Below are 71,934 nucleotides of genomic sequence, written 5' to 3'. Positions count from 1 at the left end.
CTACGGACTCTAAAGTAAGGGTTTGTGATAATGATATTTTAGGTATGTGAGCATAGATTTTTACCCCTAGGTCACAGAATCATAGAATTGAAAGGGACACCCAAAGATAGTCCAGTCTTCTGCCAGCATAGAAATAGTCATAGCTAAAGCAGCCCTGGCAAGTGGATTGGGTCCAATGAGATGACCTCAAAAATCCTTGCCACTCTGAACTTCTGGAGGAGTGATGCTGTACAATGACTGCTCTTGGCAAGGGAAGGGGCTCTGGACCAATTCAGACATTAACTGGGTGATATGATAGCAGTCAATAAACCAGAGCTTAGCAAGGTTCCTTTTGGAACTGCAGCTGCCAGAACTCCCCAAGCTTGTTGTGCTGGCTAAGGAATTTTGTGAACTACATTACAAAAATGGAACTTTTCCAAGCTCTGCAACAAACTGTTGACCTAGAGTGTGGTTCCAGGCTGCAGCAGTACCATATGCAAGTGCCAGTCATGTGATGGTCACCCAAATTATAGCCTTACTGCTTCTATTGGAATCACATAGGGCTGTAAAGTAAACATGTGACCTGGACAATCACAATATGTGGCCTCTGTATATACTGAATGGGAGCAAGTAGAAGGGTTGTTCCTATCTTTTGCTTTGGCAGCTTATCACCGTCATGTTATAAGAACCCATCTGCCACCTGCTGCTTTCTTTTCTAGCAGTAGTCAAAGCAGCCTGAACCTTAAGCATACCTTAACCATTAATATACACCAGAGGCTTATAGGATGGGTGGCAATGCTTCCTCCCACCCTCCATTCCATGTATTTTTCTTTTTAGAAATTAAATATTCTCTTCTAGTCCCCTTGCAGGGTTACTATACACCATTACATGTCCATCCAAAACCAAAAATAACTTTATGCATTTTAAAAATTTATCTCTTTCTTCTGCCATGTGAAATGAAACAAAACACACATTTCTTCACTCTACCAAAGCTGAGCTGCAGCCAAAAAACACTTCCAAGAACCGGTAGTGAAAAGGGCAAGGGAGATGTCTAAACCACTCCCATGAAGTGCAGCATTACAGCTCTCTGGCAGAGGATTCCAGGTCCTCCCTGGACTACAAATCCCAGCATTCTAGACAGTGGAACCATGGAAATTAAAATAGGATCAAACTGCTATAACTGTGCGGCATGGATGGATATTTTGCTTTCTGAAGAAGCCATTGACCAAGCCTGTCAGTCTTACATTGCCAGCTCCTCTTGATTTTCTTCCTTCATTTCTTTATGAGTGGAGGGGCTTCTGCCCATGAATCCCCTTCTGTCCCTTTAAGGCAGAAAGTGTTGTATGCCTGTGAGATTTTGAAGGACTTGCCTGCCAAGAGAAGAGTGAATGCTAACTGCCAGGGCAGTGGTGTGGCTATCAGTAACTAGGCAGAAGAGCATTGGCTGGAAGTCACTTGAATGGTCAGCACCCCATTTATCCTGTTACAACATCCTTCACAGTTTTGTCTAACTAGACAATATCAGCAACTGAAGGTCTACATTTGTAACCAAGCTGCAAGTCAGGCCTTTGTAGATGTGTGGCAAGGTGATGGACAGGACACTAAACTCTCTGTCCCTCCTCAAAATGTGCTAGCAATTTAGAACTGTGATATCTTTATTACATGAGGTCCTTTCTTGTAGCATCTCTACTATTCAAATTTCACCACAAAGATTAGGACTAAGCTAGACCTACTTTTAAAAATTCTGTTCAATGTAATTAATGTACCCTTAAAGAAATGAAGCTAGCAGCCACAGAGACCACCAAGCAGCTGGAAGACAGCAAAGGCAGGCAACCTCCCTCTTGGCTGCTGTGCCTTCCCAAGGTTGCTGTTTACATTAGGAGGGAAACTTTCATTGGCACCAATGGAGATTCACTTCCCTTCCAATGCAAACAGTTGCATTCACACTATTAACATTATACCCTGTGTGGCCCCTAAATGGGCAAATAAATTCCTACCAGTTCTCTCTTGGTAGCCTTCTGGATCACCAAAGCCAGTCCAACTCTTTTTGTTACATCTCCTTGTAGTCCTGATTCAAGCTTTTGGGCTGCCCTCCTCTGAGCTGTTTTCCTCTTTTAGATTAATACTGGCCATTCTTAGCATGAAAGGATAACACTCACGTTGGTCTGCCTCTGGCTCCTTCCTCTTGTCCATGCCAGCCGTGGTCAGCTTCTTGGTGGAAGAGTCTCAGTCACTTCTGTTTCACTTCCCAGGGTCCCTTCAGCTCACTCCTCTGCTCCATGACATCCCAGCCTGATTTCTGGTGGCTCCGGGGCAGCACCTCTTTCTGCTAACAGTAGGACATTGAGTGTTGAACTTGGGTGCGTTCTGGCCAGTTGAAGGAGGTGACCTCCTTGTCTGTCTTCCTCTGTTGGATTCTTTGGGGTGGGGGTTTCCTTTTCAAGGAGGGCTTGATGTATAAGCAGCTCTGAAAGCAGATGAATGCTAGCACTGAGAGAAATGGAGGACCCCTAGGCTGCATTTGCACTGCAGAAATAATGGAGTTTGACATTGCTTTAACTACCATGGTTCAATGCTATGAAATTGTGGAATATTGGCCATTTTGTGAGATATTTAGCATTCTCTTTTAGGAAGCTCTGGTGCCACAACATATCACAAATCCAAGGATTCCATAGCATAGAGTCATGACATTTAAAGTGGTGTCAAATTGTATTATTTCTGCAGTGCAGATCCAGCCTTCTGGCAATATACAATACGTAGTTTCTCCTCTTCTCCACCCGCTTGCTGTGGATTGAGATTTAGACCATGTTCACATGAATTTTTTACTTCTGACAAATAGATTTAAAATCTTTTATGCTCTTTCATTCTTGTGGCCTTTCCTTTCAGTGAGGGGGAAGGTACAGATCCCTCTTTAAAGAGAATTAATAATTTGAATCCTGCACAGGACAGCAAGAATAGCTGCTAGGCACCTCTGGAGCACTGAGCTGCTAGATGTCAGTCTTCTTTAACCAAATGTATAATGTCCAAAGTCTTTCAGGTTTGCTGGGCATGTGGAAGTTATTCAAAACATCTGGAGGAACACTGGATTTATGAATTTTATTTTATCAGATAGCAAGATATCAGATTGGAGAGTATATATACTGTGATGGAGGAATGGGTAACCTCTGGGGGATGGAAGACCATTCTGGATCATGAGAATCCATGGTGACACAATCCTATCTTCAGAACCTGTTATTTACGTTGGGGCTTAGTCTCTGATATATATATATATAATTTTTTTCAACACTATAAACTCATTGAAAGCCCTGCTTTTATTTCAACATGTATTGAATAGACTTTTGTATTATTTTTACAAACTGTTATGGTGGGTGAAAACTAGGCCTCCTGGACACCTGAGAAAGGAGACTAGATCATCTGCCTTTGGAGATGTATTACTGCCTCTTATGATTTGCTAAAGCCATGTCTGTACTCCACATTTGCTTCACACAACTCAGATGGAAGGAATCATTTGTGAGGTGTTTATTGTCTGTATAGCCAAAAATTCTTGTAGAGTAAGAGAGCAAAATTGCAGGATCACTCCCACAATATAAACATTTGACCCAAATTGTTTGCATTGTTGGTGGGGCTAGGAGCAAACCACAGTTCAGAATTCTTGGATTGGATATACATTGCATGTTTGTCTAGCCTCCTTGGAAAAAAGTGGTACAGATACCACCTAAGCTTATGTCTGTCTATGTTTGTGTGTTTGGTGTGTTCCTTCCTATATAATTTTGTCTCTGCTGAAAACGCACAGGGTATTCTCCTGTCAGCCTTCACCATTTTTTTTTTTTTTTGCTTTATTGCAGAAGCCAACAGGAGTGCAGCATCCTCCAGAACTGTTTCCCAAGTAAGTTTTGACTCTTGTTTGCAATTAACTAAACTTTTATTTTCTCTACAAGAGACAGTTTTTTATATTTCTTAATCTGTCTCAGTTTGAGAGAGTCTCAATTAACCATTTGTCCTTTCACTTTTCAGATGCTTTTAAAATGTCCCAGTTTCTTTCTCTTTCTCCCACTTGCCCATTTCTCCTCATGTTCACTCAGTTCCTGTAAAGTGAGTTCAAAGCTGGGAAGAGAAGAAAAGGGGCAAAATCTTGCCCTTCCTAGTAGCTTGTGTGTTCATCCTCATAATCATTAATAACATCTGCTACATCTTGACCACACTCTGAAGTTGCTTGCTCATATGTGCCCCAGTTTTCATCTGTGAAGTGTTGAGAGAGCATGAAATGTTCTTGCTACAAATTATTCTGTATTAATTTGTATTGTCACACTTACTGTTTTGCCTTGTATTGTAAATTTCCTTCCTTCGTGCAACAAATTGATATGTTTTCCCCCCATGATCTCTAATTGATGCTGTTCTTTTTGTAGTAGCAGTGGTGAGAGATTGTATTGGAGTGATTGGGGTGATTCTATCTTGCCACATCCTGTCTTTGCTTTTTCTCTATGATTCTGTTATCCCATCATGATATTACTGCACCTTGAAAACATGAAACAACAACAACCTGCCACAACAAGGGGGAGCACCACTTTGACGTATCTTTTGGTCTAGATTTTAAGAGATTGGCAAAGAGGTTGGCATTGTGCTGCCATAGGACTGCATGTGCCCTCCCCCATCTGTTTTTGTGGCTCTCAGTCCTTTCATACCCTCTGGAGTGCCCTTGTTTTTAACCAAAATAGAATGGGGGGGGGGGGCAGTGAATTGCTCTGTTGCATTTCTTAGAACCTTACTGCATAACAAAAGAAAGCTGAGAAGCAGCAAGAGAGAAGCAGCTTCTTCCTTACCTCTCCAGATGCTGTTGTAGCACTTCAGTTCTCTTTCCAGGGAGAGATGGGTGCAAAAGCATGCCTTTTGCCATTTAGATTTTTTAGCATGACAAAATACATACTTTTATGACCATTTCCCTCAAGAAGAGAATGCAAGTGCTTCGACAGCATGCAGAGAGGCAAGGAGAAAGCTACTTCTTTTTCTCACTTCCTCTTGACTTTCTTTTATCATATGATAAGGCTTTTATGCTATAATGTAAACACTCAATGGTGTTTTCAGAGTATAACTTCTTCCTTTGTTTTCCCTCTGTCTAGAGGTACCAACCCTTTTGCCACTGTCAAGCTGCGCCCAACTGTGACCAACGACCGATCGGCACCCATCATCAAGTGAAAGCTGGCTATGGATTTGGGTGGTCGGTGGAGGACAAAGAAAGTTGTACAGGACAATTCTTGCTCTTGAGCATGGGTCAACATCATGGGAAATGGCTTCTCCTTAAGTGTCTAACCTGAATATAGGGCAGCCCTTGAACCTGCCATGTGGGACCTGTGGTGACTTGGGACTTGAGTTCTTTTTGGGCAGGGGCAGGAAAGCTATGAATCTTTAGGTGTTGATGAAATGCTATTCCCATCATCCCTCACCACTGGCTGCATTGTAAGGGGGTGATGAGAATGGGAGTCCAAAAGTATCTTTAGGACCTCTTAGCGTGATTGTGCATGTTTCCACATAATGTGCATTTGTCTGGCACGCGTTTTGCCTAGATTGTTGTTTTTTGGGGGGAATTGTTTATTGATAACATCACATTTTCTGAGTAATGAAAGAATAATAGTTTGCCTCTGGGAGATTGTAATATATTTCCTAGCCAAAATAGTATATTCATGCCCCTTGTGTACTCTGTGATCATAAGAATGTGACGAGTACCTCTGGGGTAACACCTAATTTCACAGCCACTCGACAAGCAGGGTGTGGTGGGGTCCTTGGCCATAACACTGAATTTTTATCCAAATACAGCAGATTCTGAATATGATATTATAAGTGGCACTATGAATGGGGAGCAGGTTAAAAAAAAACCCTTATGACATTTTCCTGTTCTCAACTGCCTCCTTCCAATATTATATTAGCCCTTCCTAGGGGGAAATGCATAATAAACTTTACATTTTTCTGACAGAGAAATTGCCTACAACCATACTGGGGAAAGATTTAAACTGGGAAAATAGTGGCAGGAAGATTAAGCTGGAGTCTAAGAACATGTGGCTCTCTAGATGATATTGGACTGCAGTTCCCATCAGGTCTAGCTGGCATAGCTAATAGTAAGTGATGATGGGACATGTAGTCCAACAACATCTGGGGCCTCACACATTCCCCAGTTACCTCTTTCTCCACTGGCCCTCCGCTAGTCATGGCTGGCAAGTCATGTACATGCTTGGAAGCAAAACAAAGCATGGGGAGAATGAATCACATTTGGCCTTCAGTGGAAAAGCTGCACCATTCCACACATCCCAGGCACATTCCATTAGTTCCTGCCCAGTTTTACAACATGTTACTGTTTAGGGGATTTTTTTTGGAGGGGGTTAGGATTAGTATGAGTTCCTGCCCAACCCATGAAAAGCCACATACCTGGATTTTTAAAGGAAAAAAAATAGGTTTAACATTAAAAATGTATCTGGAGGCTATGTTTAACTTGCAGATTTTTTAAAAAAGGTTTATGAAAAGTAGCAAGGCAATTCATTGTCTCCAGCATATTTATTATGTAAAAGGGATTCATTATTCATGTTGCTGAAATGTAACTTGTATATTGATCACAGGATAAAAATAATCAGTCGGAGTCTTGATAAAAGTGTATGCTGGAGAGAGGGATTGGTTGGCTTTCCAGATGCTGTTAGACTGCACCTCCCATTAGCCTACACTAACACAGCTAATGGTGTTGATGTTGGGAGTTAAAATCCACTATCATTTGGAGGACTATATGATTCTTCTTGCACTCTCAGTGTATGTTCAAGAAGGCCAAGTATGAATGCAAAGCATAGATGTTAAAAATCATAAATACCACATATAGGTATGGCTGGCAAAAAGCTAAGATTGTCAGGGTTTCCTATTGAGTTCACATTTGGTGGCAAATCTGGATTTGTTGCTGTGTAATATGTTAAAGGCTTATCAGAATGATTCTTCAAAAAAGTCCCTTTGAAATTAATTTACTGTTGATCTGGGGGCAGCACTAGAGGTACCAGGTTTTAGTACTGTGAAAGAGTAAGAGGTTATGCATTGAGGAGTCTTAAAGAGAGCAATACTTGCAAGGAGGGCAATTAAACCACACTTCAGGGAGTCCAAGCCAGTCCTGTCTATAGATTAAATTAGCCATTCAAAGTATTTTATTCTGAGAGAATGGAGTGGATAAGCAATCCATCCACTAAAGGTGGCTCTTCTTGACTGCAAGGTAGTCACCCTTTGCAAAATTGTCCCCACTCCCCACATTCCCCAAAAATTTAGGTAGCCAAATATCTGACCATTTTCTGTTTTGCCCATTGAGTTGCTTGTAGATGGCAGGTCCTGTTCTGTGCCCACCTTGAAAAGCAGAATTTGGAACAGTGCTACAATTGACAGGGAAATATGGCTGCATTGTCTAGTTTTCTTCTTCCCTCCCCATTTTGCTTCTGTAAATAGCAGTAACAAAACATTTTTTGTAAAATAAATAAATAAAGTAAAAAAAAATCACACCAGCTCCTGGTTGTATAGTTTCTATTTCAGGTGTGCCCTTTTGACAGGGCGAAGAACATAGGCATAGCCCATAGGAAGGAATGGGTAAGAAAAACATATATGACACAGGAAACTTTCTTTTTCTACCCTTGTTATTTCAGTTTGTGAGGTAGTATTTTCTCCAGGGAGAGCCAGTGTGGTGGTGTGCTTTTGGCATTGGTCTATGATTCTGAAGAACAGGGTTCAAATCTGCGCTCAGCCATGGAAACCATGAGCAAAGACACACATGCTCTGCCTCAGAGGAAGGCAAAGATTTGCCTAAGGGGTGACATAAGTCAAAAACAACTTGAAAGCACACGACAACAACATTTTCTCCAGGAAAATGCATTCAAGTTTGTAGAACTAGTAGGTCAGGGATGAAATGGGGGTGGGGCTCTGTCTTCTTCTTGTTGGGTGCCTTCAAATTGTTTTTGATTTACCAAGACTCTAGGCAAACCTAACATGAAGTTTTCTTGACAAGATTTGTTCAGAAGGGGTTCACTATTGCCTTTTTTTAAGGCTGAGAGAGTGTGATATGCCCAAGATCACCCACCAGATGTTGTTAACTGCATGTCCTAGAAGCCTGTCCTGGTGAGCAGGACAAATGCTGAGAGTTGCAGTCGGATAACATCTGGAGGACCACATGGTTCTAATCCCTGACGTATTTGTAATCCTAGGGAAAATTAAAAGTCTATTGCTACACAAAGGTTATTCTGATGAACCTTTGAAGCTGTCTGATGGATATATTCACACATCATGAAACTATGCATTTTATTTTGTCTTATCAGCCTCTTATCTCACAGATTTATAGAGCTCCTTTACAGATGAAATTAAGATTATTTGATTCAATAACAGATGTACAGTCGGCCCTTCTTATACACAGATTTTTTATACACGGATTCAAGCAGCCACGGTTTGAAAATGTTCAAAAAAAGTATAAATTTTAAATATCAAACCTTGATTTTCTATTTTTATAAGGGACACAATTTTGCTATGCCATTATATTTAATGGGACTTGAGCATCCACAGATTTTGTTATCCACGGGGGATCTTGGAACCAAACCCCAGAGTATAACAAAGGTCCGCTGTATACTTAACACAATATCATCCTTGAATTTAACAAGGGAAAAGAACTCTTGAAATGACTGTTACCTAAGTTATTGTGACACAGCACATGTTCACACTGATATTTTATTTAAGAACAGATACTGGGCTTGAGAGAGAATCAGATTCTCTGGAAGGACTGAGCTGATCCACTTGCCAAGTGGTTAATGAGAAGCAACAGCAGCTCTCAGGATGAAATTTAACCATTGTAAGAAATTGGATCACACAATTGGATCCTACTCTGACATTGGTCTATTAATTTTTGCATATCCTCTACAAAAGGTGTCCTGTGGCCTAAATACCCTCAAGGGACCAGATCCCATTTGGTCTTGGAGGTTAAGCAGGGTAAGGACAAATACCATATGATGTAGGCTAACTGGCACCCGCACCCCCAAGTTGCCTAAGAAAACACTATGAAATTTGCAGGGCTGACAGGTAATATGAAGGTACATTCACACATAGTTCTCACTATTTGTTGATTAGACCTCCTGCATATCATTGGATTTCCCATTTCTGTGTATGGTTGTGAAAGCTGGATAGTGAAGAACGCTGATAGGAAGAACATTTCAACTCATTTGAGATGTGGTGCTGGAGAAGAACTCTGAGAATACCGTGGACTGCTAAAAAGACCAATGGATGGTTCCTGAGTTCACTATTAAGCAGAAAAGAAATGTAAATACTATTGTTATTGGTAAAGCAGATCAGTCCCCGGAGGCAAAGATGACTGAGGGTGTTGTATTTTGGCCATATTATGAGAAGACAGGACTCACTAGAAAAGACAAAGAAGTATATCACTCATAGCTTTTTGGAGATTTTCTGGCTCAGTTCCGACGTGACTGCACTTCCAACAATGTGTATTCACGTCGTAACGTGAATGTGTTATCAGATGCCATTCCTTTCTACAGGAGCTTCTTGCGCGGTGCTTCCACAGTGATTCCAAAGTGACCCCTCATTTTTGGTAAAACCGGAAAAAAAGTGACTTCACAGAATTCGCTTCCAGGCTCACTTCAATCGCACTGCAAATTGGTCTGGTGTGGACAACCACTCCGATGCAACCCCCCTTGGCCCCCTGCATCCTACTCTGTCATCCCTCTCCTCCTCCTTCATGCCATCTCACCCCCTCTGCCACCCTGCTACCCATCCCATCATCCCCTGCCTTCTCCTGCATCCCGATCCTGGTCCCAGGGACCCCCAGTGAGTTATCCCATCATCCTCTGCCTTCTCCTGCATCACAATCCTGGCCCCAGCAACCCCCAGCAACCTATCCCATCCCCTGCTTCTTCACCCCATGAAGGATGACAGCTAAGGAGGGGGCAGGGAAGGGGGATAGCGTCTAGAGCCCCACTGAACATGTGCAAGGGTGCCGATTCGAATCGTTGACCCTCCGGTGTGATAAAACAATGTGCATTCACCCCGCTTTGCTTGAATCCGCATCACGTGACTTGCTTGGAATAGAACTGACTTCGCTTCCCCCTCAATTCGGAAGGGCAACAGAAAGGCAACCAGGTGTGGTAAAACATCACGTTTTAACCTTAATTCGCATTGCTAGACAGGAGTGACTCTGGATTGGGTGTAAAAAAACATCATGCTTTGCATTGCTAGAACAGGAGTGACTGCGGATCTGAGCTGCAAAACCCCCCCCATGTGTGATAAGGTCCAATAATGCTTGGTAAGGGAGAGGGCAATAGAAAAAGAGGAAGACACATTCCAGATGGACAGATTTAACTGGAGAAACCATGCCCATGAGTCTGCAGGAGCTGAGCAGAATGGTGGAGAGTGACTTGTTGGAGGTTTCTTATGCATAGGGGCACCATGGGTTGAGGTCAACCTGAAGGCAATTACAGTGGGCTCTTGGTAACCACTGGGGTTTCATTCCAGGACCTCCCTGCTCTGTGGATACCAAAATCTGTAGATGCTCAAGTCCCATTAAATACAGGGGAAATTAAAATGGTGTTCCATATATAAAATAGCAAAATCAAGGTTTACTTTATGGAATTTATATATTATTTTAATATTTTCAAGCTTTGGATGCTTGTATCCATGGAGGGAAGTTATGGATACAGAGGGCCCGAATATAACAACAACAATGCTCAGGAATGATCACCAGATGGCAGCAGAATACAGTATAGCAGTCTTTCCCCATTCTCTTGCGCTCTTGCAGATTCTGGGGATGTTATACTTAATGCTCTCTCAATTTATCAAGAAGACTTATCTGTCTCGTTGCATTCAACCAAGACTCAAATTCTGTTCCATCTTGGTGGAAAGCTGCAGAAAGTAGCAGTATGAATGAAGCAGCAATTTCTGATGGTTTACTGACCAGAGAAGAAGCGATGCAGGAATTGATTTCTCTTCACACCATCTCCCACAGCCCAGACTATACTTTCATGGCTGGCTCTAATATCAGACAGAATGACTGTCTGTAGCCTGAAGTAGCCATCTCAATATTGTGAGAAAACAGCAAATGCTGGCTTTGTTAATGATGACAATTGATTAAATTCATTTTTTAGTCACAACTAAAGCATACCGCCAACATTTCACAAATGAAAACCATGGCCTCATTCCCATTACAAAATTAATCGTTTCTGGAGTTGAACTGAAGATGTGATTTAGTGCTGAATAGATGTTCACATTATTTGAGCCTTTGATTTACTGACCCGTTTCAGTTTAATCCACTTCACGTTCACATTCATCAATGGATTCATGGAGTCACCTCATAGGGGTGACCATGCCACAGGAACCAATTCTGATCTGCAGCCCATTCACACTAGCGCTGAATTGATTTATTGCAATAGATGCAAGGAATTTAGAAGATCCAGAAGAAGTGCTTTAAATGGGTCTAGCCCAGGGGGGGGGGCTCAAAAACTGTGCCAGAGATTTGGTGCAAGTGCGAACAAGAGCCATTTAAACCACTTCAAAATGGTTTGCAAAGTGGTTTATTACGTAGTGGGAATGGCACCAAGGACACTCAACATCAACATCAGAGTGTGCTCAAGATGGCAAAAGCTATTATTGAGGAAGAATTCACAGTAGAGGCTTCAGCAGTTTGCTTTTACCACAGCCTTCTGGGAAGAGCAAGATACTGCCCCTTCCTGTCCTCTCCCTTCTGCCAAATTAATGGAGTGCAAACTAATTTTGTACTTTGAGCTCAGTTTGCAGCAACTGAAGTAAGTGGAAGATGAAGGGAGAAAGTGGGAGGAGAAGAGAGAGACTAAGATATTTTAAAAGCAGTTAACCAAGTGGGATGATAGAATATTAATTGGGAGTCCCTGAGATATCAGGACAGTTTGAGGGTATGGACTTAAGTAGATCAGCTGTATAAAAGGAACTTGAAAAGTCAGCACTTTGGAAAGTTCCATTGAGTCAAATGTTCTACTTTAGCTGGGACAGACAGCTGAATTCGGGCTTGTATTTTAAAGCAGAGCAAGGCAGTCTCTTTGAGAAGCATATATAGGAGGAGGATGACAGGAAAGAGCTATGAACCACAAGCCTTTCTCTGCATTCCTTAAGCCAGGCTGTTGCATTCAGATATGGAAGAGGACATGTTTCCATCACCAGTGTGTGTGTGTGTGCGCGCACGCGCGCACGCACACATGCGCACACACCTTTAAATCGTTTTTAATTTGTGGCAACCATATCACACAGTTTTCTTGGCAAGATTTGTTCAGAGAGGTGGTTATCTCTTTTTTTGGCCTTTGCCTCCCTCTGAGGCTGAGAGAATTTGACTTGCCCATCCATGGGCATCCATGACCGAGAGGGGATTCGAACCTTGGTCTCCAGAGTTGGAGTCCATCACTCAAAACACTGCATCACTCTGGCTCTATTCCTATCACAAATAATGAAGAAAAATTTATCTGCCAGTCTAGTCAATGATTCTGCATGAAGTAGGAGTGTTACCTTATTATTTGCCTTATGCAGCAAAATGTCTTCAGCCATTTGGTCTTCCATAACAAAAGGAGAGATGTTCTGTCTCAACTGTGTAAATTGACTAGACTGGGATACTGTACAATAGGGATGGAAGGAATATTTGTAATCATTCATCCTTAGTGTGAACAATGGGTTTTCCAACAATTGAGAAACCACTTCTGAAAGAATAGACCAGCAAAGATTCTGTGCATTTTTCCTCTGTTTTTTAAATATTATGATGTGTAATGGAGAAATTATTCTGTAAATAAATACACTTGAATTTTTCATGCAACTCCCCCTCCCCACATTCCTATGCAGAAAATTGGCTTTGCTATCCAGGAAACTGCACAAAAACTTGTTTTTTCCACCACAGAATAATACCTCTGCAAGACTTTGGGATATGTGAATATGGGAGAATATCATGGAGGAATATTCATCTTCTACTGCAATAGGAGAAAATTATTGTAATTATTCACGTTCACTTGAGGATACAAAATAGGCCAGGATTTACATGCACTTTGAGTCCTTTTGGGATGATTTTTGTCTCCACCATTTGCTGGTCTATAGCAATATATCTTGTGCTGATCCACCATGCTTTTTCAGAAGATCAGAAGGTTAACGCAACCAGGTTCAGTGGACAGCAAAGTTCCTTTACCTCTGAAATCAGTACAAATGAGAGAATTTTGGCAGGTTTGAACAAAAGTTGCATATTTTCCCCAACATAACATTTAAAGATGCAAATGGCATACCTGAAGGAGGACACAATTGGAAAGTTTCTTCGGTGTTCTCCTTTGGAATTGCTAATCTGAGACTTGGGATGGCCGGGCATGGTGTAAAGAAACATGCTATTTTCTTCATAGAGTTCCATTGCAAAATATTGAGAGGTGAATGTAAATATCCTGCAATTACAAGCAAAAGTTGACAATCCCAGGTGTTTTGAATCTTGGGTCCTCTGATGGGTACCTGCAGCACCTAGAGTCCCTGGCCTTGCTGCCTAGAATTGCTGGGAGCTGTAAGCCCAAAGACACTGATGTAAGCCCAAAGACACTGATGGGGGGAATTCAAATTTGGGAACCATGGGTGCAAAAAGTACATACTAGGTACGTATTAGGGTTAGGAAAGGGCATCCTTTCTGGATGCCCTAATCCTAGTACGTACCTAGTACATAAAAAATGGCGGCGCCCATTCTACATGGGCGCCGCCATTGGGATGTCACAACTGCGCCGCCTCCAAACAGAGCGGTGTGGAAGTGACGTCCTGGTGCCGAGCAAGGGCACCTGGGGCGCCCTTTCTGCGGTGCCGGAAGGAGCTCCAAAACGGAGCTCCTTCCACGTTTGTGTTGCTGGGCGCAGCCTTTACACGGCTGCACCAACAACACAAATGAGAAAGGGGCCGAGTGGCCCCTTTCTCTTCGTCCCTGCCACTGTTGGGTGTCCTTGGGACACCAAGCCCCAAGGACACCCCTTTCCAGGCTGCGGGAAGCAGCCTTTTGCTGCTTCCCCACGGCCTGGAAAGCGGTGGATCAGAGCCTCAGTGGCTGCCGCTGTGGCAGCTGAGGCCCCGATCTGGCAGGGAAAGGGGTGGGAACAGGCTGCCCAAAAGGGTGGTCTGTAAATCGCCATGGTTTGGAATACCAGGTGACAAAACCAACTTTAACCTAACAGAATCACCATGTTGGTATTCTTAAAAATGGTATAATCAAGAAAGGGTATAGCAAGGAATCTTGAGTTGGAGAAACCCTATGTGGAAACTACTGGAAATATAGGAAGGTATTAGTACTGTATCTAGGCAATGGTCGTCCACTAGAAGATCTTTGCTGTATAACTTCCTAGGAAGAAGGTGTAGAAATAATCACAGATGTTTTTGGGAATCATTTCACATATAGGTTTCTAGTTATCCACATATAAAGGGTGACATTTGCTGAACTTTGGGCATCACAGCAGTTCAGTTGCATCAGCATTACATGGGTTGTGCTTGCATATGACACCATCGTGAAGCTAGGCCAGGGGTAAAAATCATGTGCCCTCCAGATATTGCTGGATTGCAACTCCCAGCAACCCTAGCCATCATAGCCAATGGTGAGGAATGCTGAGAGATAAAGTCCAGCTGGGGGCTGGATTGCATAGTCCATGTGCGTCGTTTCAAGTCTATGGTTCTATGATTCTACTATAAATTGAGAAGGGATGCATGAGATGGGGAATATGGAATTCAGAAGGTAGAGTATTACCTGAGTTTTCTATCTAGAAATCAGGAATAATGATCTCCTCCCATGAACAAGATCAGGGTTAGATGTGATTGAGTCCACTTAAATTTCTAGAAAGCACTTTGCATACTGAAAATTTTATGTGCATACAAGATGTGTGCTGCCATTAAAGAAAGGTTGTATATAAATATAATAGATCAATAGGGTGGAACAGAGCTCCTTTGCAGTTCCATGCAGAACCCAGCAAAGGTCTGCATGCTGAACATAATTTATGGCTGACCTGTTAACATCTTTAACCATCATCAAATTAAGAGGTTAAAGGATGTCAAATCAATAGCATTTTCTCAGTCAAGCAAACACACATACAGGTGCATCTGTTTTAGTGCTCTCAGGCAGATAATTTATTGTGTTCATATAACTGAGATTGTCTTGTGCTACTTATTCCCAGGATGTATTCATACTTTTAATTACCATGGCTCCACCTTTTTGGTATCATGGAACTTAGTGGCTGTACATACTGTCCCAAAGGGGTAGTCTGCAGCCGCCCCATTACTGGCAGCAGCAACCAAATGCCCAAGTCCTGATTGGCCTCTAGAGAGCACAAAAAGGAGCCGGAAAAAACAGCTCCTTTTTGCACCCTCTAAAGGGCATCATTGCGTCGGGATCTCTGGCCAGCACAAAGTGCTGATCTTTATAGCCACTTGGTGAGATACTTTAAATTCTCTGCCTGAGACCACCAGCTCTGTAATTAAGAGAAGCCATGGAAAAGTGTTGTTGTTGTTTTGTGCCTTCAAGTCAACTCTTGACTTATGGCAACCCCATCACAGGATTTTCTTGGCAAGATTTATTCAGAAGTGGTTTGCCATTGCATTTCTGTTAGGCTGTGATAGTATGATTTGCCAAAGTCATTCAGTGGGAGTCCATGCCCAAGGAAGAGGGGAGTTCAAATCCAGAATCCTATTTAGTTCTAGAATTTTATTTTATTTATAGTCCGATATTTAGATCACTGAACTAAACTGACTCTCTGTACTAAAGAATTGTAAGTACCTTGCTAAATGACAACGGCCAGGATTCTGAAGGATAAAGCCATGTCAAAATGGTGTCAGACTGCTATAATTGTGCAGTGTGAATATACTCTAAGGCTGAGGTGAAGATTGTGTCGGCCTCTAGATATTGTTGGACTGCAGTTCTCAATGTTCTTTATCACTGGCTGTGCTGGCTAGGGATGCTGGGATTTGCATTCCAGCATTATTTGGAGGGCCACGTGATTCTCACACGAAGCACAAAGATATATTGTATATACCAGTCTCTCCATTGTCAGCAGTATCCTCCAGATATGTTCCCATCCAATACCTTCCTCTAAGCTGGCTGGGGATAGTGAAGGTTGTAGCCCAACATTTCTGGAGGGCATCAGATGTGTATCACATATCACAATGGAATACATTTCTCTTACCCGCTTGGATGTATTTCCTAGTCCTTGCTGGGAATCAACAGGCACAAAACTGAGTTTCCTTTATCTGGAATTCCGAAATATTCCAAAACCTAAACCTTTTTTCATGGGTGGCTGAGAGAGTGACACCTTTGCTTTCTGATGGTTCAGTGTGCCCAAACTTTGTTTCATGCACACACTTATTAAAAATATCATATAAAATGATCTGCAAGATCTGTGTGCATATGAAACATAAATGAATTTTGTAGTTAGACCTGGGTCTCATTTCCAAGATATCTCATTGTTTACCCATATGCCAGTGCAGGCATTACAAAATCTAAACCAAATCCTGAATCCAAAACATTTCTGGTCCTATACTAGCATACACTGCCCCTTCTCCTTTGCCAAACAGACTTGCTTGGTTCCCCATCCACCTGCACAGAGTTTGGTTTCTCCTTCACTGGCGCCAGGTGTAGTGCCTGTCAGTCACCTTTTAAATCTGGTTTAATGAAAAATATCCCCGGCCTCGGTGGTTGGAGTTGCTGCCATAGGGATGGGAGGGAGGGCTTGTTGTTCCTCTCTTGTAAATGCCTGCTTCTCAAGCCCTCATGTGGGCCTCCAGACAAATGCCCCTTTGTTTCTGGATCCCTCATGGCTAGGAAGCAAGGAGGAGGGGAGAAGGGAGAGACCTGCTGTGGCTCCTTTAGCCGATTAGCCTTATTAATAGAAATTAAACCCCGTCTGCAAGTTCTGAGAAACCTTCCATGCTTCCTTTCCTACCTGGGCTCTTGCTCCTTCCTCCCCCTCCTTGGAGAGGAATGTATAGATAAGGGAAGGGGGTGAGGGAGGGAAAGATGTTAAGAAGCTTAGAAGATTAAAAAGCAAGGCCTTTCACTTTTGGGACTTGTGAGGATAGGTATTAAAACCTACCAGGGTTCAGTGGTGCCACAAGTGCGGGATTTTTCTACAGCAGCCTGACCTCATCCTCAGAAAATATTATGCCAGTGGAATCTCTCCACCCTCCATTAGTTGTTGTATTTCCTTTAGCCTGGGGTAGGCACTGTGCAGCCCATTCACATTACACAGTTTTTGCTGTTGTTGTATGCCCTCAAGTTGAGTTCGATTCATGGTGATCCCATGAATGAGACACCTCCAAGCTCCTCCATCCTCAATCTGTTCAAGTCTTGAAGGTTCAGGGCCACAATCTCTTTGACTGAATCTATACATCTAATATGTGGTCTACCTCCCTTTCTATTGCCCTCCACCTTTCCTAGCATTATTGTACTTTTCTAGAGAATCATGCTTTCTCATTATGTGTCCAAAGTATGACAGCCTAAATTTTAGTCATCTTAGATTCCAGGGAGATTTCAGGCTTGATATCTCTAAGACCCATTTGATTGTCTTCTTGGCTACCCATGGTATCCTTTGCGTTCTTCTCCAGCATCAAATCTCAAATTAATTGACTTTCTATCAGCTTTCTTCACTGTTCAGCTCCCACATCCATACATGGTGATGGGAAATATGATGGCTCAGATGATCCTAACTTTGGTGTTCAGTTTTATATCTTGTCTAATTCTTTCATCTCTGCCCTTTCCAGTCCTAGTCTTCTGATTTTTTAACTGCAGTCTCCATTCTGATCAATGACTGAGCCAAGATATGGGAAACCCTTAACTATTTCAATTTCTTCATCATCTAGACTGAATTTCTGTAACTCCTCTGTAGTCATTATCTTCCCCCCCCTTAATGTTAAACAGTAAGCCTGCCATGTCACTTTCCTCTGACTTTTTTCAGTTACTGTTTCAAGACTGCTAGTAGTGTGGTGTCATCAGTATACTTTTACAGTAGATTGTTGATATTCTTTCCTCTGATCTCCTTTCCTCCATCCTCTGGGTCTAAACTGGCTTATCTATTAATGCTTCATTATTCAAAGCATTCTCCTAATTCAGTTTCTCTTTTGTCTCTCCTACTTGCCACCCTTTCATGCATTAAGAAATTATTTAGCAACAACTGAGTTTAAGGGGGGGGATATCAGGAGCCACTCATAGAGTTGCTTCTTATATAATACATCTGCATTTAACTGAACACCAGCACAGTGCATTGATATGCAGAGTGTAGTCATTGTTTTAAAGTGTCTGCAGATGGGGCTATTGCTTTGTTTAAAGGAAGGTTCCAGTTAAAAGGAGGGGAATCAGATTATCATTTTCAAATGGTTCAGAAATGTAACTTATTAAGTAATTATACAGACAAAAAGTCCTAAGTAGAAAATGACTTGACGAAACAAATGAGGCACATAAATAATTTAAAATAATTTACAAATGAACTCTGGGAAAATTACAAACTTTATTGAAGTCAGACACAAGTGGTATAAAGTAAAAGATGAATTTATTGGGAACTAATGTGAACAACAAATCTAAAGTCACCTAATTTTGTATATTCAAGGTTTCGCATATCTGTTTAATACAGTAAATATATGTTGTATGTATTTGTAAATTTTAAATTCTCTAATAACAATTAAATTAAAAAAAAAATGCAAAAGAAATAGTGGGCCACAAGTTACCCTTATGGCTATTCTGCCCCCAGCTGCTGCTGTTGTCCAGAGGTTAGTATTGAGACATGAAGTTTCACTGCTTCTTATGCAGAGTTCTGAGCATCTTGACCACACTAATTTTTCTTGCAATGGGACCTCAGCTTTCTGTGTCCTCACTCTCTTGCCCTATTGCTGCATCCCACCTGCACTACTATTGCACCTGAACCTATAAAGCTGCCCTGGGCAAGAACAATGCCCTTGTCCTCAAAACTTGTAGGGAAACCTCAAGAGCAAAGAGGAAGGGAGTTTAATGGCTCCAGCCTCAGACCTTCTCCAACCTACCCTTTGCTTTGGAGAAGCAGGATTACAGACCTGCAGGTTCTGTTCTTTCTCATTGGCCAGGAAAGCTTCTTAAAAATAGAGAAGTGGTTTCTTTCTGGGAGAGCAGCAACCTATGATTCTTTAGCGACTTTAAAACATAAGCAGCTGCTGACCCACATCCACACTGTAAAGAGCTTGGTACTTTGAGCTGCCTGTTTAGCTCTACTGTGGAGACTTTCTGGAAGCTACCCTAGAGATCACCACAGCAGCAGGCTTTGGGCAACTTTGTCAGTCTAAGGTTGAACAGAACCTTTTTTTGTGGGCCGAGGCAGAAAGATGGGAAGACTTCTTCCAGTGATTCTCTTTGGATGTCTGTCCTGGAGTGAGCTCTGAAAAGTTTTCATTTGCTGCTTCTTGAAACTAGCCCCCCCCCCCCCCGTCTCACTGGCACAAGAGGAGAAGCCCTACTTGGATACCCCAAAAGGAGAGGCACAACTCAGACACAGGTATGTAGCATGATAAAGAATATAATCTTGTTGAATGTTATTTGTTTGTAAGCAACAGAGGATATATAAATCATCTCAAAGTACAGAAAAGTTCTGTTTTGGGATTGCAACTCCCAGAATCCTCTAAGCAGTATGGCTGTGGCTATGGTTGGGCTGAGGGATACTGGGAGGTGCAATCCAAAAAAGAAAGAAAGCTTTCCCAAACACTGAGTCTGATGCAGGCAAAATATGGTTCTTCTAGTATTGGGAGATGCTTGTTGAGAACCAGCATGGTGTAGTGGTTTGAGCATTGAACTATGACCAGAGACTAGGGTTTGAATCCCTGCTTGGCCATGGAAACCCACTGGATATACACAGAACCTGGTATACCTAAGCCTATTGCAGTCAATGGGTTGACTCCTTCTTAATCTTACACTAGACTAGAACTTGGGCATGGCCCAGACACTTCTTCACACTCACCTTATCCCCAGACTTATAGTGAGAATTTTTGACAGATACAGATGTTTCTGAATCAATACTTTTAGAAGTGTTCCACAGCTGGCACGCATGTAATTTGCTACTTTAAAAAAATATATCATAGTTTGAAAATCACTTCCTCGATTCCATTTTAAAATACTGTGCTTAAACTTCTGAATGTTATCTCTCTGGTTACCTGGGTTTAACAAATTCTTCCCCTTTCTCTGATGTTTATCATGCCCTTTCTTCTTTCACTCTGCAGTCCAACCTCTGTTGCAAGCTTCTTGGAACAAAGTAGAGCTTTGGAAAGTTATCATTTGGATTATATCTCCCAAAACCCACAACCAGCATGTAACCATGCTGGCTGAAGGGTTCTGGGAACTGTAAAAGGGTAATTTTCCCAAGCTAGGCACCTATCAGGGACGTAGCCAAGGGATGGGATCTTGGGGTCCAGACCTCCCCTTCCATTAGAAAAATGAATGGTGTGTGCTGCTGCGCCGACGCACCTAAACCCCATTATAATGGTGGCACTTAGTCTGGACCTCCCTTCCTAAAATCCTGGCTACGTCCCTGCACCTATGGTTGTAGTTAGGGGTGAAACAGATGGCCCCTTTGTGGTGGTTTGGGGCCCAGCCACATGATGGGCAGCTTTGTGGCTCTCTGGTGGCGCAGCGTTTATACGCTGCACGCCAAAGGAGTGCTGCAAAGCTGTGGCAGCAGTGGAAAAGCCGGCTTTTTGCAGATTCATAAAGGGGCGGCTTTTTGACGCTTTTTTGGAGGGGGACTGGCAGAAAGCCAGATCAAGGCTGCGGTGTGTGGTAGCCACTGCCCTGATCTGAAGATCACAGGAGCAGTGTCAAGCTGCCCTTTCAGGGCCCTCTGTTTCAGTCCCAAGTTTCCATTATTAAATGCTATGTGCTTTCATCATTCTGTAGGAGGGATAAGAATGTGTGCTCCTCAATGCCCCTAAATTGCAATGCCCATCATTCTGCACTATTGTTTATGCTGGCATAGGACTGACAAAAATTGCAGACCTAAACCATGTGGAAAGCCACACATTTCCCATCCTTCGTAAATAGTAGATGTTTACAATGCTATAGCTTAGTGATAGAACACATGATTTCCTCAATACTATGAAGATAGTGAATGATGGGAAAGCCCTCTGAGTTCCTCCAGAGAAGGCAATACTGAGCCAGACAAACAAATTGTCTGTTATATGGCTTCTTTTTATTTATACGATTCTTCATTTATGCAAAATGGCAAGTACACCATTGAACTGCTTCAGATCAAGAGAAGAGGAAGTCCAACACGCATGAACCGGAAGAAGGCACCAAATGAAGGCATTTTCCCTTGCCATATTTTGAATTGGTGTTGGATATCTAGGTTCAAGCCAGCATGGTGTAGTAGTTTAGTTTGCAGTAGGACTCTGGGAGACCAGGTTTTAAATCTCCTTTAAACCAACCTACTGATTGACCTTGGGCAAGTTACACTCTACCCATCCCAATGGAAGGCAATGACAAACCCCCTCTGAAAAAAATATAGCTAAGAAAACCCCATGATTCACCTTAAAGTCATCATAAGGTCCACATTACTTGGAGACACACAGCAACAGCATGAAGTGGTAATCTGTAAATGGTCATCCTTATTCTAATAAATACATTAGAATGTTAATCTCTCAGTTGATCTTAATGTGTATGGAAAAACATCTTTTGTAGCAATTCCTGCATTATATAACATGTCCATATCTTTGTACATGAAAATTATGACTGTATTTTCAAAAACACATTAGAACTGAGTGTCAGTCATGCTGAGCCTAAGGACAAGACTACTTCCCTCACTGTGCCGCCACAACAGTTTAGAATGGCAGCACTGTTCTTAACAGTGCAGGGCTTCAAATTTAGACATATCTCAAGATATTCAAAGGATGGTTGTTTTATGAGTAGCCCAATGTGATTTGCCCTGTGTATACTCTTTATGAGATTTATGAAATCTCATAAATTTCTGCTTCAGGAACTCTTAAATTATTTACTGGACAAGTGGTTTTCACTTCAAGTATCGAGTGGCCTTCATGGAGTGAAATGCCTTTGGACTTTTCTGCTAATAAAATGATAATCTTTTGACTATCTTGAGACGTGTCACTTGTTTCTTATAGCAATAGGAATAGCAAGTACATTTCTATGCTGCTTATCAGTGTACTTAAACACTCCCTAAGCAGTTTACAATGTGTAAGCTAATTGCCCCCAACAAGTTGAGTACTCATTTTAGCAACCTCAGAAGGAGGCCAGGATGAATCAATCTTGGAGCCCCTGTCTGCTATTGAACTCACAACCTTGCAACTGTGAGTAAGTGGCTGCAGTACTGGCATTTAACCACTGCGCCATTAAGGTCTTCTGTGGAGTCCATTGCTGCTGCTTGTCTTTTCCCAAATTACTACAGCAAGAGAATGTATAGCATGTAAGAAGCTGCAGATTGGATAAATTAATGAAAGCTGGGGCTGTCAATGGTTACTAATCATGATGGCTATGCATTGCATGTAGTATCAGAGACAGAATGCATTTGTATATCAATTGCAGGGGAACTTGAGATAAAGTCTGCAGTTGCACCCAGGTCCTCCTGACAGGTTTTCCAGACAAGCCCAGTTTTCCACTGTGTCAACAGAACCAAGGCTAGATAGTACTTGGTTGGATCCTACTTGACTCATATTTTATGCTTACAGGAAGTGGTTCCCCAGTGAGTTTCCAAAATAAAATGGAATAAAATCCAAACAACTAAATACAAAATAACTTAATTGAAATGGTAACAATAAACATTTAACAGTTGCAGATTAAAATAGTCAACATTCTTGTGCAGAGGGGAGGATAGTCTGATGGTTGCAAAACAGCTAATGGAGTTTAAGTTCTGGAGATCTGCTAAGCATGATTTGAAAAACCATTTTATTTAGTCTTGAACTTCAACTCCTAGTACAACAAAGCAAATACGATATAATAGGCATCACTGAAACCTGGTGGGATGAGTCTCATGACTGGAATGTGGAAATAGAGGGGTATAACCTTTTCAAGAGAAACAGACCAAACAGGAAAGGAGGAGGAATAGCCCTATATGTCAGAGATATTTATACCAGTGAAGAGATCCAGGACATCAATCATGGAAGCCAGGTGGAGAGCATCTGGATAAAAATTAAAGGGCAGGGAAACAACAAGGATGTTATGGTGGGAGTCTACTACAGACCCCCAAGTCAGACTGAGGAATTGGATGATGCCTTTCTAGAACAGATGACCACACACTCAGAAAGGAGAGATGTAGTAGTGATGGGTGACTTCAACTACCCTGATATTTGTTGGAAGTCAAACTCAGCCAGATCCTCAAGGTCTAGTAAATTCCTCACTTGCCTTGGAGACAATTTCATGGTCCAAAAGGTGGAAGAGGCAACAAGGGGATCAGATATTTTAGATCTGATCCTAACCAACAAGGATGACTTGGTTAATGAAGTGCAAGTGGTGGGATCCTTAGGTGGAAGTGACCATGTTCTCCTGGAGTTTGTTATACAATGGAAAGGAGAAGCCAGGCATAGTCAGACACGCATTCTAGACTTCAGGAGAGCGGATTTCAGTAAACTTAGAGAAATACTGGGGGCGATCCCATGGTCAGGAATACTAAAAGAGAAGGGAGTTCAAGATGGATGGGAGTTTCTCAAAAGGGAGATACTATTAATTAAAACACAAATTAAAACAGTTCCAGTGAGAAAGAAAAATGGGAGGTGTCGCAAGAACCCAGGATGGATGACAAAGGAACTTTCAGCTCAGCTAAATTTTAAACGGAACATGTATAAGAAATGGAAAAAGGGGGAAATCACCAAAGAGGAATTCAAACAAATAGCTAGCAAGTGTAGAGATAAGGTCAGAAAAGCCAAAGCACAGAATGAACTCAGGCTTCCTAGAGAGGTTAAGAACAACAAAAAGGGCTTTTTTGGATATGTCTGCAGCAAAAGGAAGAAGAAGGAAACGATAGGGCCACTGCGTGGAGAAGATGGCAAAATGCTAACAGAAGAAAGAGAAAAGGCAGAATTACTCAACACTTTCTTTGCCTCAGTCTTCTCAGAAAAGGCAAAGGGTGCTCAACCTGAGGATAATGGAGCAGAGGACAGAATAGGGGAATTTCAGTACAGAATAAGTAAAGAGATAGTAGAGGAACACCTTGTTAATCTAAATGAATTTAAGTCTCCGGGACCAGATGAACTCCATCCAAAGGTATTAAAAGAACTGGCAAATGTAATATCGGAGCCATTGGCAATAATCTTTGAAAACTCCTGCAAAACAGGAGAGATCCCAGCAGACTGGCGGAGGGCAAACATTATCCCCATCTTCAAAAAGGGGAAAAAAGAGGATCCCAACAATTATCGTCCAGTTAGTCTGACATCAGTACTAGGAAAGATTCTGGAGCAGATCATTAAACAGAGAGTCTGTGAACATCTAGAAGGCAATGCCATAATCACAAAAAGTCAACATGGGTTTCAGAGAAACAAGTCATGCCAGACAAATCTAATCTCTTTCTTTGATAAAATTACCAGCTTGGTAGATGAAGGGAATGCTGTGGATATAGTATATCTTGATTTCAGTAAGGCCTTTGAGAAAGTTTCCCATGACATTTTTGCAAACAAGCTTGTAAAATGTGGGCTAGGCAAAGTAACTGTTACATGGATTTGTAATTGGTTGACTGGCTGAACCCAAAGGGTGCTCAACAATGGCACCTTTTCATCCTGGAGAGAAGTAACCAGTGGAGTCCCACAGGGCTCTGTCCTTGGCCCAGTACTGTTCAACATCTTTATCAATGACTTGGAGGAAAAAATTGGGGGAATACTTATCAAATTTGCAGATGACACCAAATTAGGAGGAATAGCTAATACTCCAGAGGACAGGATCAAAATTCAAAATGACCTGAATAGACTAGAAAGCTGGGCCAGAGCTAACAGAATGAACTTCAACAGGGAGAAATGTAAGGTACTGCACTTAGGGCGAAAAAATGAAATGCACAGATATAGGATGGGAGACACCTGGCTTAAGGAGACAACATATGAAAGGGATCTAGGAGTCCAAGTAGACCACAAGTTGAACATGAGTCAACAGTGCGATGTGGCAGCTAAAAAGTCCAATGCAATTTTAGGCTGCATCAATAGAAGTATCGTATCTAGATCCAGGGAAGTAATAGTGCCACTATATTCTGCTCTGGTCAGGCCCCACCTGGAATACTGTGTCCAGTTCTGGGCGCCACAATTCAAAAAGGACATTGAGAAACTGCGTGTCCAAAGGAGGGCGACTAAATGGTAAAAGGTCTGGAAACCTGCCCAATGAGGAACGACTCAGGGAGCTGGGGATGTTTAGCCTGGAGAAAGAAGGTTAAGAGGTGATATGAATGCCCTATTTAAATACTTGAAGGGGTCAATTGAGGAGGGAGCAAACTTGTTTTCTGCTGCTCCAGAACTAGGACCCGGAGCATGGATGTGGATGCACGCATGCAGGAAAAGAGATTCCACCTCAACATTAGGAAGAATTTCCTGACAGTAAGGGCTGTTCGACAGTGGAACACACTTCCTCGGAGTGTAGTGGAGTCTCCCTCCTTGGAGGTCTTCAAACAGAGGCTGGATGGCCATCTGTTGACGATGCTTTGATCTGGATTTCCTGCATGGCAGGGGGTTGGACTGGATGGCCCTTGCGGTCTCTTCCAACTCTATGATTCTATGATTCTATGCTTCTGGGATTAGACTTCCAACTACTCTGAGGACTCAACTTTGTGGCATGTTAACAGTTTTACCTGCATTGCAGCATAGTGGTGTAGTAGTTAAACAAGTGTGATGTACTGGTTAAAGGCTTGGCCTAAAGCTTGCTAAATTCAAGTATCCACTGAACTTGGTTCATTGGGTGATCTTGGTTTAGCTCAGTGGCTTCCAGACTTTGGTGCTCCAGGTGTTTTGGATTTCAGTTCCCAGAATCCCTGACCACTGGGCAAGGTCGCTGAAGCTTCTGGGAACTGCAGTCCAAAACATCTAGAGGACCAGAGTTTGGGAACCACTGAGTTAGCTTCTGTCAGGCTAGCATTACCTCACAGGGTTGCTGTGAGAGTAAAGGTAGTGTTGAGTAACGACAATATGAAGTGAGTGAAGAAATGTGTATAGCAATCTAATGGGAAGGTGTATAAGACTATTAGGCTGCAAATCAAAAATTTTCAGTCTCTTCCTCCATCCTAGCAATACTTTGCATAAGAGTGCTTGCCTTGCCAGGGCAGGGTGCAGTCTTAACAGAACTGATCCTACAATTCTTGGTGAAATCCAATGCCTGAGAAGCAGTTGACAATAAAGCCCTCTAGGGACACTTTCCCACTGTGAAAGCACTGTGTGGCGCGTTACAGATGCGCCTAAAGTACGTACCGTGTACGTACTAGGGTTGCTCGGGGGCATCTCTTCCAGACGCCCCCAACCCCAGTACGTACACGGTACGTACAAAATGGTGGTGCCCATTCTAGATGAGTGCCACCATTAGGACGTCATAAATGCTCTGCCTCCAAATGGGGCAGCACGGACGTGACATCCTCGCACCGCGCGAGGGTGCCTCAGGCGCCCTTTTTGCAGTGCAGCAAGGAGCTCCGAAACAGAGCTCCTTCTAGGATTTGCGTTGCTGGTACAGCCTTTAGATGGCTGCGCCAGTGACACAAGGCAGAAAGGGGCTGAATGGCCCCTTTCTCCTCCTCCCCACCGCCGTCGGGTGTCCTTGGGGCATGAAGCTCCAAGGACACCCCATCCAGGCCACGGAAAAGCGGCCTTTTGCCGCTTCCTTGCGGCCTTGGAAGTGGCGGATCGAGGCCTCAGAGGCTGCTGCTGTGGCAGCTGAGGCCCCGATCCGGCAGGGAAAGGGCCGGATACAGGCCACCCCAAACAGGCGGTCTGTAACGCGCCAGTGTTTCCAGTTTATAATTCCAAGGCAAGGTCCTATGGAATCCTGGAATTTGCAGTTGAAGGAGAGAAATTTAGAATTTCCACCCAGAGAGCTCTAGTGCCTCACCAAAATGCAAACCGCAGAATTGCATAGGATGTAGCCATGACAGTTAAAGAGGAATCACAGTGCTATAATTGTATAGTGTGCAAGGCCCCAGCCAGTTGAAAATCTTCATGACCATCTGAACCTCATAACCAGTTCAACTTCATAACTAGTTGGACCTATAACCTCTTCCCCTAGTCCTGAGGTAAAGATCATGGTTGTGCCTCCTTCCTGCTCTGCATACAGAAAGTGGCTGGACTGCTGGCTTAATCTTAATTCAATACAGCCATACCTCAATTAACAAAGCTTCTGACAAAGATGGTCTCTGAAGGTAAGGAGAGTTGGGGATCACCGCTTTTACTGCCCTTCCAACATCTACTGCCTTGCTCTCCATAACGGTAAGGGCTGGCCCTGCAGAGGTTTGAACTGTGCAGGCTCATAGATGAATATTCCAAAGTAGGTACAGGAGTGCAGCCCATGTCTGGCAATGCTATAATCACCTGCCCCTTGCTAAGGTGCTCAGTATCACAGAGGTCATGAGTGGCTCATGATGGAAAAGAGGAAAAGCAAACCCTGTGTTGACATTCCTGGAGGGCTTAAGGGCTTGAGACACCCACACTGCTCCCTCTCAATTCCGTTTGTTCCTCCATCTCAGCCATAGCACTAGCATGCAAGCAAGTAATCCGTCTGGTATGCACCTATACAAGAATCCCTTCCTCTCTAGTGTTTGAGGATCTTTCCTGTATGCATTTATCAGAAAAATTAGCTATTATTTCTGCAACCCAGTCTCATACATAGTGTTCAGTAAATATCCCCCCAAAATTGCCTTTACAAAAAGATGAAGCTCAAAGTCATACCCCCCCCCCTTCCAATACAAGGATCACATTATGAAAACTAGACCAGGAGCAGGAGGATTAAAAGCGAAGATCAGAGGTCAAATAGAGTTTGAGGATTCTGGGATCTATAGTCCAAACCCCACACAACTTTCCCAAGCCTTGATATGAAGTTTCAGAGAAACTCTAGCAGGCGTAGATGCTATGTAGCCTGACTACAAGTTCAAATATCATATTATCTCCATGCAGGAACCAGGCGTTGCTAGAAATATGTTAGGTGAAGTTCCTTGTGGCTTACTATTTCCTCTGAAACAATAAGACCCTATTCCTGCACTTGCTCTCTGATTAAATGATGCATATGTTTGCAAAAGCATTGTGATAAGACACTTGCACATATGTGGTAGTTTTGCAAACAATGCTGACTTGTGTCTGAAAGCTTGTAGGTGAAAGTTCTTGGAGGGAGAACTTTTTCAAGCTGTATGATAATCAGCTTATAGAATTTACTGGCCTGGAATATTACAAACAGCAGTTATCTTGGATGGTATTTGAGAAAAGAAATAAAGAATAGGTACACTGCTGATTATAAATGAAGTGAATGTGCAGAAAATGGCATAAAAGTCCAACTAGAGGGAGATATAAAGTTGTATACAAAGAGACAAAAACTCCTAATTTCACAATGTATAGTCACAAGGCCTATATTTTCAGTGACGAGTCAGGAAAGAGATTTCGCAGACATAGCAGACTGATCAAACTAAGTGTCCATCACAATATAGTGCCAGTATAATAAAGGAAATTTAATGCTAAAAGTTGTTATAAAAGGATCTAGAGTATCATACACTTTGTCAGAAAAAAAAGGGAGGAATAGGAAATGCATTAAAATTAAAATAAGACAAAAGGGTAGGACTGTGAATGGTTCCTTCCAGGTTCAGAGCCCAATTCATTAATTCAGACCTAAGCCTCTTTCAAATTGATCCTAGACCCAATAGTTTCCAGTTGAGACCTCACAACTTTGCAGCTCTAGTATGTCTATAGTTGCACTTCCAACTCCAAAAATTAGCTACCTTTAAATATCTGAAGGAATGTCAAATAGAAGATGGAGTGAGCTTGCTTATTGTGGCTCCAGTGACTAGAACACGAACCAAATGGATTCAGATGTCAAGAAGAGAGATTCCATTTAAACATTAGGAAGAACCTTCTAATGGTAACAATGGAATGGACTGCCTTGGAAGGTAGTTATCTCTTAATATTTGTAGGTCCTTAGACAGAAATTGGCTGGGCATCTTTCAGGAGTGCTTTGGCAAGATAGCCCTAGATAGCCCTTGTGGTCCTTTCGAAAGCTAAGATGTTATGATCAGTGCATCTCAAGAAGTAGACTGATATCCATGAAAGCACATGCAAAAATAAATCCCGTTATTTCAAAGGTGCTACATGATTCCTTCCTCCCTCGTCCCACCTTTTTCACATGATGATGTACCAGACTAACATGACTGTTGAATGCCCAGAACCTGGATCCAAATCAAGGTTTGGATATTCAGATTTCTGGTCCCCCTCCACTGAGTTGCATTGGGAGACTGAAAATGGTTCTCTGTATATATGCCCCATGAATAGTATATTTTTTTACATGACTACATAAAATTTGGAGAGGTGATAGATAATTAAGGAGGGGATTAATTTAGCCAAATTTTAGATAGGTAATATTAAGGATTTTTGTATTAGAGATCTATAAAATCTGTTATTTTCCCTCATTTTTTAAAAAAAAGTTGTTGACTTCTAAGTCTTAGAAATTCATGCTGCTTTTGACTTGGTAATATCTCCCTAGAGCAGCAGCCACCTAAATCTGTTACATAAAGCTATCCAGTGGCCCATCCACATTTGCTGTGGTTAGGGGGGTGAAGGACTCCTGTGAATGTGAAAAATCCACATATATATATATATATATATGTATGTATATAAACCACTATTATTTTTAGCAAAGAGAACACAACCAGGTGCAACTCTATGGTCAACATCTGCCAGAGGTTGATCATAGAATCATGCAGGAGGACCTACAAATGCCTAGAGAAGTGTTTTCTTTAGGAACATCTAGGTTTTCCAGCACAACTCTATGGTCAACCTCCAGCAGAATTGCACTGGAGATTAGAGATTCCTGGAGAGAACATATTAATCAAAACCGCAAATAATCAAATCTGCAAAAGTCAAAGCAAATGTAGAGGGTCAACTGTGCATAAGGCATATGATGATGATAATGAAATGATCATTTTCTTGAGAAAATGATACTTTAGCTAGCATTTTGAAGGAAGAGCAGCTAAGATCACTGTTTCCTCCTTCTACTCTACTACTTTGTGAAAAAGTAGAAACTAGGAAACAGTCCCCCTCAACCCCAGTAGCCCAGCTGATCAGTTATCAAAAGTGGGTAGGATCAGTTGACTTTGAGTTTCCCACAGGAAATATCTGCTGCAAAATGGCATCCTACCTTCCCTACTGCTTTTTGTTCATCTCTACCTAATGATGTTTGATTTGTGGAAATTCAAGACAAGGTCTTCTCTGTGGCAGCATCATTTTATTGAACTGCTTGCCAAAAGAAATTAGATCAGCTGAACCCTGATAGCTTTTCTGTTGGCAGTAAAATAATTATATTTTAGCTGACCTTCAGTGATTAAAACTGCATTTATGCTTTCTTCTAATTCTTTGCTTTTTTCCCTTTTTGCGCCTACACTTTTTAAAAAAAAACACAATTGTGTATAATGTTTTATCTCTTTTTAAATTCATGTAATTTAAACCCCTTTGTGGGCCTTCATTTAGGGCTGTAAAGCAGTCTAGAAATACTCTAGTAAATATATTTAATAGCAACTGTATTAATTTAAAATGCTTCATACTTATCCTTCATTGATAGGAGTTTGCACAAATGTTGCTTCACAGTTATTGACTAAAAGTCTCTATTTGTTAGGCAGCCAAAAGTGCATAATTAATCACAATAGCTTTCAAAGCTCAATATCCTTCATCAGGCCAGAGGTGTCACTAACAGGGTGTGGATGGTGGACCATACCAGGTGATAATCGAGGAGGTAGATATAGGATCCAGCCATAGGCAGGATGTAAGATACAACTTTATCACACACGGAAAACTGGGGGAAATCGGGGGGGTTAAATGGGCATTATCCCCCCCCCCCCGTGATATTTGCACAATCAAGGTAAAGATTTTCACACACAATTGCGATTAAAGATGTCTTATCTTGGAAATAACCAGGAAAGTCTTTCCCGTGATCATACAGTAAAGACGGGGACAGCGCAGGGATGGACCTCCCTTGTCTGATAATCCCCTATATCCTGGAATCTGTAGTTTGGAGGAACTAGGCACTGTGGTTGAGAATTCTCCATTCCTCTCCCTAAACAACAGATCCTAGGAGTGCAGTGGAATGATAGCACTATACAGTGGGCCCTTGGTATTCTATGGGGTTGGTTCCAAGACCCCTCGTCCCTGTGGATTCTTAAGTCCCATTATGTGGAGTGGCATAGTAAAATGGTGTCCCTTAAATAAAATGGCAAAATCAAAGCTTGCTTTTTGGAATTTATATATATATGTAAATATTTTCAAACAGTGGATAGTTAAATGCATGGATAAGGAATCCATAGATATGGTGGGCCCATTGTGTAGTGTGTAAGAGCCCATGGATATTTAAATAGGGAAGGGAAAGCACATAAAAAGAAAGAAAAAAAGCAATAAAGCTTGAAAAGAAAAGAAAAACTTTGTAGTATTTGTATCATTTACTTTGGCTACAAGCACCAGAAGATAATTTGTTTGAGCCATTATTTGTCTGATCTTCTGTTTCCGCAGCCCTGTGAGTATCTTGCCTCTCCTGCCCAGACCTGACCGCATTTGCTGGCTGGTTCCTCCCCTTGTTTAGACAATGGGGAGGGGTGACGCTGAGGATGGCCAGATGCCTGAAAGAGTGAAGCCTCCAGATGGTGGCTGGGGCTGGATTGTGCTGCTGGGTTGCTTCGTCATCACTGGCTTCTCCTATGCCTTTCCAAAGGCAGTGAGCATTTACTTCAAGGAGCTGATGCATGACTTCCATGTGGGTTACAGTGACACGGCTTGGATCTCATCGATCATGCTAGCTATGCTGTATGGAACAGGTGAGGAGGTCACAGTTCCATCCAAAGAAGCACTTCCTTGTCTAGGCTTACAAAAATCTAGCTAGGTATCTTTAACGCTGCACAGTTACAACCCTTTTATACCACTAACTGTCATGGCTGCATCCTATGGAATTCTTGAATTTATAGTTTTATCTTTCTTTCTTCAACATAATCTTTATTTATTTTCATTTCCTTGAATCAGTACATAAAGCTTACATATAAATTATTCTCTTATTTATTCTCTTTATGTCTTCATGTCTTCATATCTTCATTCATTTATAGTTTTATCAGGTGATTAGAATTCTCTGCCAGACAGCTCTAGTGCCTCAATAAATGGAGAATTCCATAAGGTGTAACCATAGCACTTAAAGTAGTATCAAAGTGTTAGAACTGTGTAGTATCAAAGGGACACTTCTTAGGTTTGTGTCACCTTTTCCCCATGCCTCTTTTTCCATTCTGAATTCCTTTATTTCACATGTAATTTTTGGGTAGTATTTGCTTAACCCTTGGCATTAAACAATCAATTAGAATGTTCTTTCTAAAGACTATATTCAAAGAAGCAGGATTTCAAACAAGGTATGTCAAAGGGAGGAAGAAGCATACCCCTTGTGGGAGGAACCATGGATCATTCTTCAAATCTTTGGACAATACTAGGTTGGATGGACCAGAGACTGGAAAAGTTACTTTTGGAACTAAATGGTGGCTTGGGGTTATGGAAGTTATAGTCCAAAAAACTAAAATTCCCAAGCTCCGATTGGACTAATTGTCTGATGATAAGGCCACTTTAATTTGTCTGAGCAACTTAAATCTAAGAAAGAAAGCCCTTATGGTTGATAGTTCACACACAGTATTACCTTTTCCTTCCATCCCTCACTTCTGCTAAAACTGAATATGCAAGAATGGATCAAAGCTTTCTGTGGTCAGCTTATCCAGGTTTACAAGGGCCAGGAGCAACAAGTAGTTGGTTGGGATGTTTATCTTTCAGACAATTCTTATGCCATTCTCTTATTCCCTTGCAAAATCCTGCCATTTCTGTACCAGTTTAATAGCTAGCCTCTCTTATTTGAGTTTTATTAATCATTCTAAAGGAGCTTCTTGCTCTTTTTTCAAAAATGTAAATCACCAAAGCTCTCGAGTTTAAAAGAGATTCGTTGTTTCAGATTAAATGAACCATTTAGAACCTGAAATACTACCTAGCATTCCCCAAAATGTCCAGTATCCCAGAATTTGTAACCTCCACATCTTCTATTATTTACATTTTTAGTTCAAACCCACATTTTAAAGTTTTCAGTGTTACATAAGATCTTATAAAAGCATGAATCCACACCCATCTTCTGTCTGACAAGCTGTTTCAGTAATGAAACACAGCCTATGAGCCTAATACAGCCTCACCTGCTTCCTTTTGCAGCCACCATTGCAAATCTCCTGCCAATGCCCAGACTCTGTGTTTTTGCTGAGAAACACAGAGAAGCTTGATGTGCAAGGGAAAAATGCAGATTGTTTCACTGCAGAATTGTGGCTCCCAGCAGGCATGAAGTTCTGTAGGTAAATAAGGCCCATTCCCACTGGCTTATAACGCGGATCAGAATGCGAATCATGGTTGCATTGTTCCTATTTGAGCACACATTTGATCCGCATTGCTCCAATATCGTTCCCATTGGAATTCGAATCTGACTCCCATGTGATTGAATTATCCTGAAAAAAACTGAATCAGTGGTTGATAAAGCGGTTTAATTTAACAGCACATTTTTAGCGAGTTTTCCTGTGCCTCCCGAGTCTGATTTGCGGCGTACAAATGGGAACGACAAGGGTGTCTGATTTGGGAACTTGGGGATGGGAGAAGCAGTGCTCAAGGGGCTGGCCTGGGGGTGTCACCCGCTTGTTCTCTTTGCTGCATTACCAGCATCATTTTCTCCCGTTCGCATAGCCTTTCCCCTGGTGGAGTGGGAAGCAGGGTAAGGCAATCGTGCTACATTGAGCTCCAAATGCAGTAAACACATTACACCCCCTGCAATCTCCCCCCTGTTCCACATTCATAGACCGAGGCTCCTTCTTCCTTTCCCGGAGGGGAAAAGCACCTAAGCAATTGATTGGCTGTGATGTCAAATGCTTAGGCGCTTGATTGACAGCTGCTTTTTAAAAAAAGAGGTCCCGGAAGGGCAATGGGAACGGGGAGTAAAACAACCTGCTTCAAATTACCACAGGAATAATACCAATGGGAACAAAAACGGGTAAAAAACCCGGGTTTCTTTGCACCCATTTTTAATGAGAACGATGGGTCAGATTCAAGTCAGAATACGAGTCAGAATCGCAGCGAAATAAGCCGCTTTTTTTGCCCAGTGGGAATGGGGCCTAAGATACATTCAGTTCTCATGCTCAAAATGAATGTGTTTCTATAATGGTGACAGAAGCAGTGGAAGAAGCTTTGCAATGGTGGGAGAATGTGCCATCTCAGTGGGTAGAGTGTGGAGAGCATTAGTCCTCCAATGCCCTCCATTGCACCAAGGAACCTGCCCATTGCTTTTCTATTGGCATAAGCAGTTTCCTCCTGTTGTATCACACATTCTCTGTCTAGACTTCTCCAAATAAAATCTACATGGGATGGATAACTTCTGCTATTCCTAGTACTTTCACCTAGACCAAGTTCCTTTGCTACAGTTTATCAAACGGGAGGAATTTCTCTTAAATCCGAATGAAAAGAAAGTGGGGCCAGAACGCATTCACTTAAAGTCGCTAGTTTCGTGCAATTATGTGAATACACATTGCATTCGAACTGGCTTCCCATTGCCCCAAAATAGCATGCCATTGCCTGAATTTGTGTGTGGCAGCCTATCATGCAATAACGTGAAACCACATGATTGCGTTTGGACTGACTTCCCTTTGCCCGAATTTGTGTGTTGTGGGTTATCACACAATAACGTTAAACCCCATGATTGCGTTCAGATTGCCATTGGATTATACTTCCAATTTCCCTTGTCTGATAAACTCCATGGTGTCAGGGAGGTACTTTGTTTCAGGTGTTTGTTCTTTTTATTTCATTCTAGCCTTTTGTCCCTTCCTGAGTTCTTGTATTCTCTGCAGGGCCTGTGTGCAGTATTATGGTGAACCAGTTCGGCTGTCGGCCTGTGATGCTTCTTGGAGGTCTCTTGGCTTCCTCTGGAATGATTTTAGCCTCCTTCACCACAAACATTATCGAACTGTACCTGACAGCTGGTATGCTGACAGGTGAGTGTTCTTGCAAAGTAGGAAAGAAAAGCTCCCTAAACCCCATCCAAAAAATAAGCATGCACATAAGCCACACTTACATGTGTCATTAACAGGATGCCATCCAAAGTAGATGGGATTTTCATACCAGATATACAAAAATGCCTTTTATCCTTTCTTGTGCTGATTGTGCACATGTGGATGGTATTGATGATGTAAAATGTATCTTTTAGATTTGCATTGCAGATTTTGTGGTTGAGTGAAATACATGCATGCTCCTACTAATTGTGGAGAGACAGAAGTTAACTGAAAAAGATATTTGAATAACAGACTGAAATAACAGCTGTTAAAAGGATAAATTCAATGGATAAGGTCTAGACCAGGGGTAGGCAACCTTTTTGAGCCAGGGGCCGGGTTGCTGTCCCTCAGACAACTGGGGGGCCGAAGGCAAAAAATAAATAATTAAATAATTTTTTAAAAATTTAAATAAATAAATAAACCGGGACAAATGTAGGACAACATTTTCAAATGGTGGACACTCTTTTTAAAAAAGTGGAGGACACACAAAAAAATTTGCTGATTTTTTTTAAAAAAAAAGTTAATATAAATGCATGTTTCTGAGGCGTCTATAGACAATTGCCCCCCTTGCCGCTGCGCGCAAGAGGCCAAAGGCCCCGGCGGCAATCAGCAGCAGGACTGGGCTGGGGCCGGTTCCAAGGCCTCGCCGGGCCGCATCCGGCCTGCGGGCCACAGGTTGCCTACCCCTGGTCTAGACTATGTATTTCTAGGATTCGAGGAAAGCTACCTGTATATCACTCTTGAGACATTTGTATCGCTTGATATCATTGGCTCAAAATTTAAACCTTAAGCCTTATTTAATCTCAAATAGATTAGATCCACTGAATCAATGGAATTTACAGAAATGTTACCTAATTGGGATTATAAACTTCCTGTTGACTGATAATGGGCTTCCTCTAGCTGAGATTAAAGCTGCTGCCACACTGCAGAATTTAATGGGGTTTGACAATGCTTTAACTATCATGGCTCCATTCTATGGAATTAAGGGATTTGGCATTTGTTGTGGTGCCAGAGCTCTGTGATAGAAAAGTCTAAATAACTCACAAAACTACAAATCCCAAAATCCCATAGCCATGACAATTAAAATGGTGTCAGATTGATTAATAGTGCAGTGTAGACGCAGTCTAAGAATTGGATTTAGGTTCTCATCCACTCACTTACCTTTTACTCACAATTCCTTTTGTGTTCTATAGGTTTAGGCATGGCTCTCAACTTTCAGCCTTCCCTGATCATGTTGGGGGCCTACTTTGATAAGCGGAGGCCTTTGGCTAATGGGCTTGCTGCAGCTGGGAGCCCAGTCTTCCTGTCAGCCCTCTCGCCACTGGGGCAGGTTTTGCTGGAGACATTTGGGTGGCGAGGTGGCTTTCTCATCATGGGAGGCCTTCTGCTTAACTGCTGCACATGTGGAGCAGTGATGAGACCCCTGGAGATGAGTATGAAGTCAAGAGAGAAAGTCCAGGACAAATATGAAGCCAAGGAGATGCTGCCAATGGGAGAAAAAGCAGATGAGGCTATAGACAACACCAAGAAGACCAAGAAAGCCAAGCAGAAGAAGAAGCCCAAGAAAGGGAAAAAGCTGTTAGATTTTTCAATCTTTAAAAACCGAGGGTTTGTCATCTATGCCATTGCCAAATTCATAATGGTTTTGGGTCTCTTTGTGCCCCCCATATTACTGGTCAACTACGCCAAAGACACTGGAGTGCCAGACAAAGAGGCTGCTTTTCTGTTGTCCATCATTGGTTTCATTGATATTTTTTCCCGTCCATCTTGCGGGATGTTTGCTGGACTGAAGTGGATACGACCTCATGTCACCTACCTGTTTAGCTTTGCCATGCTCTTCAATGGCCTCACCGATATCTTCAGTGCCAGGGCCAATGATTATACATCCCTTGTCATCTTCTGCGTCTTCTTTGGCATCTCCTATGGAATGGTGGGGGCACTGCAGTTTGAAGTGCTCATGGCTATCATTGGGTCACAGAAGTTCTCCAGTGCCATTGGGCTTGTCTTGCTAATTGAGGCCTTTGCTGTGCTTATTGGACCACCTTCTGCAGGTAAGCCTTGGATATTTGTAACTTGAAAACTTTGCTGCCTTTTGCAGAGCTTAACTTGAGAGGAAATTTATTGGGGCTTAGCTCAAGATCCAATTTTGTATACCATAGTTCAGCCTCAAAAACAAATAGTAATAGTAGTCATCATCATCATCAGAAGAGATGAACAGGAAGAAGAGAGTGCTCTGTATGCCCATCTAATACTAATGAGAAGTCACCAGGCTTCAGAAGAAAAGGCTTAACAAAATTACATGTATCTTACTGTTTCTCTTCTAAGGCATTGCATGGTTGCCCTTCCTGCAATTTTATTTTCACAATATTTCTCCAAGCCTGCATTTGCACTGCAGAAATAATCCAGTTTGACACCACTTTAACTGCAGTGGCTTAATGCTATGGAATTCTGGGAACCGTACTGGCACCAGAGCTCTCTGACAGAGGAGGCTAAATGCCTCACAAAACTATCGTTCCCAGAATTCCATAGTATTGAAACATGTCAGTTAAAGTGGTGTCAACCAGGATTATTTTGGTAGTGTCGATGCAACCTAAGGTAAATTAAGCTGGAAGAAAGTGATTGGCTCAAGTTCACCCATGGATTTCATGGCTGAACTGAGATTTGGACCCAAGTTTCCCTAATCCACCATTCATATTTATAGTAGCATACATATTGATGTCAGCTTGAAGTGCATATGGCTTCTAGATCTGGTTACAACAAAAATGTCATCAAGCCATATAATGTACAGCTTTTGAATATGTCTGTCCCATTACTGGTGAATTATGTTATCGTAAACCAGACTTCTGTTATTACAACTCAGTTTTTGGTCATTGTGGAGATCAGAAACATGAGTACACAAAAGGCTCCAAACCTTAAAAAGGAATTTGTTTACTGAACAACAGAATAATTTATTTCTGCTTCTTCTATGGGAAAAGCTTTGTCATAGTGGTCCCCACATACTAGAAACTTTCTACAAAAGCTCTGCCAGGTTAATTGGACACACACTCTCTGATTGGTACTTTATTGCTCATATCTCCATGTTTTGGGATTCTCTTCTTAGCTCTCAGTCTTCTTATCAGCCCTCCCTCTGTTGCCTTCCTCCCATTCCCAATAGTCCTTCCATTGCAAGTCCTTATGGCAGATGAGGACAACATATGGCTCCCCAGAGACTATTGGATTGCAGCTCCCATCATTTCTCACCATTGGCTATGGGATGATGGGGATTACAGTCCAACAACATCTGTGAACAAGCTGTTGCTCATCTACAGACTTGCACACAAAATCTGAAATAATGCAGCTAGAGAAAAGGAATTTTAGGGAGAGGCTTAGAACTGAGGGATTTAAATTGGGTGAATTCATAACCTAGTCTGTTTGAAAAAAAACAACAGCTGAGATCCTACATCACAGACATAACTGTGATGGCCCAACTCTCCAAACCTACCTGAACAGCTAGCAGCCTCACTGAGCAATGGAGGTCTCTTCCGCTGGTCATTGAGGAGGGTGGCATTTACTACAGCTTCCTCCCCACCGGCTATCTCTGGTGTGAAAATCAGAACCAGGACCCCATTTGTGATCCTAGTAATAGTGTCATGTTCATAAACATGAATACTGAACAGTTACAAATGCATAACTCTAGCTTACATGTTTGTAACTACTTAGTTGGGTGCCAGCAACCATGCTTATCCTGTTCCCTTCCTAGATGCTCCTTTTGACTCTGTAGTCTCCATTACTTCAGTATTTTGGCAGAAAAATGGATAGGAAGAACTTACTGAATGTGAATAGTAATCATGGTTAAATCATGGACCTGATTATACCTTTTTCTTTCTAAAACCTGAGAACTTTCATGCAATGAACGTTCCAGGTTCTTGGTAAGTAGTTTAATATGGCAACTGCAAGAAAAAAAATGGAAGGTTACTGTTACACCCTATGCTTCTCCTCTTTTTTTTTCTTTGTTTAAATCCCAGGGCGATTGGTGGATGCACTTAAGAGGTATGAGGTTATCTTCTACCTGGCTGGCTCAGAGGTTGTACTATCTGCTCTCTTCTTGGCTATTGCTTCCTACTGTTGCCTGAGCAGAGGGAAAAAGAAGAGCCCTCAACCAGAGGAGAATCCTCCTGGAGGTGGAGGTGGGAGTGAAACAGAGGAAGCAGAATCGGACATACAGGAAGGAGAGGATCAACCTGACGACCATCACCACCTATCTCACAGCATCAACAATGCCGGGAGTGATGCAGTGAATCACATTGCAGAAAACAGGAATACAGATGGAGCTGGGCAGCCAGAAAGGGAGGGTGAAGGTTTGGTACCAAGTGGCTGCAATGTTGTTCACACAGTGGAAAGAAACAGTTTTTAACTACATGGAGGTCATATTTGATCAACAAAGACAATACTACCAATGCATTGGACTTTGTCTGGCTTAAAGAAAAGTATATAAGGAGGGTAGACATGTTTGGATGGTGGGAAGAGAGAATGTCAGTGTCTTGTGAATAGTGATTTTTATGTAATACAATGGTCATATGAACAGAATTGTCGAAGGAAAACAAGCCATGTTGTTCCCTCTAATCACATATGGAATTCCATAACACTCTCCTACAGTGCTTGGGCTTGCCCTAACGAAACCCTAAAATTAGAGGTGCTTAGTGACCAGGCTCTTACTGTTGATTCTATCCATTACCATTTTTTAAAAAAAACTACCTCTGCAGAGCTCAGCAAAGGAGGCCACCATGTAATAATTATGATCCTTAAATATGATGTTGCTTCTTATGTCAAAGGTGTAGGACATACTATTAGAATAGAATAGTTTAATATGTCAAATACCAGAAGGAACACCATATAGGGCAAAAAGCAGCGTGATCTGCTTAGAAAGAGTGGTGGAAATAGTTTGTGGATAAAGAGATGTCTCCTAATGGGTTCATCTCTGTTAGTAAAGGATAAAACCTTACACTGTATCTCCTCTAGATGGATTTTTGGTTATTGTGATGTTGACCAGACCATGTAGTGAGGCAAGGTTTTAGTTTTGGGTTGTTCGGGTTTTATTTTTTATTTTTATTTTTTTAATGTCAAAAAGGGGGAGGTGAGACAGTATAATGAAGTCACTGTATTATAATTCTAGACATAGGATCATTGAGTCTGAAGGTACCCAAAGGATGATCTAGCCAAGCTTTCTGCTGGAATAGGAATACACAGTTAAAGCATCTCAGATAGATGTCCATCTAATACATGTTCAATGCAAAGTTTTAAAGTAAGTCATGCCTTCATTTCAATACACTGAAGTAGTATTGACAGGTTATAAATAAAAAGTACAATCTAGTTTGCTAAAAGAAAGTCAGAGTGGTATAGTACTTTGAGCATGGGACTATGACTCTGGAGACCAGAGTCCAAATCCTGGCTCAGTCATGGAAAACCCACTCAGAAGAACAAATCTTGCCAAGAAAACCCCATGACAGGTTCGCCTTAGAATTGCCATAAATCAGAAATGACTTAAAATAACAAAAACAAAGTGTGCTAAAAATACATCCTGGTTATTCCATTCCAGACAGGGTTTCTAGCCCTGTAAGGAGTAGGTAAAAGTTCCTCACTATGGCCAAAATAGGAGAAACAAACTGCTAGATGTGCTCTGTCAAAGCTCCTATACAGAAATATATCGTGTCCCTTTTGCAATACAGCCAAAATACCAAGATTATAAACAGCACAAAATATAGCAGTAAATTACAGAACACTACTAAATTTGATTTTCAACAAAACCATTAGCATGTAATCTCAAAACAGGGTGAATTAATGCAGTTTTCAAGCAATTAGCAAAAAGTTATGGATACTGCATATGGAAATGAATACTGCAACTAGACGAACACTCATAGGAATAAAAGAGCAGAGAAACACTTAAAGGTAGAAGAAGAATGGATATATAAATTACTGCCCCACTTTTCTCTGAAAAAAGAACTATAGGAAGTGCAGCAATTGTCAAGTTTCCTTTTCTGCTTTTAAATATTTTTCTGTGTTTGCATTTTTGAGAGACTCTGCTTGGCTGAAGCATTATTTCATTATGTTTTGATGCTTCATGCTTATACTCTTATGTAATAACACACATATTACTACTGAATTTCTTATTCTACAATTGCCCTGTATTTATAGCAATTGGTCTTGTGTTTGGTCAACTTTTGTCCTTGCTGGTATGTTATCCTTTTGTAATATAGTCAGCCTAGTTAGTTGCTGAGGATTGCTGCTTCCCACCCAAATTGGCTCATAGGAGGATGCTGTACTTATGTCCTGCTTTTAGGCTTCCCATAGGCAGCTGGTTGGCCACTATGTGAACAAGGACTGGAATCCTGTTGGTGACTTTCAGCATTGTAATGGTCTGTTACACTGATATAAGACAATTTTTGGAGTGTTGTACAGCTGTGGAGGGAAGAAAGTAGAAAAAGTTGTCTCCAATGCCAGAGGAAGTTTTGGAGCAAGCAGTGTACCCCTCTCTCCTGAAAGAAATTATTTTTACTGCCACTTTTAGGCCCCCCACCTCCATCATTGCAGTGCCCATTACCATTTTATCCCTACTGCTATGCCTCCTCCTACATGGTGTACTTAACACAAGCCAACAGGACCATAGCCAAATTGTGAACTCAGTGGATCTTGATCTAGTATGGCTCTTCTTATGGCATGGGCTAAAATTCAGCTGGTCACATACACTGGTGTAACCCTCTCTTATGCTAGCATATTTGCCCTTTTGCATGGCATGAACATATTGCAGGAGTTTAAACACCTTTGATCCTGCCACAAATGGATAAACCTGTTGTTCATGGCTTACACTGCCGGATAGCTCTAACATCTTGTAGAGCCACTGCATTTCCACAGAGGCAGAAATACATAGCGTTCATGAGCAATATGCTTCCTGAAGGATCAGATATTTGTACTGTTAAGAGAAACTTTTGTATACCAGGGTTTACCTAATTGTTTTGTAGACATGTTAGTCCAAGAGAAAATAAACGTATATCAAAGATTCAGCCACATTCATGCACTTCTTACATGAAAGTGAAGAACTTGGTTAGTCTTCTGCTGCCACTATTCTAACAATACAAATGTGACATAGCTGCTGCAGCTGTAATAAAATCCTAATCTTCTGGTTGTACTAATTTTAAATCCCAATGATAAATCCACTTGTCTTCCAGGAAATCTCAGTCTGATCAGTTACACAGAACAGGTTGTCCTGGGTTTGAAGGACTTATTGTACACCATGGAAGGAGACTTGGTGAGATTTCCACCTATGTTGCTGTTTCTGTTTGTAACATAGCTCTTGATACAAAGACACTATGTAAGATTATGCAGGTGCAAAAGCAGCAATATACCAAATTGCAAGTACTGTAGTGATAATCTAAAAACAAAAGCAGAACTATCTTATGCAATAGCTGGCATTTCACTGTTAAAAGGGAGGGATGACACCACCTGAGGGAAAGACTCATCAGTGAGTTTCCAAGATGTTCTCACCCCCATTTCAGATAACCCCATGACACTTACTGGGCTATTGGTGTTAATATGTGAAATAAGCAAATTTCTGCATGGCAGCATAAGCATTTCCTGTGTTGCTTCATAAGGCCTGAACTGCCATTGAACAGGTTTTCTATTAGTAGTGATCCTAGGTTATGTGGACACATATATCAATGGTGAAGTAATCTGTGTAATCTGTGAAAATATAATTGATCCATGTGGGGCAGTCTGGTCTTTTTCCATGTCCCATTTGTGGCATTTTTGCTTCACTCATGATATCCTAGAAACAGAAAAAGCTGATAATATAAATACAAATAGCTCATAATCAAATTTCAAAAACTTTGAAAAGCAAGACCTGAATAGCAGGTGTAACACAAACACACCAATGACAAAACAGTTGTGAAGCTGGCTACCTCCTAAACTGTTATCAACGTTAATTCAGATACATGATTCCTTAATAGACTGATTTTTTAAAAAATAATTTAGTGAGAATATTTGTCTGTCTTCAAGTACCCAATGATTAAATCAGTTATCTGGATTTCAAGCAAGTTTATTACTTTGTGGCGATTGCACCAGATAGAGGACCCCTTGCAATAGAGCAGGGAAATTTTGGCCTGCCAGATGTTGTTCAACTGCCCCCTCATCATTCTTCACAACTGTTGGTGCTGGCTAGGGCTGATGGAGACTGCAGTCCAGCATCTGAAGGGGCACACTCTTGCTTTACAAAGAGTTCCTTCAGTCTCCCAGGCCATGGGGAATAATCCACTCCCAGCAATGTAGCACAAGATATATCCCCCCTCTCTTTACATAAATGAAACAATGCACCAAAGAACAAACAGGAGGTAAGAGGCTGAAATAAAAGAGTGTACTTGAGCAACAAGAAAATTAGGCTAAAGTCCTCGTAGTTCTTTCTGGATGAAAATTACCTTCTAGGGCATGCCTAAATCACACCTAATCTGCTTTACTACCAGTTCTCCAGTAAACAACCCATGTCAAAGCCCTTCCTTCCGGCTGCTTCAAGAACTTGACCTAAAATGCCCCATACCCAACACCTTAAAGGAACTGTGTTACATCACAAAGGGATCAGACAATATGTTCTACAGACACCCACAGGAGATAGAATGTTACTCCACAATGTCTGGGCCATCAGAAAGTGATTATAAAGTCTCTCCCCAGGAAAGTGTTATGAAGTGGGAATAAGTCATAAGGCACAACAATATATGTTACTATTTTTGTGATAACTGAAATGTATCACATAATAGCTTAGATGAGTAAAGGTTTTGATTTCATTGCAATGTTTTTGAAAATCCATCCTTTATAAGGAATAGTGAGGAAGTTCACATATAATGAATTTCTCATTATCAGCATATGTGGTAGGTCATCCAATTCCAACTGTAGATATTACTGAGTGATCACAAATAGGAGTAGGGAACTTTAGGTAATCCAGCTGTTTCTACCACAGGTATCACAATCCCTTACCAGTAACCAAGCTGGATAGGTCTGATGAGAGTTGTAGGACAAAACATCTGGCAATGATAAAAAAAGGTTCTCCTGAAGCCACTATTTCCATCCAAGTAGGATTGTCCATACAGCAACTGCCCCTAGTCCTGTTCTGGCATTGTTATGTAGCACCATATGTGAGACACGCCGCTTCAAAAGCTCCACATCTTCTCTTCTCAGCTGACGACAGGTAGCCTACCTTATGGGTAGAGAACTGGTTCTCTACCCATCCTAATCAGACATTCAGATAGAAACCACAGAATCTTAAGACTTGGAATAGACCACAAGACCCTTGCAGATCAGCTCCCTGGATGAAGGTCCTGGTGTGTGAGGCTTGAGGAAACAGAATGAATTTCATTAGTCCACCAAGCTGCCCTCTAAGCAAGCTTCTCTGGAACACAGTTCCTCAGCCATCAATTTTTTCACCTTTGAAAAATTCAATGCATTTCATTAGACAATGGATTTAATTTCAAGGCAGATCATTGTTGAAGACAAAAGAAATATCTGAAACACTGAAAAGAATACAAAAAGGTTTCCCAACCTGCCTAAGGCAATGCAACTAGGATCTAATGAGTAATGACTCATAATTAGCACTTCCAAGATAAAATCCACATGTTCACTTTCTCCCAGTCTTTACTCCTTGAAGCCAAGGAAAGACTTCAGATTTACTATGCCTGCTATAACGCAGATGGGAGGTTGACGACAGAGCAAACTCTGTGTGCCTGTACATAGACATGCATATTTTGTAAAGCTTAGCACTAGACACACTGTACACAAAGATCACTTTCATATAGCTCAACAGCTGCATGAAGAAAGCAGCCTCAGAGAGACTATGCAAAACTCTGGATAGAAACAAGCAATGGGGGAACACTACAGTTACAGTCCTTCCTAACTGGAACCATTTCTGATGCCACACAGTTCTTTTTATAAGGCAGAAATGGGCAAAATGCAGCCCTTGGGATGGGTATAACACCTCCAATGAAGTTTTTGTGGCTCCCCAGCTTCTTCAGACGGCCCATTTTTCTGGCAAAAAGGGGAGGGTGTGAATGGTCTTTTTGGGAAGCTTTCAGAAGTGGCAATTAACCTTTTAGATAGTTCACAGCCTTTGCCCAGGCACTGTTTAACATTTTTTAAAACCCATCAGTTTTCAAGACCAGAAAAGATTATCAGCCACAATTAATTTATGTAACTGTTAAATGTATTCTGGTGCTGTAGTACAATTTTTATGTGGATATCTATTATCCAAAGGATGAACTGAAACTTTAAGCCAAGGAACAGCTCTGAAAGAGGACACCTTCATTTATCTGTACCATACTTTAGAATTTCCAAATTGTTATGATTGGTGCTACAATTGCAACACCTCTGTTGTGGAGGCTAATGCCTCCCTGCCATAGAGGGAACTTGATTTTCATGCCTTTCATGCGTCTTCCTGTGATATACCAACAGTTAAAACTCAGGAGCAAAAAGAAAAGGCAGGAATTTGCGTTTTTCTTTATTAGTTACATTGTCTGATGTTTAAATGCTGAAATGCATCTTGGACCATATGGCTTTTTTGAGGCCATTTACAGAGAAAGAGGCAACAGGGGGAAACAAAACAAGGGGAAGCATAACTGTGAAATTAATTCAGAGACAGCCATGTTAGTCTGGATCAGTATGCAAAGGGATCTTGCAGCATCTTTGAGACTGAGAGAAAGAAAGAAGTTGGTAGCATAAGGAGTTGATTGCATTGTCTTGCCATACTGGCACTAGTTTAAGAATGGCAGCATACTAATTTGTATCTTTCTTATCACACTTTTCCCCATGCTAGTGCTTTGGCAATCCATGATTGCATGATGTTTTCTGCACTGCCAAATGCCACCTTCTGGGAGGAAGGGGAGACAACCGATCACAACTGCCAATCACCTCCCAAAGCCAGTTGCTGTATGAATCTGCACAGAACCTTTTGGTGCTGTGAAGGGGGAGGGGGAAGAGGAGCAGAATCATACCCACTCACACCACATGCCTGCCTAAGAAGTACTGTAGCAGAAGAGATCTATTGCACAAAGGCAGTTATGGGATAGACATGAGATTGAGAGCCTATCGATGGGTTTTTCCCATCAAAGAAAAGGTGCATGATGGTAAGAAATGTAATGCAAGGCAGTAGCAGGAGGGATACAACACTGGGTGATAAGTTCTGGCTAAAAATGCTTTTATCCTGTTAAAATTCCACTTTTATAGCCTCGTGATAAAGTCTGAAGCTTTTTTAGATGTAAGTATACAAAATCTTACGCAACCAAATTCTTTCTTTCAGTTAGCCTTAAAAGTGCTACAAGATCCCTTTGCAGGTCAAATGAATGTTCTTACACAGCTTTGCTCCTTGCCTGTTGGCGCAGTCTGTATGGAATTGAGAAAAGCCAACTTCTCTTATTTCCAGAAGTTCACTCTTTGCTAATCAAGGACAAAAATTCCAGTTAAAAATCTCATAATGGTACAGAATTGGAAGAATTCCCTGATAATATAAGAGTACTCTTCCCCCTGCTTCATGTCCTTGGGGGGCAGGAGGCCATGTGTGAAGCTCATAATAGGCTCTCTGTCTTCAGAAGCAGTATTTCCCAAAATATAGAAGAAAATGTGTGATGTCATGAAAGTGCAGAGTACAAATTGAGAGCTGGAATGCCTAAACTGGCTATTTTACCTTTTACTTCAGTGTATGTATCAACTCCTTCTGTAATCTAACACCTTGTTAAATATTGGATAAGGCTTAAGTTTTTAGAAAAGATTGTGCAATGAGGCACCTATGTAGGAGAGCATACAAGCAGGCAATGTGATCCTTAAGGATCAAATTTGTTTAAGGCCAGCCATAACCCATTGCACATGAAGACTAGTGGGGCTTGGGAACATGAACCATGGTAATCGAACCCCAGTGTCAGGTTCAACTGCCTATCTATACTGACTTGATCATGCTAAGGACAATGATAAAGCCTAGACTGATTCTCCTGGATGTCCTTATTGTGCCCTTTAAATAATCAGTTGTACTGATTTTTATTTTTTTGCTTCATCCAATTTACATTTAATTGCCTTTCTTTTTGGTCTAACAAGGGTCAAGGTTAGTATAGGAAATCAACATATTCTCAAGCTAAACTCACCTGATAAAGACAGACAGTTAGATGGTAACAGTGGAGGACGAAAGTAAAACGAAAGTCTGCTATTCTCCCTCCTCCACAGTTTGACTTTTTGGACTTAATTAAGAAAGCCTGGGCTCATCCCACCAACTGTTCCTCATATTTTAGTGAGCAGATGTATGCAGATCTGTGTCCCACATACTCACACATGCTCCCTCTGCATTGGGAGCCACACTGGATGGGGGCTAAAAGGTATTCCAAGGAAATAATTTCCCTCCTACCACCTCCTGATGTGAACAATGAGACTATGACTATGACAAAAGGCCATTCAGAAAGTCAAAGGAGGAGGATTTTTTTTTTTTTTTTGGAGGAAGAACTGTACACAAGTACCTTGGGTACAAGTTACCCCCCTGGTTCCCACATCCAAAACAGTCTTGATTTCCTGAGGCTGGCCTTATACAGACAGAAAAGTCACTTTGGATGTTGCCTAGAGAAATAGAATTTATCCATCTTTTGCAGTTATTTTCTACTTCTTCAAGTCCATGAGCTCAGGCATCATCAATGAGTTTCTCACCATTCTCTTCCTCCTTCTTGTTGCATTCCACACCCTCATGTCCACCTCCACCACCACTTTCTTCATCCTCCTCATCCTCAGCCCCATCTGTGAAAACATCTTTCTGGCCATAATTCAGGGTGGTGCGTGCCAGATCCACTTCAATGGGGAAGACATCTGCATCCCTCAACACAGCATAGCAGTCATCATAGTACTTTGAAAGGGTGGAAACAAAGCGTTGGAGCTGAAACACAATGTCTTGCACTATGAAGGAAGAAAGGAAATGTAAGAGTCATGAATATGAAGACAGAATACAGCACATAGAGCCTGTACAGACTGGGAGGAAAGGGACAGACAAAGGCCACCCCTTTCTCCCCTGGATCATGGCTGCGCCAACCAAATGGCACGGCAATGATGCACCTAGAAAAAGTTGTTATTATTAGTTTCTCAGCTGTTTTTCTCTTACAGGTCTAGAGGCATCTCTAAGGCTGTTCAAGGATAGGCGACTCTTTGTATGCTTTTGTAAAATAAACCAACCAAGTCTTTGGACAGAGAGAAAGAAAGCAACTACACTTACCATGTTTCTGATCTAGCAGCTCCATCTTTTCTAGTACATCCTTCCTCATCTTGGCAAAGCGTGTACGTGCCTCCTGGCGGCAACGCAAGATTAAGCGGTATTCATAATTCCCAGTGCCGACCCGATAAAGAGGTTCGCCAAGTGCCTGCCCAAAATACCACATTACTGTAGCAACCAACCAATTGTGTACTGGTTTCAGACAGGGCAAAATGCATCTCTGATGTGCCCTACCAAACTCCAGCTGCTCACATGATCATGCTGCAACACTGGTTGGCTGGTAGCCCATCATGAAGACTCTGAACCAGCTTTTGTTGAGGAATGAGTAGAAATATACAACCGTCAGGGCAGAGCAGTTAAAGTTTCTATCAAGGGAGATGCATCACAAGGCCAAATCATATGGTAAACAGGATCATGAAACAAAGGGATTATTACTACAAATCAAGACGGATGTTTTACTGAAGAGAAATATGCTTATTCCATAGTTTCATAATAGTGCATGTAAACAGTTACTGACAGGGATTTCCACTCCCATGTGTGTACAGCACTCCCATTAAACATGTGTGCTTGAATGCCATGTGTGATTTTGCTCATTTCCCTCTGCTTGGGGGGAAAAAAAAGAATGTAAGCAATGCTAGCTATAGAACTGGGGCTCAAATTCTCATCTCAGAAAGTGTCATCTTTCCCCAGACACAAGTCTAGCACTTCAGATGCTCCCTGCCCCTCTCTTTCTAGCCACCTCCATATGGTTTGGCTTTTTGTTCAGCTCTGAGATAGGCCCATGTGCTTGAGTTTAGGGCCGCTATCAGAAGCAATGGACAACCAAAACAAAGTATCTCTGTATTTAAATCATTGTTATCTATTCAGAATCTAAATCAGGTGGAGAACAAGTGGTTCTTCTCTTATGGTTATAAATCTTTCATTCTGGCCTAAATGGTAGTGATCAAACGTTCGAGAAAATGTCTCTTCAATTGTATTAAATGAACTCTGAATTACGGTCAGTGGGATTCTATACTGAGTTAGGGTATGGAAATTAGAACTGCCTTTTCAACATTCTTCAAGAAGAGGACTAAGTGTATATCCTCTTCAGGATGGCAAGGCACGTAAGGCAAAACTGTTGGTTGAAGGTGATCAAAAATCAAAGTTTTGAAAATTGCTTTTGTGGGGGTATATTTTCCTGGCTGGGGGTTCTGGTAGCTATAGTCCAAAGAAGAAATTCCAAGCTCTGCTCAAATATTGCCAACCTCATTTCATAGGGAGAACTGTAGACACATATCAGTCACTTTATTTGTACCATGCCATTTCATGTAATGTTGTTAGATGCTCCCAGGGCTCTCTTGAAATTATGCTTGGCAATGTTAAACAATTGAAACAAACATAAAATAAAAATTTCTTCCCAGTTTCTCTAAGATGCCTTTAACTGTTAGAGCAACTGGAGTCAGAAAAGGAATGTTATCTTCCATAAGTCTGCAACATTCTACAGAATAACGGCAAACACTTTGGCAAGCAGGGGCACTATATATCCACCCCTACATTTAAACGTGTGGAAGCAGTCAACCACTGGAATGCCTATAAGCAAACACCAGACTACAATGGAAGCAGACAGTATGCTAGAGGATCAGTACTTACAATGCAGCTGTATTCCTCATCATCCATCTCCTTCACCTTGAGACAGTAAGACTGAAATGGAATAAGAAATATACAATGTTAACATCTTCCACAGGGAGAGTTGTGTTAGTCTATTGCAATGAAAACAAGAGTCCTGTGGCACTTTAAGGGTTATGGCATAAGAGGTCTTCCCCAATCTGGTACTCTCAGACATGTTGGATTAGAATTGCAATCATCCACTGCCAGTATGCTTGGCCAGGTCAGTTGAGGATGATTCATGTTGGAGTCCAGCACATCTGGTGGGTTCCTGGTTGGGGAAGTTTTATTTTGTGGACTAGCATGCATATCATACATATGAGAGATTATCTTGAATTAAAATTTACAGGCATAGGGGCCACCTGAACTCTGCCATGGAAAGCGTTACTGAGAATTCCCTGCATGGTTTTCAACAGGGCAACTATGGTACATTTTCTACCTGATTCTCAGGCTCCATCAATTTCTTTTAACTTTTTTGAAGTCCTGCTGGATCTGATGCCTTAACTATATTCTTGCCTCACTGGAAAGGTAATTGCAGAAGGGAAGAGGGGTTTTTTTTAAGGAAAAAAATGTAGCAAAGAAACAAATAAAAGGAGAAAGACTGTTTAGACATTAAGAATAGTAAATGAAGGGAGAGAGTCTGAAGCGTTCTGTCACTGGCAAGGCAATATTGGAAAAGGTGAGAAAAAAAGAAAGGGAGACAACCAATTCAACAGAAGGAAAAGGACTCATGTTTCCAGCCTCTGGAACTGGTGTGAGAGGATATAACTCAAGTGACTGTGGACTGCTCTTCTGCACCATCCAGAGAATGAACACTCAAGCCTCAACCAATTGCTAGTCTCAACTAAAGCAGACCCACCAAATCAATAGAACTTACACGTGCATTAATTTATCAAGCTCTCATTGATCTAATGGGTCTACTTTAGTTGAAACTAGTTATCAAATTCAGATTCTTTTTTCAATGTTTTTCTGCCTGAACACTTTTAAAAGCTGGAGGTGAACTAACCAATGAAACTGTTGTTATTTGCTGTTAAGTTGGCCTTGGTTTATAGTGGCCCTATAAATCAGATTGCATTAAGAGCTCCGGTCATTAACAGCCCTGCTCAGAACTTGCCAAGTCGTGGTCATGGCTTTCCTGAATAAATCAATGCATCTGTAATCCAATTTTCCTCTTTTCCTATTGTTTCCTACCAAGCATTTTCATCTTTGGCACTCTGGTGACTCAGTGATTAAATGCCAGTCCTGCAACCACAACCTTGTAAGTCCGAACCTGGAGGGCTCCAAGGTCGACTCAGCCTTCCATCCTTTCCTAGATCAGTAAAATGAGTACCCAGCTGGTTGGAGCAATTGGCTTACAGATTGTAAACCACTTAGGGAGTGCTAGTTCACTGATAAGCGGTATAGAAATGTACTTGCTACTGCTGTTGCTATTTCCTAGTGAGCTGGTTTTTCCCCTTTGTTCACTTTCTTGCAGAGCAACTGTCTGTAGCCACAATCAAGATTTCAGACTACAGGAATTACAAGTTTAAGCATTCTTACCACAGGTATGACACTCTTTCAGTGTTCAGTACATTAGCAACAAATATATTTGATCTACTTAAATTCTTAGGGTCCCATGATTTTCTAAAGAAATAATATTATCTTGGTTAAAAAAAAGCATCTCACCAAATACTCAAACTTCACATCCAAGTATTTCTTGATAGTTAGCCTTGTATCTGGAATGGCTTTGTTCAAGTAAGTGTTCAAGTCAGTCAACATCTGTAAGACATTAATATTGAAAAACAAAGATGAAGCAAAACTGGGCAGAGCAAGTTCTGCATGTAACCAAGCAAATAATCTCAAGGAATTTACTAGAACATGACCTGAGAACAACAACATTTGTATCTTTTCCCACTGCAACACTGTAAGACTAGGACAGATTCTGACCATGGCCAAATTTCATGTGTAGAGGCAGCAAACATAAAGGGAAAGAGAGTTGGGACAGCATGGGGAGGGAGAATGAGCACTATATAATCTTCCAGTGCAGCAAGTTTTGCCACTTTTGGCTCTGGTTCTACTGACCATTAGCTGAGGCCCCTCCACCCAACTAGGTTCATGGGTTAATTGCTCTACTTGTGGGAGGGGAGTTCACCATTCTTGCTTTAGGGCACTGACAATGTTAATCTGGTACTTGGTAAATGCCTTCAACTTCATCCAGAAGGGAAAGTTTTGAGAATTTCCAGTCCTTTTTCTTTTGATTTTACCTTTATGTTTCCAGATTTGCATCCAAACTCTTATTTGAAATATACTGGGTTCACTTCATTCCTCCCCACTGTGTTCTTACTTTTCCCACACCCAGTGACCATGTATCACATCTATAAGCTTATTGCATGGCACTTGGAAGAACAGGAACGGAACGGAACGGAACGGAAGAACGAGGGGGAAACGTGTGTTACTGCACGGAAGAATGCAGTCGATGTCGCCAGGAGTCCCCAAACTGTTCCCCAGCCGTTCCACGTTCAAAACCATCCTTCAAAATCAGTTGCCATGGAACAGTTGGGGAACGGCTTGGGGACTCCTGGCAGCATTAGTGGTGTTTTCCCGTGCTCTAACACACATTCCCCCCATTCCATTCCCGTTCCTCCAAGTGCCATGCGATAAACCTACTAGACACATGCACCATTTCAGAAATTGATTTTCATCATAGCAACGTTTAGCCAACGTAACACATTAAAAATTAGAACCACTTTGTCTTGGTAATTCTATGTCTTTCTCTTTCTTCATCGGTGTTGAACCTGTGTCCTGGAAACTGTATTTACTGGCAGCAGTCATCTTAGCTAGTGGTGGTATAATATAAACAGACAGGCAAGTAGATACATATTTCATTATGGAAAATACTGGCTTAGTTTAAAATGACTCTGGGAAAAAAATGAAAAGTTATTGATAATGCTGGGAATTCCCAGGAAATTCTTTGGAATGAAGAAACTGTCATGTGGATTTCCAAAATAAAACCAATTTCAGTGACTTTTTTCTTGTCTGGAGGGGGTCTTAGACACTGGGATATACAATACTTGATTCTAGCTTACCATGTTAAATATCTACATCATCATAGTCAAATAATAAAACACTTTTCACGCTCTTAACCAACTCTCATCAGCAGTTTCCTTAAGACTTTGCTGTTGTTGTAGGGCACCTCCTGATGGGAATAAGGTCTCTAGCAATCCAGGTTTTGTTCCTGTACAAACCAATTTATTTTGAAAATCCCTATGATTTTGCCTCATTCTGAAGTTCTTTCCTATGGGGTCCCAGCATTATCAAAAACGTTTCATTCCTATTCTTAAGGCTGGTTTAAATTTATCCAATACTTTCATTAATACAAACCAAAAGAAAATGTATCTGTATTTGTGTGTGTGTTCCTACTGTCTTGGAAGCAGTAAAGATGTCTGCTGCCAAGTAAACATAGCTATTGTTTTCAGGACACAGATTCAACAAAGATAAAGTAATATAAAGAGACAGGACTAAAATGAAATGATCCTAATGCTTAACTAATAAAACAATGTAGTACTTTGATTATATCATCTGAATAATAATAAAAATGCTCAGTGGAAATTGTTGAAAGTCACTTACTGAAATGTTGTAGGTGACTGGATGTGAAACATGACCAATGTAGAGGGAAAGGAGGGGAAGGAAAAAACTCACAATATTTCAAAAAAGAGATTTGATGCAAACCCATCAATATGCAGATACAAAAAGACCTGGAAATTCACGTTTCTTTCTGAGACTTTTTTTACCCATATGTAGGCACCCGTAGAATAATTTTAAATTAATTTGAATGCAATGAAGGAAAGTCAGATTCTTTCTTCTCATTTCTCCATGCCACCCTAATAACCCCTTTCACCTGCAACATGTTTCTTTACCGGTTTGATGGTTTTGAGAAGCCGGATCCCAAACTTCTCAATACTGCGATGAGCATCTGCAAATTTTACAAATGCCTCACTAGCAGCTGGCTGAGGCTCTCGAACACCAATGACTGAGAAAACATCACCAAATGCTAGGGAAAAAACAGCAAAAGCATACTGTTGGGAACTGTGGCCAATATCACAGATTCATTTTTAAGGCACATTAATGACAACTCAGAAATCTTTCCCCATTTCAGTTAATTATCATTATAGAATACAAATGCTTTTATCTCTTTAAATTTTACCACACCAGTGTAAGCAAATGCTGACTTTTCTCTCTCACTATCCTGGATAATGGCTCATATTGTTATAAGACTACCATGCAGCCTTGAAGAACATTTTAGCATTTTCAAGACATATGCCAATAAGAGATTTCCTGCCAACAATAGTATAGCTTATGAAATAATCTTAAACTAAGCAGTCTTCTGGTCCGTTTACCTCTATGAGTCTGGGACAGTTCAAAGAAAGCTCTGAGGAGACTCTTTGTGTGTTCTGTCATACCTAGACAGAAGTGGAGGAAAAGAACAATAGTGATTCAGTAAGAACACAGGCACCAGATCCCATGGGAGATCATCAATGAATAGGTGCTGTAGGCTATATTTCAGAGGAAGGAACTGGCAAAACTACCTCTGAATATTTCTTGTCCAAGAAAACTCAATGAAATTCATAGATTAACTGCAGGTTACTGTTGATATGAAGGCACACACATGCACACACACTGACAAGTATGCCAATGGACCTTGTAGCACCTTTGAGACGAACGTGCATCTGAGGAAGTAGGCTCATGTATATGAAAGTCCTTGCTACCAACTTCTTTCTTTCAGCTAATCTCAAAGGTGTTACAAGATCCCTTTGTGTACTGATTTTCCACACTAACACAGCTATACTTTTGAATTCTACACACATACAAGGATACACTATTTTGATGTTTCTGTAGCTTCTACACTCTCTGCTTGAGCACCAAACCAGCCATGTGGGAGAAGAAAACAAAGTCAAAATGTGGCTAGGAACATTGTTCTAGTGATGTCATATATTTTATTATGCACAACTGGAGCTCAGGTCAGTTCTCATTACTGAAACTGGTTGTTTGAAAAAGCAGTATATCAAGAGCACACACTTGCAGGTAAATACTTTTCTATTTAAACAGACATTTAGGGATTGAATAGCTGGAGACAAGGGGACTTAATGGATGAATGTTGCATCTTTATCTTTATTGTTATGTTTTAGAAATAATTTTATATGATTCTAAATTGTTGTATGCCTTCCTCTCCCTACAGCTGAGCTGACCCATGCTGGCCATATCTGAAAAGTGACCTAATGACACACTTAATAACTCTTCCTAGCATTAGTCACCTGGGGAGCCGGGGGGGGGGGCAGTGAGATCGCTGGGTTCCCTGGTGGCGCAGTGGTTAAATGCCTGTACTGCAGCCATTCACTCGAAACCACAAGGTTGCGAGTTCAAGACCAGCAAAAGGGCCCAAGCTCGACTCAGGCTTGCATCCTTCCGAGGTCGCTAAAATGAGTACCCAGACTGTTGGGGGCAAATTAGCTTACTTGCTAATTAGCTTACTTGCTGTTCACCGCTATGATCTTTGGAATAGCGGTATATAAATAAAACAAATTATTATTATTATTATTCACAGTTCAGGAGCACCCCCAGATTAGCATTAAACAGATGAACAGGACAGAGTGGGAAGAACAAAGGGATCTCAAAATGCCAGGATGAGAGACTAACATCATCCTATTTCATGAGCTGAGATTGGAAGGACATACTGGTGGCTATGGACAAATGTAATGCTAGCATGCATCCTCTGCTGCATGCAGCCTTTGGGGCCAAAATGTTTTGCACATCTCTGCATTACAGAGAGAAAGCTGGGACTGAAAAACCTGGTATGTATACCCACTATTGCTTTTCCAAACATAGCAAGGAATTATGGGACTTGCATAACTGTGTATCTGGAAGGAATCAAGTTGGGCAAGCTATGTAATGGTGGGTTCCTGAAAATCAAATGAGTCCTGAAAAGCAAGATCCCTTCTCAACGTTGCAGACAGAGAATAACTGATTTACCTTTGTACAGTTCAGCAGTTCTTTCCAATTCTTCCAGTCTCTTCACTAGACCATCTGCAGAGATGATAAAATTAGAAGGACCAATTAATATTGAATTATTAATTCAGTATTAGCCTTGTTAGGCTTTCCATTGTCAAAGTTCTTGCAAATCCTAGACATGCACATTACATCTCATACATCGTGACATGCCTTAAAGGTAAAGAATTCCTCATGATTTGGCAATAAGGGCAATTCATATTCAGATGAAAGCTGGTACACAAGGACCATCAGTCATAGATTAAGAACATGTGTTATCTCTAAGTCAGAGAATTAAAAAAGGAGCATCTGCCCCATAGAACTTTTGTGAAGCCCTTCACAGAAGTTTGAAAGATTAATCCAAGGTAACCCCCAGATCACTGTTTGTGAGAAATAGAAAGCAGAAACTAATAAGGTGCAGCAGGCCAAAGAGTTCTCAGAGCAGATAGTACCAGACCAGACTTACAACCAGTGGCATTCCTAGGGGGTGCAGGAGGTGAAGTCCGCAAAGGGTGACACCTCAGAACAATCCTGTCAGGCCTTCCCAGCTTGCTGGAGTGTTGGAGGCCTCCTCACAACGAGCCCTTCTGCTGAATTGCTGTGATGATGGAGGATTTCTCAAGAGGAGAGAGCCAAGTTCCTTTCTGCTGGCTTTGCCGTGGCAGCAGAGGCCTCTTCATGAGGAAACCTCCACCATTATGGAATGGTGAGTGCCAAGTGTGCCCTTTTGTCCGCTGCCATTCCCCTGGCAGTTCTTACACACCAAGGCCCCATTCCCACTGGGTGATAAAGCAATGAATCTTGCTGTGGGTCTGGCTCAGATCGAGTTCCTGAGTTGTATTCGAATCACTTCCATCGTTCCCATTACAAAAGGGAGCAAATGGACTCAGTTTTTCTCGACCCATGTTCTTGTTCCCATTGATATTTCTCCTTTGTATTTTGTTCCCCGTTCCCATTGCCTGTCTGGAACCGTTTTTTTTCTTTTTTAAGCTGCCAATCAAGTGCTTAGGCGATTAGACGTCACAGTGATGTCAGTTGCTTCAATGCATTTTGACGCAGGTTATTTTTGTTGCCTGCTCCCACTGGCGTCTTTCAAACCTGTTTTTCTGAGTGTTTTTTTTAGCAGTCAATGGATCACTGAAGGGCCTGAGCGCTTGTGTGGCTAGGCGTCATTGTGATTGGAAGAGGGGAAGAAGAAGAGGAGGAGAAGAAGAAGGGGCTGGCTTGGTGGCTAGAGAATTGGAGGAGACAGACAGGCCATGCAAACCCACTGGGAGACCTTGAGCAAGACACACACTCTCAGCCTCACAGGGGAAGGTAAAGGCAACCTCCCCCTGAAGAAACTTGCCAGGGAAACTCTGCAGGGTTGCCATAAGTCAGAAAGGAGTTGAAGGCACACCACCACCACCACCACCACCACCACCACAACAACAACAGAAGAGGAAGAGGAGGAAGGGGGAGGAGAAAGGAGGAGAATAGGAGAAAGAAGATAACAAAGAAGTGGAGGAAGAGGGGAGGAAGAAGAAGAGCAGGAGGAAGAAGAAGAGGAGGAAAGGAAGAATATCAGGAGCAGGAGGAAGAGAAATAAGAAGGGCCCAGCTGGCGAGCAACAAACCCCAACTCCCAGGCCTCAGGGCAGGGGAGCATGCGTGCACCAGAGACAGAGAGGCTGCATCCACACTCTTGGCACCTCATTCACTCTTTTTCTAGCTCTAGGCTATTGAATTCTGGGAGTTGGAATATGTTGTCAGGTCCAGAGTGGAAGAGGGAGGAGAAGAAGAGGAGAAGAGGGGAGGAAAAAGAGGAGGAGGAGGAAGTGGGGAGGAAGAAGAGGAGGAGGGAGAATAAGAGGGGATCCAATTCAGATCCAAAGGTCTTCCTGTGTGTGTGTGTGCCCAGTCCCACAACAAACTCCAGCTCCCAGGAGGGGCAGGCAAGGGAGCATGCAGACGAGCACGCACCAGAGAGAGAGAGAGAGAGACTGAGGCTGCATCTACACTGGAGAAATCACCCGGTTTGGCACTGCTTTTAAGTATCCTGGCTCAAGGCTATGGCATTCTGGGAGCTGGAGTTTGTTGTCGGCCCAACTCCCAGAATTCCATAGCCTAGAGCCAGGAAAGAGTGAAAGTGGTGCCAAACCGGGTGATTTCTCCAGTGTAGATACAGCCTAAGTCTCTCTGTCTCCCTCTCTTTGGGCCCCCCTTGCCCCATCCTAGCTACGGGCCTGCTACACATGTGATTGTTTCCCACACCACCAAGGAAAGGCTATGCGAATGGAGAAATGGCACCGGAAATGCCACGAAAGAGAACAAAGCAGGTGACACCCCCAGACCAGCCCCTTTAACATTGGTCCTCCCATCCAAAATTACCCAAATCGGACACCCGACGTTTCCATTAATTTACCCCAGATCAGACACGGTCCCTGGCAAAAGAACCACTGGAAAAGTGGTGTCAGGATAACCTGGGTTATCCACCGCTGATTCAGGTTTTCGCTAGAGAAATCAATCAAAGTAGGATCGAATGCGAATTCAAATGGGAACGATTTTCCTTAAACTAGGATTGAACACGAGTTCAAATGGGAACGATGTTCCTATAATCCAATTCTTGATTCGCTTTATAGCCCAGTGGGACTGGGGCCCAGGTGACATCAGGGGTGGGGATGCACAGTATACAACTAACAAATAACTTAGCTTTGTTACTTTTTGGGTATGAGAATATAACAGCACTTTTTAAAATGAAAGAAGCAGAGATGAACTTACTTTATTGGCGTAATTAACAAAACTTTCAAGGCAATTCTAAATGTTACTTCAAAAGTTAAATTTAAAATATTTTATAGGCATTTTGACAAGGGCTGTGAGATAGGAGTCCTGAAGTCTGAGCCAGAAGCAATTTCAGTTAGAACAGAAATTGGAGTAAGTAGAAATGTACTGAGTACAACTCTAGCTTCAATTTTTTAAAACCCTATAATATTAAATGCCTAATATGTTGTGTACTTACTTTCATAAGAATTTAAGAAAGATTTTTATTCATAAATGTTAATCAAATAAATATATTTTATGTTCGTCAATCTAAGTAGGCTGATGTGGGGGTGGTGAAATGCTTTGTACTACCATTTTCTACAGTAAAATTGGTATTATTATTATTATTATTATTATTATGTATGGTATTTATACCCCGCCCTTCAGCCCTAAAGGCTCTCAGAGTGGCTTACAATTATTATTTCTAATTACATGGTTCCCTGCCCTCAGGCTTACAATCTAAAAAGACACAACACAAAAGGAGAAGGGAATGGTGGTGGGGAAGGCGATCAGGTCCAGCAGTTCTTCTCTCACTCTGAGGCCTGGACCAAGGCAGATGGACTGGAGGGAGGGCTCTGCTTCTTAGTTCAGGCCAGGCCTGATGGAGCTGGCAGGTCTCCCTCTCCCTCTGATGATGTAGATGGCAAAGGGAGGGTTACTAATTAATGTACATTTGCCATTTTTGAAGGAGTTAAGGCTGAAGTTGGAGTCAAGACAGTAGAAAAATATAGGAGTCGGAGTTGAAAGTTTGGTGTATTGAATCCACAGCCTTGATTTTGACAAGAATGTTTCAAAGCTCTACATCACTTTCTTAGTAATCCTGACAGTTTATTTTAAAATAATAAAAGTATCAAAAAAGTAAAAAAAAAAGCAATGCAATTGGCTTCTTTTCAACATTGTGATGACAAAGGATATCCCTCAAAATAGTAACAACTTTTTAAAAAGTAAGATTCTAGGCTCTGGTCCCAAACTGAAATAAATAAAGTATAAACCATTCTTCAAGAAACGAGAGTCAGATTCGCAGCATATTTAGTAACATTATATGACACTTTGTTTCATAGTATTTTGATGTTTATGTAACATTTAGGAAATTGGGTAATCCTTAACACTGAGTAAGAACAGAGTTATCCTTAACAAGTGGCATGGTAATTATCTGCATTTTGCAGAAGAGGGGCTAAGGATGAGAAACAGCAGCCTGTCTGTGGATCATCTAGACAAAGCAAGATCTTACCAGGGAACCTCCTGTTCCCTCACGTATTCTGCTTACCATTACAGAGGATGGCTCGGCTTAGCCCAAGAGCGTCTGCAGTCCCTGAGCTCATATTCTCCACCAGACGGTGCTTCACTTTCTTTAGCACTGTATTCCAGAAAACAGATACAGAAACCATGAACAGGATCATATCTCTGTGCAGAAAGTACGATATAGTGGGCCCTTGGTATCCGCTGGGGTTTGGTTCCAAGACCCTCCGTGGATATCAAAATCCGTGGGTGCTCAAGTCCCATTAAATACAATGGCACAGTAAGATGGTGTCCCTCATATAAAATGGCAAAATCAAGTTTTTATGTAATTTATATAATTTAAATGTATTTTCAAACCATGGATGCTTGAATTAGTGGATAAAGAATCTGTGGATCTGGAGGGCTGACTGTACTTACACTTTATCTGGCTGAAGCTTACTACGGTTAATTAAAGAAAATGCCTCAAGAGAGCCAGTGCTGCTTGAATTACATCAGTGTTATGAGGGATAGTGGAGTATAAATACAGTAAATAAATAATAAATAAATAAAATAAATAATAATGACATACCAATATCCAAGGTCTTTCCTTGCTTTGGGTCAGCCTGAAGTTTGTTGTAATGAATCGTCACTTCTCCCTAGAACAAAAACCAGAGCTGTTGTTCTGCATGTGCAAGGAAGGGATCACTACCCGCACTGAATATTAAAAATGGATTCATATTCCTATAACTTCACCTGCTACTCACCTTCACCACCTGTATCATTTTAGCCACTTCTACTTTGGTTTTTCCTTTAACTGATTTTCCATTTACACCTGTGATTTCATCACCAGCTGCCAAAGTTCCATCTACAGCTGCAGGAGTGTTATCAAATACCTAAGGTGAAAAGTGAAGGCATGAAAATGTCAAAGAAAGGAGTGAGGAATCAGAACAGCAACATGCTCTTGTTTGTTTTCATGTCACTTTACACACATTATTGAAAAGAAAACGTAGAAGTGCCATGGGTACCACATTCATCAATACTTAGTTTGTTCTTGTACACCTCTGCAAAGATATTATGCCACCCTCAGCCTTTTTAAAATTATAGTAATACTATTCTCCCAGGAAAAATCTCTTTTGCACTGTACTTCTCTGAGATTAAAAATTCCTATTGGAGATCAAGAATAAATGTGTTGTATCCATATCTAGGTGAATGCAATTGGCCTGATAGAAGCAGACCTCCCTGTCCCCTTCTTGCCAAGCTATCTTGTTGAAAACGCTATAGACCATGATGAAAGGGTTGAAATTTGGAGAAATTGAGGATTCCAAAAAATCAGGGAAAAGGAAATTCTTCTAACAAATCTCTTCAGTGCCTGGATCTAATTCAGTGTTTTTAGAACCCCATCTTTTTAAGTGTCTGCCAGACCATTGAAATTAGACAGCCACATTTCAAATTTTAAATTGTTGTTTTCCACATTCCATATCACACTATTTGGATAAGTTAATTTTAGGTACTGAAAAAGTCCAGCTGTTACATGTGCAGACATTTGTAGTCCAACCACTTGTTGTTGAAGAAAGTTAAATGCAATCACAACTATTTTTGTACCCTGAGATTTCCCCCTAGTTCAGCATCCATGACAGGAGTGATTGTAGATTTCACGATTACTCACAGCTTAATATTACCCATTGCTACCAGTTTTGGGAAAAAGATAAATTGACTAGATCACCTGTGGACACATGCTTTTAACTCATATGACTTGCTATTCAAGTTGCCCTGTGACAGAGGCTAATCCACGGAGGATGAGAATAACTGATGCAGAGTTCCTGTGAACAAAACTCCACTTAATGGTCATTCCCACTGAAGGATCAGTGAGGAAGATTCACATATTCCTCTTTTCCCCTACAGCACTCTGCAAAGCTACTGGGGGACAGAGTCAGGGAATCACAGGAAGAGTGTGGACATGGCACATGATGGAGGGGACAGATTGCAGGAGGACTGTTAAAATCATCTACCTGCATCTTCCTCCAGCAGGAATCTCTGCTGGATCCTAGTCTCTTCCAACAATGGAACACTCTGAATCTAATTTATAATTTATGTGCCCACATTTCTGCATATAAGTCTGCGGTGCTACTGAGAAAGTTCTAATGAAATTGCACTGTGCTGAAACATAAAGTCCTCTCTTACCAAGGATAAAACACTCATTGCTATGAACACTGACCTGAACAATATAGAGACAGGGGCAATACTGAGCTCCTCCTCCAATGCTGATCCCAATTAGATTTTGAGAGTCCTTCTTCAAGGTCACTGTCCCAGGAACAGTAGGGATTCCCCTAGAACAAAGCAGAGGCTTACAAACATACATAAAAACTTCCACCACCAGTTTCCATCATAAAGATGGAGACGTTAAAAATTAATGTTGCCTAAGACAATCTCAAGAGTTACCCAGGAAATAAAGTGCAACAGAGTGAGCTGCAGCTCTTTTTTTACATTTGCTTAAAGTTTATGTTTATTTCATTTAAAAAGAGTAGCATGCACAAAAACATAAGAACAATCAAACTACTACACCAAAGTACCGTAACTGATAGAAATTAAGATAACAAGAAAAATGACACTTATATTTTAGAAATAAAAGCAGTACAGCAATGAAAACAACTACATCCCAACGTATTTGCATAATCTGGAGGAGCCTTCTGTCATGTAGAACAGTTCCAGTGTTGCTTTGCAGTCTAGTGACCAGGGCCAGGACCTTTCTCCCAAATCTGTAGTTCCCAGATGAAGGTCTCCCTATCAAGGCACAGCAGCTTCCACTTTCATCTTTAGGAGTGGGCATATTTGTGGTTCCCCCCCCCCTCATTTTAATAAAACTAAAACCTGCGTACTTCAAAATGCCATTAGGACACAGATAGTAACATTTTATATCCTTTGTGACAGACTATACATTTTGTGTTTTAAGAGCTAAAATAAAAGTTTGTGTTTCATGAGGAAGTTAGTATTACTTATATTTGCTCCCTGAAAACAGCATCTTTCTTCAGTAGTACAGAACAACCCTAAAGTTATGGTAATATAAGTGGTTTCTTTGGATGAGCAGCCACTCACCCACAACTCGGTTGGATTTTTTAGATGTTGGCAGAGAGAGGGGAATGTTAATTCCCCCCATTGACTCCACTGACAATAAGGGGAGTGATCCTGTGGATCAGTGGTGGCCCCAGAATACCCCATTCTGTCTACTTCTCAATACCAGCAGAATATCACTCACTGGTCAACACTGCCAACAGAGTTTTAAAACAACAACACAAAATTCATAGTGATAGAAAGCACAGGGAATAAAAGTAAAGCATTTACAGCTTGTCTTCTTCAATGTCATAGTCCAAGTCTGCAAACATTTTTCCAAATTACTGGAGGCTTCTTCCTGAAGATTTTGATTGCCCCAAGGTATCTGGAAAAGAGAAAAATCCCATAACCACAATTAATAAGGGAGCCTCAGAAATACCAATCTTCTCTTTTCTTATGTTCTAGTTTTTCTATAGGAAGCTGTTTCAGCTCATCTCCATTTGCTGCTCAAAATGAAAGATGATGAGAAAGATCTCAAAAAGAACAATTATTTTTGTTGTTCAACTATCAGACTATTGAATAAAATATTAAGCATCTGTCAAAGCAATATCAGATGTGATTTGCTATCTTTGAATCGAACAGCAGTTCTGAAGTACATAAAGCTCATCATAGGTTTCGTATTATACAAGTACATAAACAGCACGTCTCAGTCGAGCGCATGCAAACAATATCTGAACCAACTTTATTATTATTATTAATATGATTTATTTATATAGCGCTGTAGATTAGCACAGCGCTGTACATACAAACAATAAAATAAACTTTGACAGACTGATATTCCCACATTCTGCACTGTATAACAGGACAGAACAATTTATTTATTTATTTGAAGTATTTATACCCCTCTCTTCAGCCCCAAAGGCTCTCAGAGGGGCTTACAAATGGTTAATTACAGTTCCCTGCCCTCAAGCTTACAATCTAAAAAGACATGTATCTCAGTGATACAATGGGTCCTTGGTATCCTCTACGGTTTGGCTCCACAACGGTTTGTGGATACCAAAATCCGTGGATGTTCAAGTCCCATTAAATACAACAGCATAGTAAATTGCTGTCCTTTATATCAAATGGCAAAATCAAACGTTGCTTTTTGGAATTTATATATTTTTGGAATAGTTTCAAGCTGTGGATACTTGAATCTGGGGATAAAGAATCTTTGAATATGGAGGGATGACTTATTTAACAGTAGAAACCAGCCTGGTAAGAATAAGCAAAAAGAGTGGGCTAGGCTACCTTGAAGTTTTCTGCCCAAAGGTCTATAGTCGTGTACCAGCTCACACAGCTGAGGCATGGGCATATCAGCATACTTTTTGGGACAGTTTGTTGTTCTGTGCCTTCAAGCTATTTCGGATATGGCAATGCTAAGGCAAAGGTATGATGGGCTTTTCTGAGGATGAGAGCATGTGACTCGCCAAAGTTCACCCAGTGGGTTTCCAAGGCCAAACAGGGAATCAAACACTTATCCCAGAGTTGTAGTCCAACGCTCAAACCATTACATTACATTGACTCTCTACATGTACCTAATTCACACACAGGAGGCTGCCTTCACAGTGATGTTTATCATTATATTTACTGTACTGTATATAGGCCCATTCTACATGGGCCTTTGCCACGCCCCCGGTACGTCCTAGGGGTTGGCCGAGGACGCAGCGTCTAATCAGGCCTCAGCCCTAAGACGTACTGGGTACGTCAAAATGACGGTGCTCTATACACATGGATGCCGCCATTTTGACGGCACGGATGCTTAGCGTCAGCACGTCGCGTCACAGTAATGACGCCGCAAGTGCGCCATTGGCGCCTTGCGTTGTCATAACTACACCACAAAAAGAACCCGCTTTTTGCAGATTCTTTTTGCTGCGCCAGGGAATCACACGGTTTGTCCGCTACGGTTCCCTGGCGCAACAAACATGGGTGCCGGCAGAGCGCCCTTTTTGGGCGCTCTGTAAAGCGCCATACTCAACTATAAGTCGACCTCATGTATAAGTTGAGGGCAGGTTTTAGGGCCAAAATTATGAATTTTGCCATGACCCATGAATAAATCAAGGGTAAAACTTGGAGGCTCCTTCAGTGTGTGTATGTGTGTGTATGGCAAGGGAGATATTCTAATTGAGGCCTTTTGCTTCATCATTTCAGCTTTTGTTTTGTCTTTCACTCCCTAGACATTGAGTGGGAGAGGGACTTTGTTTGTTTGTTAAAACACAGTCAATCACCCAGGACTCTTTCTGCTTGGCGCAAGAGACAAATAAACTGCTCTGCTGACTGCATGGGGAAATCTGAAAGAGCTGCTATCACATACCATATTGACCCGTAAATAAGGTGACCTGGGATTTTTGGGTCAATTTTTGGGCATAAATTTCTTGACTTATACTGTAGCCAAGTGCTTATGCATGTGAAAAATAAGAACCCTAGAATGCAACCTTGGTTTGCACATTACTTTATTCCAATACCCTCCTCCATGTTAACCAAATTACTTTTTTATGTAACATATGAGAGTCTCAGTGGAATCAGAGACTGGCCTGCCTCTGACTGGAGGCAACTCTGTGTCTTAAGCAGAATGATTTCTCAGCCCTTCCATCTGAAATCCTTCAGCTGAAGATGCTATTAACTATATGAACCACGCTTTGTGTCTCGATGTGTAAATTGGGAAGGCATTATCATTTACCTCCACACAAACAGGTTATGCCTACTGTATGCTCTCAAATATGAATGTAATGAAAGGGTCTTCTGCATAGGTTCAAGGGGGCTTCTAGGCAAAACTTCTATTGTTCAACTACCATACTTCATTTACAGAATTTTATAGAGGGCACAGGGATCAATGTGCTTGTATCCCTCCCATGTTTTGCCACCATTTCTTCCATCTTTTTTCTTACCTGGGGGAATAAAAGAGTTAAGGGAGAGAAGGCAGAATAAGCATACAGTGTCTTTTGATTGATAATGCTATCAGCCCTCTATATGAAAGCAATACCAATCCCCCCCCCCCCCCCCCCAGCTATTTGTATTAGAGAAAAAGCTCTTTCACAGCTTGGAGCATCCCATCTGTAACAGAAGAATCACACTCTCAAAAGCATGTGCTATAGAGGGGATTAGATTAGTGCTATTGAAAATGGTCTATGGATCAGTTGCAACCTGTAAGACATTAGTTGTTAGTGTATGATAGGTTTCCAGAAAACTCTGCAAACATGATATCGATATTGTACAAATATGATATCAGTCCTTGTCACAATAGGGAAAAAATGTTTGCCTATCATATCAGATAGTTTGAGAAGAAGTGACAGGTGACAAAATTTATATAAATATACAAATTAAAAGACAGCAGGATTTGAACACTAGAAAAGCACAGGATCCCCAATTTGTCTTCTTTGATATCCAGACATTTGTTGTGTGCCTTCAAGTCATTTCCAATTTGAGGTAACCCTATCTTTTCATGGCAAGATTTGTTCAGCGAGGGTTTGCTTCCCCAGAGGCTGAGCACACATTAACACCTTTAATACCATAACCCTCCAATAACTAATAATAATAATCGATTGACTGTGTAGATCCATATGAATCAATTACTCACCAAATTTACATAAGAATATAAGAATATAACCTCCTTGCAGTTATTTTGATAGTAGATAATCAATTATTTCTGTTAAAGCCATATATTTACTGTATTCCTAAATCCTTCCAGAAACACGTCTCAAAGTTTTATCCTTAACATTTGTATGTACTCATGTATTTATATGATACGCTTGAATATAATGTTTATATGATATGCTGGAATATAAATGTTTCTAACTGGATGTAAGGTAATTTTTGTAACCATTTTATTATTTTACGCTAGCTGTATGCCGTAATAAATGCATTCATTCATTCAATAATAATAATATTAATAATAAAATTTATTTATATCCCATTTCTCCAAAAGATCAAAGCGGCTAACACTAAAAACTCCCATAAAATGCAATAATCACTTGCTAGCATTGTATCTCCAACCCTCCCATCCACAATAAAATACAATTAAATTACTGAACAATTATTAAAGCAATTATTAAAAAGACAATAAAGACAAGAGTACAAGGCAGGCAGTTAGGGCAGTTGTTGAATGATTAAAATAAATAAATACATAAATAAAATTAAATGCATTGAACCCCCTCAGGCAAACAAAATCAACCCCCCCCCATCACACATTACACTTTATATTCGCTCGATCTTTTTGTATACTTGTTATTGTTGCTATAGACACTGCTAGTGTTTTAATAGATTAATTTTAATTTAATATATTTAATCTTGTTTGAGTGGGGGAGTTGGGGATGTGATTTATACATTACCACGTATTGTACAGTATATTGAATTGGTTTTACTGTAAGCCACTTTTGATTGCTGTTAACAGAAAAGCAGGATAGAAATAAATTATCATTATTATCATTATCATTATTATTATTATTTATTATACAAGGTTGCTTAAATACAAGATTAAACATAGTTGATGAAATACAAGTACTATAAATATATAGTACTGTACAGGTGAAATACAACAAAAAGCGTGTGGAGATCTAAGTAGCATTACAGTACATGGAATGGTTAGACCATGGCTCTGGAGAGCTGGGTTCAAATCCTGGCTCAGCCATATGGAAACCCATTGGGTGGCCTTGGGCAAGTCACACTCTCTCAGCCTCCTCTGAAGGGACCTGCCACGAAGACCCCATGATAGGGTCTCCATAAGTCAGGAATGAAGCCAGCAACAACAAGGGAACACTCCTCCTCTTCAGGATCCCCCTCAAAGCCTCCCAGCTGGGCTCCCTCTATCCCTTGCCAGTAACAAAAAGGGGGGCTCTGGACACCTTTTGCCCTCACCGGAAATGTCCACCTGGAGCTCCTCATCCGCCTCCACCTGCCTTCTTCTCTTTTCCTGCCTCTACCTGTCAAAGCCCTTCGCCCCGCCCCCGGCTGCTTACGTCACTGCCCACTCTGGTTACGTCACCTTAGCTAGGCGGCGGTTGTGGGGGGGGACGAACTTTCGCCGCAAATCCTCTCTCGCGATATTTAGTGCTTGGATGGGAGGAGGGAGGGAGAGGTACCGTTGGTTGCCGTGGTAACGGGAATAGAACGCGTGGCGTCACAAGGGCCCCCTGCGGAGGAGGGACGGAAGGAGCGAGGGGTCAATAAAAGCCTTTGTGGCCGTCTTAATGACGCAACGCATTTCACCATTGTGACACCAAGCAAGGGCCAGGCTCGGTCCTCCTTTTGGAGGACGCGTCCTCCATTTCACCAACCTTCCGTCCGGGAGGGTTGCCAAATGTCCTCCATTTAGAGCATTTCTTATATTCTTATAAGTATATATATATATATATATGTTAATATAATTATAGAAATTAATACTGTATATAATATTAATATATAATATAATACTAATTAATATTCTTATATATTGCTTATGTTCTTATAAGAATATAATATATATATATATATATATATAACTTAATATACTACATAAGAATTCTTGATATTCTTATATATTTCTGATATAAGAACATGCTTAAATAAGGATATGAATATGAGAATTTACATTTAATGTATTGTATGACATAGTCATCATGGGAGTGTGTCTTCTTAGCCCTCCGTTTTCCCTGAACGCCTTCCATTTTCTGGTGCCAAGTTGTCCTCCTTTGACGAAGGGAGAACGATTTAATGCCAGATACTTAAACAACCCAAAAATAATGGCCATAGAAGAGCTTCACGGATTCAACTCAAAACAGACAAAGAGTTCACGCTGTTGTTGTTGTTGTTGTTGTGAGCCTTTAAATCCTTCCTGACTTGCGGTGAACATAAGGCAACACAGTTGAGGTATTTCCTTGACAAGATTTGTTCAGAAGATGTTTTTTTGCCATTGCCGTCCTCTGAGGCTGAGAGAGTGTGACTTGCCCAGGGTCACCCAGTGGGTTTCACAGAATCATAGAATCCTAGAGTTGGAAGAGACCCCCAAGGGCCATCCAGCCCAACCCCCTTCTTCTGCCATGCAGGAACTCTCCATCAAAGCATCCCTGACAGATGGCCATCCAGCCTCTGTTTAAAAATCTCCAAGGAGGGAGACTCCACCACTTCACTCCAAGGAAGGAGTGTGTTCCTCTGTCGAACAGCCCTTACTCTCAGGAATTTTATCTGTGAGCCACCTTGGGTCCCTCTTGGGATTAAAATGGCATACAAATTACATAAATAAATAAATAGAATATTTATTTGTTATTATTTATGGTATTTATACCCTGCCCTTCAGCCCTAAAGGCTATCGGAGCGGCTTACAATTATTATTTTTAGTAGAATAGAATAAAGTTTATATAAATAAATAAATAAATAAATAAATAATAACTGATGTTTCAGGGGAGGGAGGGAATGATTGGGATGTGGGGTATGTTCTTGTTTTAATTGTAAACCGCCTCAATTGTCTTCAACAGGGAGGCGAGGTAAAAACAAAGCTTTTATTGTTGTTGTTGTTGTTATTATTATTAAAGTGTGAAGATATAAATTGTTGGTGTTTTTGTGTGCTTCCAAGTGGTTTCCGACTAATGGCGACTCTAAGGCAAACCTATGGAGTTTATCATGCTGGGACTAATTTCGGCATTAAAGAGAGGTTAAAGTGCATTTAAAGCATCCCGCAAATAAAATGGTGAGCAAATGTGCAAATGATTATCGCACACAATACCGCAAATAAAGTGCTATTGGAAATGCATGGTCATTGCTGACAAAACTGTTCAGACAGACTGTTCTCTTACAGATTATATTACACCTGTAATTCTGCCAGCATAAAATGGAAAGCAACAGGTGGTTTTTTTCACCTTATTGAAAAATTCACTTCAAATGTTTGCAAAACCATCTGGATTTTAGTCTAGTGAACATTAAAAAAAAAACCCACAACCTATGTATAGAGCATTTTCATGCAACACAAGATCTGGCTTTAGAGTCATAACATTATAAATTATTTACCTCTGAAAAACAATTCAAGAACTGAAAGAAGGCTTTGATTTGAAAGGACATTTAGCACATGGTCTGTCATTTTTTCCAGGCACTGTTAAATGTCTAAAGAACCAAGACTCTTCTGACCTGACTTTTGACACAAAGAAAACAGCCATCCTTTTATCTGGCAGTATGTCTATGTGGAACATGGCTTTGTCAACCATTGCTTCTGTTTCCTGCAGCGCATAAGGTTTTATGTTCACATTGAAAAGACATGAATGGACATGTTGATCAAAGCCTTGGAAGGTGAAGCCACCCATGTTGAGTGGACAGTACAATGTGCATAGGAAAGAGTTTGATGTTCTGCACACAAGACAAGCGGTTTATTCTTCCAAACAACTCGGAAAGTTCTCTTATAAGCCAAGACACTGTAAGAGAGGAAGTATAGCTAAATGGTGGAGTACATTTTTTAAAAAAACAACAACATTAAAGGAGTCCAGGGTTCAATTCCTGCATCTTCTTTTTTAAAAAAAATCAGGCGTCAAGTGGTGGTAAAGAACCTTGTCTGAGAATCTAAAGATCTCTGCCAGTCCAAGTGGACAATTCCAGGCAAACCTTGGAAATGTTACTTTCATGGTCTGGTTAGTCTAGCTGGGAATAAGGTAACTTCTTTTATTTATTGGTTGGCTGGGTGTGCCAACTGGGAAACAGAAATGCAATAACAGGAGATAGGTTACTAGAGGCTGAAGTATCACTGCTCACTAAGAGAGCATTTTGTTTTCTCCCAGCATGAATTGCCAGGGTTCAATTTTAAAAGGGCAGGTTAGCTTTTCTGCTCTAAGACGTCAGGGTGCTGCTGCAGAACTGGGTTAGATGGACAGTCACTTTTGATACACACTGCAGCCTTTCAGGTGCCTGTCTTGCTCATTTTTTTTCAAGGGCAGTGATGCTCAAACTCTGGTCTTCCAGATGTTTTGGACTTCAACCCCCAGAAGCCTCAGCCAGCTTTGCCAATGGTCCAGGATTCTGGGAGTTGAAATCCAAAATCTATGGTGGAGCAAATTTTGAATGCCATTGTCTTAGTGAAACTTTTGGTGGGTGAGTTTTGATACACAGAATCTTATTGCATAAGAAAATAAAACCAAAACAGAGCCACAGAGAAGTGGCTTTCTCCTTGCCTCTCCACATGTTGTCATAGCATTTCAATTCTCCTTGCAGAGGCAGAAAATTGTAAAAGCGTGCCTTTTGCCAAATGGATTTTTCCAGCCCAATGAAAGACATGCTTTTATGACCATCTCCCTCAGGAAGAGAACGGAAGTGTTGCGACAACATGCAGAGAAGCAAGGAGAAAGAAAAATGCTTCTCTCTTGCTGCTTGTTGGCTTTCTTTTGTCACATGCTAAGGCTCTTAGACCAGATCTTCATTTAACTTGCCTTCCCCAATGGGTGTGCCCCAGATGTTGGCTGTGCTGACTGAGGCTGAGAGTTGTCATCCAAAACATCTGGAAGGCAACAGGTTTTTGGAAGGCAGGTTAAATCCTTGTTGTAGACATTATAGTTGTAAATGTTGGATTAAGGTTAGTGCTAGGTATTACTTACTCCTTACTTAAGGAGTAAGAGGTATTAAAACCCAGAAGCCTGGAAAAAATGTTTTTCTGAACTACAACTTCCAGAATCCCTCAGACAGTATGGTCATTTGTTATGCTGGATGAGGGATTTTGAGATTTATATCC

The 71,934-nt window shown here is 41.3% G+C and overlaps 3 protein-coding genes across 4 annotated transcripts in view; 2 read left to right on the top strand and 1 right to left on the bottom strand.

The window, feature by feature from the left end:
- BAIAP2L2 (BAR/IMD domain containing adaptor protein 2 like 2) overlaps nt 1-5,205 on the top strand; it is a 30,763-nt gene extending 25,558 nt beyond the window's left edge. Inside the window, exons 12-14 of the mRNA XM_042467925.1 lie at nt 1-14; nt 3,825-3,865; nt 5,097-5,205. The exon at nt 1-14 is cut by the window's left edge and continues 176 nt beyond it. Of these exons, the coding sequence (XP_042323859.1) occupies nt 1-14; nt 3,825-3,865; nt 5,097-5,172 (131 nt within the window). The 3' untranslated portion in view covers nt 5,173-5,205. The remainder of the gene's footprint in view (nt 15-3,824; nt 3,866-5,096) is intronic.
- A 26,515-nt stretch (nt 5,206-31,720) lies between these two features.
- Nucleotides 31,721-39,633, top strand: SLC16A8 (solute carrier family 16 member 8). Its single transcript, XM_042469381.1, has 4 exons — nt 31,721-31,958; nt 35,040-35,183; nt 36,434-37,291; nt 39,245-39,633. Exons 1-4 carry the CDS (start codon nt 31,730-31,732, stop codon nt 39,631-39,633), a joined length of 1,620 nt encoding a protein of 539 aa, XP_042325315.1. The 5' UTR covers nt 31,721-31,729.
- A 5,070-nt stretch (nt 39,634-44,703) lies between these two features.
- On the bottom strand, nt 44,704-68,264 carry PICK1 (protein interacting with PRKCA 1). 2 transcript variants are annotated; one of them, XM_042469954.1, is made up of 13 exons: nt 68,109-68,264; nt 63,507-63,600; nt 62,383-62,494; nt 60,932-61,060; nt 60,757-60,823; nt 60,217-60,306; nt 56,137-56,190; nt 54,507-54,569; nt 54,027-54,160; nt 51,796-51,888; nt 50,116-50,166; nt 48,490-48,634; nt 44,704-48,176 (listed from the first exon to the last, which is right to left on the bottom strand). In XM_042469954.1, exons 2-13 carry the CDS (start codon nt 63,545-63,547, stop codon nt 47,908-47,910), a joined length of 1,248 nt encoding a protein of 415 aa, XP_042325888.1. In that variant the 5' UTR covers nt 63,548-63,600; nt 68,109-68,264; the 3' UTR covers nt 44,704-47,907. The 2 variants fall into 2 exon arrangements, with proteins under 2 accessions (XP_042325888.1, XP_042325889.1); XM_042469955.1 differs by having other exon boundaries at nt 68,096-68,262.
- Between the last annotated feature and the right edge of the window lie 3,670 nt (nt 68,265-71,934).

Source organism: Sceloporus undulatus, chromosome 5, assembly GCF_019175285.1.
Source record: "Sceloporus undulatus isolate JIND9_A2432 ecotype Alabama chromosome 5, SceUnd_v1.1, whole genome shotgun sequence".
Classification (NCBI taxonomy): domain Eukaryota; kingdom Metazoa; phylum Chordata; class Lepidosauria; order Squamata; family Phrynosomatidae; genus Sceloporus; species Sceloporus undulatus.
The sequence above is the reverse complement of the archived record's forward strand: the minus strand, read 5'-3'. Positions and strand labels throughout refer to the sequence as shown.

Bases quoted from the DNA above. Each gene is read 5' to 3' on its own strand.
- SLC16A8 (XM_042469381.1), top strand. From the start codon at position 31,730: ATGGGGAGGGGTGACGCTGAGGATGGCCAGATGCCTGAAAGAGTGAAG. The intron at 35,184-36,433 runs GTGAGTGTTCTT...TGTGTTCTATAG, and splicing joins GACAGCTGGTATGCTGACAG to GTTTAGGCATGGCTCTCAAC. The intron at 37,292-39,244 runs GTAAGCCTTGGA...TTTAAATCCCAG, and splicing joins TATTGGACCACCTTCTGCAG to GGCGATTGGTGGATGCACTT.
- PICK1 (XM_042469954.1), bottom strand. From the start codon at position 63,547: ATGTTTGCAGACTTGGACTATGACATTGAAGAAGACAAGCT. The intron at 61,061-62,382 runs GTCAGTGTTCAT...TTTTCACCTTAG, and splicing joins CCTGTCTCTATATTGTTCAG to GTATTTGATAACACTCCTGC. The intron at 50,167-51,795 runs GTGAGATGCTTT...ATTCCATTTCAG, and splicing joins ATGTGAAGTTTGAGTATTTG to TCTTACTGTCTCAAGGTGAA.